General features: G+C 39.1%; 2 protein-coding genes across 3 annotated transcripts in view; one reads left to right on the forward strand and one right to left on the reverse strand.

Annotated features, from left to right (window-relative positions):
* The first annotated feature begins 17512 nt into the window (after positions 1–17512).
* Positions 17513–51516, forward strand: LOC116264893 (uncharacterized). Of its 2 annotated transcripts, XM_031645337.2 has the most exons (9): positions 17513–17649; positions 17740–17943; positions 20620–20757; positions 35883–35965; positions 36092–36178; positions 36282–36430; positions 36552–36683; positions 50801–50990; positions 51191–51516. In XM_031645337.2, the coding sequence occupies exons 3-8, from the start codon at positions 20640–20642 to the stop codon at positions 50988–50990; spliced, it is 759 nt and encodes a 252-aa protein (XP_031501197.1). In that variant the 5' UTR covers positions 17513–17649; positions 17740–17943; positions 20620–20639; the 3' UTR covers positions 51191–51516. The 2 variants fall into 2 exon arrangements, with proteins under 2 accessions (XP_031501197.1, XP_031501200.1); XM_031645340.2 differs by lacking the exons at positions 17513–17649; positions 17740–17943; positions 20620–20757 and adding exons at positions 32937–34959; positions 35093–35237.
* Positions 51517–68512: 16996 nt separating this feature from the next.
* The window catches only part of LOC116264674 (cellulose synthase-like protein E6), an 11254-nt gene continuing 7677 nt past the window's right edge, over positions 68513–72089 (reverse strand). The window contains exons 5-8 of the mRNA XM_031645018.2: positions 71500–71629; positions 70711–70808; positions 69693–70043; positions 68513–69178 (exon numbers count right to left, since the gene is read on the reverse strand). Coding sequence (XP_031500878.1) covers positions 68630–69178; positions 69693–70043; positions 70711–70808; positions 71500–71629 — 1128 coding nt within the window. The 3' untranslated portion in view covers positions 68513–68629. The remainder of the gene's footprint in view (positions 69179–69692; positions 70044–70710; positions 70809–71499; positions 71630–72089) is intronic.

The following is a 72089-nucleotide window of genomic DNA, read 5'->3' on the forward strand; positions in this document are numbered from 1 at the left end:
TACAAGCTCTATTTACTTGTCTAACCAGTGTTCCACCCTAGGCAACAATCATGTAAAAATTTTGCAAAGTCTGCACATGAAGAAGGGTTAGGCAACCTACATGTTTTTTCACTTTGGCTTATCATAGCATTAACATCATCCATGTCAATAGTATAAAAGTTGCTTAACTGTGTTGTTAGGACATAACACGACTTGTCCTAAGCATGTAATATGTTGTACCATATAAAAGCAACACATGAGTGCAGTAATGCATAATGAAATAAGACAATTTATAGAAACATCATATTATAAATGTGAGCTATAGTACGCCAAGCATCACCTATATGTACAGGTATCACATTCTAAACCAAAATGTGAAGCATTTATACATCAAAACGCCCCCCAAAGGCAGAACTAAAATAATGGCATCATCTACCCTCTCATAATAGCCCTTGCTCACTGACTGGTACCTCGATATGCCAGCATGATCATTCGTGGGGTGAGAACCTAGAAGATAATAAGATTTAAACATCTACGAGAATGACATTCAAAATGACATGGAAGAGTACTCAGATAAGTGTAAACAACTCAAATCTTATTACAACAACCTAAAAAAACCACTATAATTTTTGTGCAAATATACATGTGAGAGAAAAGAGGAGGATGGGGAGCAGATGTTGTGTTTGTCCTTGCCAGTCAAAGCATTATGAGATGTGCAATGCATGACCCAACGGTGATCAGCATCACAAGTGTTGTAAGAAGCACGGAGATGGCCAGATGTGGTTAAGGTGGACCTCGCTAATTCGGATATATGGAGCAAAGAGTAGCCAGTGGGAATGAGAGAGAAATGAAGCAACAGCGAGCAAGAACAAGACTACAAGCAAAGGGATGCAGAGCCAGTCAGCGGGCAGCTTCTCCACCAAGCAGACCGGCATAAGACCAATAATTCCACAGACTTGAACACCGATGAGCTGCATTTCGAGGGACTCGTAACTAGACATAACATGTTGTTTATGTGTCTCAATATCCAAAGTGGAAGAATTCATCATGGGCAAAGAGGCAGAAACAGTAGAGGAGGAGGAACGAGGGAAGCAGATGGGTATGTGTGGGTAGGGCAGCACAGAGGTAGGATGCTCCTGGCCAGTGCCTGATTCGAGGTCATGTGAAGGCGATAAGTACAATATCCTTGGCCATGATAGATAGCCGAGCAGGCTTTTCAAGGACAGGGACAAGTACGACATCTCCTGAACCTTCACTGCAACCTTGTTAAGAATGGCCCAATATCTAAGATTTGGGCCCTTAATGTTGTCTTCTAATTTCGGCCCCATTTTATCTGGGAAGCCAGGGTCAAATAACCGTCACAAGAGGGCAAGTAGAGAGTCAGAAGTAAGCAAAACTAACCCAGGGACCTGGAGCCCACTTGGCTCGGCCCCTACATGACAAGCCGCAAGAGTCACTAGGTCTGTAAGTGCATTGAAGCTCACGCAAGTGAAAGGATGAGTAGGAATTGTCCTTTATATTGGCCCATTGTTGATTATGGCTTTCATTTATCAATAATGTAGGTGAAAGCAAAACTGACCCAGATTAAGGCTTTCATTTACCAATAATGGGCCAACATAAGGGACAACTCCTATTCATCCTTTCACCTGCATGAGCTTCATCGCACTTACATGCCTAATGGCTCTTGCGGCTTGTCACGTAGGGGCCCAAACAAGTGGGCCCCATGACCCTGGGTTAGTTTTGCTTACTTCTGGCTCTCTACTTGCCCTCTTTTGACAGTTATGTGGCCCTGGCTTGCTAGTTAAAACTGGGAGGGGCCGAGACAAGTGGGCCCCGAGACCCTGGGTTAATTTTGCTTACTTCTAGCTCTCTACTTAACCTCTTTTGACAGTTATGTGGCCCCAGCTTGCTAGTTAAAACCAGGCCCAAATCAGAGAACAACATCCAGTGCCCAAATCATCGACGTAGGGCCGTTCTGAACAGGGTTGCAATGAAAGTTTAGAAGATGTCATACTTATCTCTGTCCTTGAAAAGCCTACTCGGCTATCTGTCATGGAGGCCAAGGATATCGTACTTATCACCTTCCCATGACCTCGAATCGGTAGCTGGCCCAGAGCATCCTACCTCAATGCAAACCCTTCCCTCACATGCTCATCTGCTTCCCTCGTTCCTCCTCCTCCACTTTTTCCACCTAGCTACCCATGATGAATCCTTCCACTTTGCTGATTGACACACATCAACAGTATGTTATGTCCTGTTACGAGTCCCTCGAGATGCTGCTCGTCGGTGTTCAGGTCTGTGGGATTAGTGGTCTTGTGCCAGTCTGCTTGGTGGAGAAGATACCCACTGACTGGCTCTGCCTCCCTTTGCTTATAGTATTGTGCTTGCTCGTCATTGTTTTCCTTCTCTCTCATTCCTATTGGCTACTATTCGCTCCATATCTATGAATTAGCAAGGTCAGCCTTAACCACATTTTCAACATCTCTGTGCTTCTTACAACACTTGCATTGCTGATCACCATTGGACTATATTATAAATTTGATCATGTGTGTAGTGTAGGAGTGCCTACGGAATGGCTGATCTATAGAAACAGGATCCTTAGAGGCCTGTTGAACCACTGATAGATTTTCAACAAACAACCCAACAATTTCAGCAACTTCATTCAGTCTTGGAATCCTTCCTGCATTTTCAGAGAATTGCTTCTAGTTTCCTAATTAAAACCCTCTTGGTTTTAAATATCCATTTACAACCAATAGGGTTCACACTTTTAGGCAAAAGAACAACGTCTCATACGTCAGTATCCATCATGGACTTTATTTCCTCATTCATGACATCTATCAACTTATGAGATTAAGAACTTTTTATTGCTTATTGGAAGTTAATAAGATCATCTTCCATTAAGCCCATATCAACATCATATTCTTGGACATAGACAAAATCATTTGAAATTGTGCTTCTCCTCTCTATAGTGGATCTCCTCAACGACACTTCTAATTGATTTTCTTGAGGTTGTTGAGTTTGTTCTTCAGTGGTTTGAATAAGGAGACCGTCATCATTGCCTTCTTTTGAATATGTTGATGGAAAAAATTAAGAATAAAAACCTGACTATTGCTTACAACATCTGTATAAGTAGAATCAGGTTTATCTTCAAAGACAATACGTCTAACTTTATCACCTCCCTCAAACTCAATATCCTCAAAAAATGGGTATTTTTCGTTTCAAAGAAAGACTTACTGATTAAATTATAAAACTTATAACTCATTGATCTTTCATAATATCCAACAAAATAACAACTAACTGTTTTAGAGTCTAGTTTCCTTTCGTTTAGCCTATATGGCCTCGCTTCAGCTAGACATCTCCAAACATGAAAATGCTTCATACTAGGCGTTTTGCATGTTCATAATTCATATGAGGTTTTCGGTATTGCTTTTGATGACACTTTATTGATAATATAAGCTCCAATCTTCAATGTCCCTCTCTAGAGGGATTTCGGTAAGGTAGAATGATTTATCATACTTCTTACCATATCCATAAGAGTCCGGTTTCGTTTTTCAGCTACACCATTCATTCTGGGAGAACCCGACATGTTGTATTGAGGGACTATACCACATTCTTCTAGGTACTTAGCGAAAGGGTCTGAACGTTGTTCACCTGATCCATGAAATCTACCATAGTATTCACCACCATGATCAGATCTAATGGCTTTAATCATTTTGCCTAATTGATTCTCAACTTTGACTTTAAATGATTTGAAAACGTCTAAGAATTGAGACTTCTCATAAATCAAATATAGGTAACCAGAATAGTCGTCTATGAACGTGATAAAATATTGTTGTCCATTCCAACAAGCCGAACAGAATGGACCACAAACATCTGTATGAATCAGTTCTAAGACGTCTGAACCTCTATTTGCACATGTTTTCTTAATGTTTGTTTGTTTTCTCTTTATACATTCAATGCAAACATTAAAATCTGCAAAATCAAAGGATTCAAGAATTTTATTCGACATAATCCTTTTGATCATCTTTTCAGAGTTATGTCCTAAATGTCTATGCCACAACATAGCAGAATTCTCATTTGTTAATTTTCTTTTAGTACCACTAGACGTAACATGCAAGGTTTCATGATATGAAGCAACTGTATCAAGAAAATAGAGGTTATCGCTACCAGACAAAGAATCAGTGACAATCAAAATTGACTGTAGAAACAACTTAAATTTACTACCTCCAAATGAACAATAATAACCAAATTTGTCCAATACGAAAATAGAAATCAAATTCCGTTTAAAAGACGGTACTACATAAGTTTTTGTCAAATTTAAATAACAACCAATCTTTAACAATAACTGAAAATCTTCTATGGCTTCAACATTCACCTTCTTGCCATCGTCCACATAGATGAATCTCTCAGTATCATTTGGCATTCGATAATTTAGGCATCCCTACATAGAAACACTTATGTGAGTAGTACCACCCGAATCTACCCACCAAGTGTGTCCTGGATGCATTTCCTTTCACGTCATGCGTGATACTTGGTACAATCATTCTTATGACATTCATCATTGCAAAAGAAGCACCCTGATTTGTCTTCCTTATACTTCTTCTGATTCTTAATGGATGAATGGTCAACTGCAACTTTCTTAATAGTCTTTTTTTTCTTACTTTTAGCCGTAGTAGCAAAGTGAACACTTTCTATCTTATCATGCTTCAATCTCTACTCTTCGTCCACACAGTGCGAAATAAGCTCATTAAGAGTTCATTTCTCCTTCTGACAGTTATAACTAAATGAATACATGTCCACACATGCTTACAATCAATACGTTTACATAAATGAAATAACAAATATAAATGAATTTAAATACAATGGCCTAAATCTCATCACAAGGTACCGGTGCAACATTAATATCCAATATTTGGATTGAAATATTAACTGCAAGTGGTATTCTTGGTCGACAATGAATATAGATAATTAACCATGTCAAATAACGAGCTCATCTTTGGATTGACTCACTATTCACATGAAAACCTGAAAATGATCACATATTCATTGCGTTGTATACTTAAACCTGACCAAGCAACAATCCTCCTTTAGGTTAATCATTACTCGCATTGATTAAGTATATTATCATCTAATGTTCAAAACTGAGAAATTCTTACAACAGGTGTCACTTTGGAGACATAAAGTATAATTCTACTCATTTTGAACAATAGATATGACCAAAGATCAAATTCATAAAATATTCATTTAAGATACACCCAAAATTTTAATAACATGCAAAACATGATACATATATTAAAATTTACATACAAATTGTCATACATTGAATAAAAAACCAAATAATTTAATAAAATATAACTAAAAGAGTCCAAAATTTTATAAACTGGTATGATAATTATCCTTAAGTGGGTCAAGAACCAATGAATCGGCCTTAAAATGGCCTGTATCATACTTAAACCGTAATTAAAACACCCACATGGCCATAAATAGGGCTGAACCGGCAACTAAAACACCCACATGACCCTAAATAGGGCTGAACCGGTTTAAAAATTGAGCAAACCGGTCAAAAAATAGACCGAATCGGTTTTGAAACCCACTGAACCGATTGGAAAATGGCTAAAATCGGTTCCAAGACTGAATGAACTGGTTTGAAAATGGTTCGAATCGGTAAGAACCGTTCAAATTTGAACTGAATCAGCTCAAAAAAGTACGAAGCGGTTCTAAATCAAATTGAATCAATCTTAAACCGAATGAACTGGTTCGATTCTCTTCAAAATCGGTTTGACAAAAAAGAACCATATTTTCAAAATTTAAACAGTATGGATATGGGTCGGGTCTGGATCCGAAGTTCTTACCGCAAGCGGTCCCAAGCGCAAAAATTCTTTTTTTTTTTTTATTCTTATGGATCCAGGTCGGGTCTGTCATGACCCAACCCTGGGTCCGACCGCCTACCACGCGAGCGGTTTCCACCGTTCACCTACCTTGAAGGCCCGGTTCTCATCATTGACGTGATCAGGTCGCCAATAACGATCACCATGGCCGGCATTGTTTTCTTGGTGAGGATACCTCTGTCTGACGCCGCTCATGGTGCCCGGAGACCCTGCCCCTCACCCCAAACCAACCAGGAGTGAGGGGGGAGGAGAATGAGCAATGGCAGTGACGACAGAAGAGAGGGAAGACGAACGAAATGAGGAAAGGACATGAACGCGGTGGTTCTCAAAAGGAGAAGATTCGAAAAGGAAGAACACACAAAATTCATCCAAAAATTGTACGGATGCTTCAACAATTATCCCATAAAATCCAATGATTCAACAATAAACATATGCTCTGATACCAATTGAAAGAGAGATTTCCTCATGCATATACAAACAAATGTATATGCCCTAAAGCAGGATCTCGTTCATGCTAAATCACTGAATCAAAACTTTAATAATAGCAGAAGCGTACTTGAATCCATCTGAACAAGTGGACGATAAGATCGCAGTAGGATCTTCCAGTGTCTGTGCGTGAGCGCATGTGGTTTCTCTCAGACGGGGAAGAGACAATCCTAGAAAACAATATTTCAACTCTCTGCACGACCCCAGGGACCACTACCTTTTATATTATAAGCAACTTCGGATTCAATCCATCAAAGAATCCGTAATTGCATATAGGTATCTCTATATTATAAAATACCACATACTATATAAAATGACGTGATATCCCAAAACGCAATCACTTAACCAGATATTTACATTAAGATAGTCATAATGTATGAAATTCCTCATTGACATATATCGACCCACCAAATGATCCTTACAATCCTTCCTCCATATATTATTTCTCCATTCTTCTCTAGAAAAACGCTTTCTAATATTCTGTCATATATTGGGCATTTTGACTAAATGAATAGGTTTATTGGGCCAAAGCAATCTATGTTTTACCAAACGGAGCATGGGTTTTCTATCCCGTTATTGTTCAGCATGTCTTTGAAGGTTTGGGATAGAAATAATGTCTGACTTCAGCACTTCTTTTATTTTACTGTCATATGGAAACTATAATGATCCCAAAGAGATTAGTGACTGATGAAAAATGCTCTTAAAAGAAGAGAAGTAGTTTCTCAAACAATAACCTATGAAGTTGGATATATGTAAAAGAAAAAAATGAATATATCTATTACTTAATCAAGCTGTAATAATTTTGGTTTCCGTGTGTGATCCAGCTTTACAGACATTATGACAAGATTGTTTTGGGCATAGTCACAATAACATCTTGGAGTTTTAAATGCTGAGGTTTTTCTCAGGTATAATACGGCAAGCTTTAAAACATGGGGGAAAATGATAAATTTTTAAAAAATTGAAAAAACTAAAAATAGAGGGAAAATTAAAAATAGAGGGAAAATAAAATAAGTGAGAAATTAATAACATAAACATCACAAGATAAGTAAATTTGCAACAAATAAAAAATAGAAAATGAAAAGAAATTGTTTGGCATTAAAAAAACTAAAAAATTAAAAAAAAACGTGAAAAAGAAAAAAAATGTGTTTTTTAACTCGTTTTTTTCGTTTTTAACCTTAAAAAAAACATTTTTTTAAGTTTTAAACAGCCATTTAATTTATTGCATTTTTTCACTTTAAAAAAAAACGCATTTTCTGTGACTACTTTAGGGGCCATTACTTTGCCATGAACTTGCACCAAAAAATGGGATAGTTTCACAAAATACTGTAACAAGTGTTACGTTCCGTGCACACGAACAATGTGTTATTATTGTATCCATGTTGTCTAAGTACAAACTTGACCACCTTTTGAAACTGGATTTTGTCAGATGGTGAAGCTGGAGCTTGGAACACCAGCTAACTTATAAACATCAGCAACCTCTACATTGTTAACAGTGCGTTCTCTATCTACACCATCAAACCAGGTATAATCTACAATATGCACATATTTTCGAATCTAAACTAGATCGGTTGGGCCTTAACCAGTTGTATATTGAATGAGGAACTCTTTTTTGTGGTTGTGATGATGATCATCTGAGTGTAAACATTATACCCAGAAGATCTCATAACATGATGCCATAGAGTGCAGATATTGAACACCCAAAGCACTTTTGATATTTAAAATAAGCCAATTGTCTGCTTCAAGGTGGCCTCCAAGCCTTTTCGACATGATATCCTGTGTTTGATGTTTCATAAAACCACACATATCAAGACCTTATTATTGGACTGAGAAGCCACTTCCCACATGGCCATTCCAGTTGAAAATCGGATAAATAGAACATACTTGGTTTTTTTCACCAGTGGCAGTGGTGGTCTTCTCATATTGAATTATCAAACAAGGGGAGGCCCGCAAACAAAGAATTAAAACTTGAAAGGGTTTAACAGATTGCAATGCTGTTGCAGCAAGAAATCAAAATCAGGTTAACAGCAACCACAAACTAGATTATGTGAGTAGGCAGCTTAGGTTGCAGAGGAGATAAGCAAATCCATAAGGAATGAATTCAGACGGGACACAGATCCAATGTCTAATGGGTTAAAATTGGAAAAACAGATTTCCCTCAACCATTCAGAAAAATAGAATGTTAAGGATACTGAAAAACCAGCCCCTAGATAGGTTGGTTGACATGTCGGTAGCCTGTATTTATATGAATGCCTCACATGTATTTATGCACATCCATATAAAACTGAGGGTTTCAGCCTTGACAGTCATGCAAGTCTCTCTCTCTCTCTCTCTCTCTCTCTCTTTCTCACTCTTTCTCTGTGTGTGTGTGTATATATATATCCCAGCCAGAGGAATTCTCCAACACATGCATGTGTGAATAAAGCACAATGCATGCATCGGGGAGCGCCTGTGATTAAAGGCCATCTGATCATGAAATGCATTGAGTAGCCTTGATGAGAAGGATATATATATATATATATATATATATATATATATATATATATAACTTTGTTCTAACCTTGAAAAGCAAGCCAAGTCGAGCCTAGGCTTGCTTGAGTTTGAGATCAAGATGGATCGCTAAGTAATAATGTGAGCTTGGAAGCCTTTGCTCAATTGTTTACCAATCCAATCACCTGATTAATATAGTGCTATAGAAGGAAACACGAAAGGCAAGGGTAAAATGGAAGGATCAAGTAGGCATCATTACACAATTTAAAAGAGTAGTGTGATATCATAAAGATGGCAGCACAACCATTGTGATGTTTCATGAAAAGAATGATAAATATCATGAACGTAATGGCAAGAACAGTAACCAGTTTGGTAAGTCTACTAGAGCGTGCACACAATAATGATGAAGAAGAAAATCAAATCAGATCTGAACCCACACATATAAATGGATGTAAAGGAAGTTTATCAAGTCATAATGGGAAAAGGTCAAGTAATATCAAAATTAATGTAACAAAGTATTGCTCATTCATGTATTGATTGACATATACAGATATATACATGTGTGTGTGTGTGTGTGTGTGAAAATTGAAATTAGCAGGCTGCCGGATGGCTAAATATTTTGAAATTCATCGCTAAATGTACCATGAAACCATCACCAAAAACATCATAAACCATTGATGCATCGTAAAGTACCACTAACATTTCATGTTGAAGACTTTTAGCGGCAAATTTTAAATATTATATATATATGTGTGTGTGTGTGTGTGTACATACACATAAGGGGAAACCAATTTTTACAAACATACAAATGAATAACCTTTTTTTTTTAAAGATGCAAATGAAGGACTTTTATGCTTTTTGCAGACTGACCAGCAGTCCAAAATCTTTTGATCTATTATATTCAAGCCATGGGAATAATTTGTAGATCCAAGACTACTAGGTCAGGGATAAAAATGAGACTACCTAAAATCGATTGCTGGACAGTATTTTGTATAATCTAACCATATCGACATGATTTTGAGGATATTTTTATGAGAATCATTGACTAAGTTGGTCATTTTTCATTTTCAAAGTTTAATATGTTTTTCGCAGAATGTATTATACAATGTTATTTCAACTTATGAATATAAATGTATTGTATTGGCAATGGGCTGATATGGAACGATTTTAACAATGCCAGAAATGAATTATAAATAGTACAGTTTAACTTAATAAACATTTTGGAAACATCGGTGGTCTGTTTAAGACACTTAAAAAGACTTTTCGGCTCAATCTGAACCTGCCCATGGATTTCCCATAAAAATCGACACTTTGTAGGCAGTTTGGAAAGAAATATTGATATAATGCTAATGCTATACATTAAATAGTATAGCGTACAAAGAAAATTTTTATTCTACGGGTACAACAAAGCAAGCATCAATTTTTTTTGGAAAAAAAAATCACCATTTTGTTGTCTTGTTCAATGGTTAGGCGTGGAAAAAGAAAACATCAGCATCAAAACCCGCAAGGAATCACGATAGAAAAGGAGTTGTTTGGCAGAATGCGATAGCAATAATTGGTTTCAACAAGGCAGAGTGGGAAGAGGGTGCAATTGAATCAAGGGTGTCATACAATGCATTTGATCGTGAAAGTGACCTTTTCAAGATACTGCGAGAGAAAAACATCACAAATTTGTTTTTGCCCATAAACTGAAAGTACTATATCAATAACACCATTTGATGGTGATCACTATGTTCTACAGAAAAATATTATTTTGTTGATAGAGGCTATCTAAACGTACATAGTTTCTTAACACTACATTGAGGTCTTCATTATCATTTTTTTACACCCCACATTTTCCCAAATTTTTCCAAATGGCAATCTGGAAAATATCCATAAAATATTTCAGATCGAAGTTGATGAAGCACAAATTCAATTTAGAATAATGAACTGCAAAATTAATTTTTTTGTCAAATATGAACGAGATTTCAAATCCGACCAAAACCAAAATTAATTTTCCAGAGACATGTTCAATTGGTCAATTTCCGGCCATTCCAAGCCTAAAAAAAAAATTCAATTTCCAAGATCCAATCTCAAAAACTCTAGCTAGACTTCAACTATCCAATCCAATTTTTTTTCAAATTAAAATCAAACTATCCAATCCATTTTTCCAATCAAATATCCCAAAATCTAAACTATCTTCAAAATTGTAAAATCTAGTCCAAACTTTCCATTTTCAATTCTTAATTCCAAGATGGTAGTTTCAAAAACAAAACTTCAAATGCCCAATATAACCAATTCTATTCAAAATCCAAAATTCAAATTCTCAATTCCAATTGTTGGGATCAAATCAAAGTCCACTTGCTAAAATCCAGGATTAATTAAAAAATTTCATTCCAGAAATGATCTCTCAATCTTCAAAATTTCTGAAATACAGAAATCTTCTCAATCAAATCCTAGTTTGTGTTCAAAATAAACTCCAAAAATCCAAAACCTAATCCCTGCACATGCATCTAGGAAGAATAACTTGTTAAAGCTTGATAAAACCTAGACATTGGATTGATTACCCTTGTTAATGGTGGTAAAAATGGTCAATCCTTGTACCAATGGATGGGTTCTTTTGTTCTAAAATATATTTTCAAGCAAAGATCAGATTTTGCTTCTTCACCCCTGACCTTCCCTGCACCCATACCCACAAGAAGGATGGGGTGTGAAAAATGTGTTTGAATTTAACACATGAAGTACATAACCAATAAGAATTGTAAATGAATTATTTCACCATTGATACTCTCAACTATGAACACCAATTGAATGAGCATTTGGAATGTTAAAAGGATGATTTTCTATACAAAAGTGCAAGTAGAATGTTCTTTTCTTAAGCAGGCCAAGATTATGTTATCTACTTGTGTTGCAACACCTACCAATTTTTTTATTGGAAAGATAATAGTAAATCCAAACCAGGTTCAAGATCTACACCTGGTCCTTCATCTATGTGTGTGATCAAGTAGAGCCCGCTGATTTGGGGCTTTTTTTCGACATCAAGTATACAACAAGAAAAATAAAAAAGAGCTTGAGGGAGAAGGAGGTAGAGGAAAAGGATGATAAAGAGGAGGCACATGAAGTCGAAGAAGAGGGAGAAGGGGCAAGTGAAGGAGGAGGGAGCAACGCAGTGGCGCAAGGGTGAGGTCTCTCTCTCTTTCTCACCAAGTGATGGGTAGAGCAACCGGTTGAGTTGGGTGACATATTATGGCCACATCCTCAGTTCAAATCTTGGAGGGTGCTATCTTGTTTTGAAGAATGTTGAACATAGGATTAGGGGTGTCATTATGGAGGCTAAGTGGACCGGTTCTTATCCCTCCCCTTTCCGCCCTCCATCTCCTCTCTCTCTCTCTCTCATGCTTACTCTTTCTTGTTTTCCCACTCTTTCTAGTTCTCTCTCTTGATTTCAATTTTGGGATGATGCAGTTTTGAGAAATTCATACGATTTCTCCATTTTCTTGCAAATGGTTGAGTTGGGGCAGCAACAACAAGTTCGGGACATCATCAATGGTAAAAGATTTTGTTTTCACCGAAGTCTGGATTTGGAACTTGCTTAATAAAATTCCTCAACCTAGCATTTGGGTTGAGATTGCTTTGAAAAGCCCTTGGCCATTTCAAACGACCAAGTTGCGCTTGCTTCATAAGATTCTCTTGTCTAGTGACATGGTTAAGTTAGCTTTAGAATGCCTCGAACCTAGTGGCCAAATTATGCTTGATCAAATCTTCAGCTTAGCAACTGAGCTGATTTGATTGGGATATGACTATTTTCTTCATGGACAAGGATGATTTTAAATAATTTATTAAAAAATTATTGTGAAATAAAAGTATATCGAAAAGCAATTTAGAAAGTACTTCAAAATATTCAAAATTAAAAAGATGCCCCAGTGTTGGCAATTGTCATGACTGGTAAGGTATAAGATCTAATTCAAAAGAAATATGTCAATATATTGGGTAAAAGATAGATGGTTGATGTTTTGGGTTAACACTGAGGTGAAGAAAAATGTCCCCATAAAAAGAATGCATGGACAAAATAATATAGAGAAAATTGATATATTTTTCACTAATAGGAAAGTGATGGTGCAAGGTAATATCATGTGTGTGAACTTATGTATAAAAGAATTTTCAATTTGTCTTTAGTGACAAGCAATTGGGACAATGACTTGTAAGAAAGAAACTTGTTATCAGTAGATAGTGATTTTTATAGAGAGATATCAAGTTGATAACATTTTAAAGATAATATATTAAAACAGAGAAAGATATGAGCAATAAAAAATCTTGACTTTGAAAAGGATTATAGCTCAAACAAAGAAGGTACATAACAAATACATGATGTTCTAATTCATGAAGACATATACTTAATATGCATGAATGAATAAGTTAAAATCAAGTGTCCGACTATTGAAAATAGAACATACTGAAGTAAAGAAATGTTGTAATCAATTTGAAATAAATGATGACCCTATAAAATCATAAATGTATAAAATGGGATGAAAGACGTACTATTTGTGTTGAAGCTAGAAGTTATCAGGTTAAGTATAAAGGAGGATCATAAAAAAATTGTAGGAACTGAGTTAATCAAAGTTGGTAATTGAATCAATAGATGGGTAACATGTTCATGAATAGGAGGTTGGACAAATGAATAAATAAGGGATTGACAAGGTAGGATAAAATATAGATTTTGAAGCAATTCAAAAAAAAAATGGACTTATCAAATGATACAACTTGAAAAAAAAAAGTTAATCAATGTCACTAAGTTAGGTTGTAGGGCTAAAGCATAGGTTCATGATTTGGTCATGTTTAAGATTACGTAGAGATGATTGAAGAAGATATTGATTTAAATGAGAAAGATGAAATGTGAAGTTATTAAATTGATCAAGGATTGTTTGGAAGACATGCATTATACAATGATAAACATCTAACACTTTCTAAAGTCACATACATTTATTGTGCATATATTTGGAAAAGGAACATAGAACCCTAATTGAATTTGGTTTGATCAGTTATGATTGTTCTATAGAAGATATGTCAATATACTTAACCAGGAGGCTTAGTACGAGCATAGAATCCTCCATTACACAACTAAAAGTTGGGTTCCTCATTTCTCCTTAGTCACCCTTCAATATACCATAAGCTATTATTCATGGTATTAACGAATGGGCTTTCCCAACCAAGGTGTGGTTTAGTTGTATGACTTAGTTTTATCTAGTTGTAAGACTTAGTCTTGTGTTACTACCTAAGACTGGGTCCAACAACATGATGACTAAGACAAATAGGTATATGAAGCAATGTTGCTTAAGACATTGATTAAAATAAAGAGAGAACACAAAATGTCTTCAATCAAACCTTAAATTGAGAAAGTTTGTATTTGACTTCTAAGTCTAATTGAACATGATTAAGAATCCTCAATTACTACATATAAAATCATGTCATCAAACCATGTTTAGAGATATATGTAATGGAATGCCAACTAGATTTAGGACATGAAGAAAACATAATTAGTGTTAACATTAAAAGTAAACATTTAAAATTTAAAATGTACAAATAAAGAGGCTAGTTAAACAATGATGGTTCCCATCACAGTTGTCATCCATTTGCAACTCTAAAATTTATTTTGGTTTTGAAGTGCTATAGAAAAAAGAAGTTTTATTTTGAAACGAGAGAGAAAGAAACTCGCTCATCGGTATGAGGTCCAGCGATTTTCAACACATGTATTGGGGGTAACCTGACCAAAAACTTGTCATTTGCTTTGCATATTTTGATATTTAAAATGTTATCCTAAATCCTATATGCATGTGTGCTCAAGTCTGAATATTTTTTTTTAAATAGACAAATTTTAAAATGATTAATATGGTTTAGTTTAAAAGAAAATAGTTCCTTTAGGTCTAGAAATAAGGTCTTAAGGGTTAACGAACCCTTTTAGAAACTTGAAATTGAATTGTTGAAATAGATAAGTAGAACAAAAAATAAATTGTTTAAAAGAGACGCTTGTAAGATCATTTGAGTTCTTCAAAATTGTCACTATAAATTAAATAAAAGATAACTTATATTAGAAGGTAGTTTTGAAATTTGAAGTTTTCAACTTGTTTGAGTAAATATGATTAGGAACATACTTGTAAATGACTTATTTTGCAAAACATGACTTCAACTTGTCATGCTTTGCAAAAGCATGTTTTCTAAGTTTTGTTTGAAAAATAAGATATCAAAATAGATGGACGTGACCATAGTTTTTATTTATCATAAAGCTGAAGAGAGAGATCTTGCAATATTGTAAATATCAAAATAATATGTTGGAAATAGTGAAGATTTGGTATTTAAAACAATAAAATATTATAATGTGTAGGGGTGTTTTCCTTGAATTTTAAGTGATTTTCAAGATTTTTCATTAATTCGATTATCACCTCATTGTGACATGAACTTGTCTAACATAAGCTTCTCAGAAATGTGCTTGTGAGTATTTGTGAGTCTAATAAGTGATTGTGTATGCATGATTACAAAATTCTATATGCATAACAAAAAAATAAACCATTCATACCATAAAATATATCTGTAGAGCAATGAAAAGGAAAAATTCTGATGGAAATTGATAAAAGTAAGATTCCATATAGCGAGTCAGTCAATAGTGCATTTAAAATATGAGTGGGTCAATGGAAGACTAGAAGAATGATTAAAAACATATGGAAGATGGATTTGTAATTTGTAAAATAAAAAATGACATGCTCATGCAAATTAACAGACACATCAAGCGTGTTTGGGTGTTTCCTGAGTTGGACATGTCCCTCCCAACCTTAAAATGATAAAAATAAAAAAATAACTCACCCCAAATTCTCACATTGTAAAAAAAAAAGAACGATAGATATATGATAAGAGAACAAGAATAGGTAGAGAAAAATTAAAAGTAAGAAAGAGAAAAATGAAAATACATAGAGAAAAATAAAGATGAAAGAGGGAGATATTCAAATGAGAAATAATGAAATAAGAGAGAAATGAAAAGATGAATAAAATTGAGAGAAATAAAGATGAGAAATTAAAATGAGATAAATACAAGTTAAAAAGAGATACATATGTTAAAAGAAATGAAGAAACAAGTTAAAATGCCAAAAAGATAAGTTAAAAAGAGAGAAAAGAAATTTTAAGGAAAACGTTTGCCCTGGTCATGATCCTTGAGTTTTATAGACCTTAGTTTTAGAGAGATTAGAGAGATTATAGACCTTCATCAGCCTGTAATGAAGAAAAAAAAAGTTATGAATACATTTAAAAAACAATGGTGTGAAGGCAACTCCTTAGCTCTTTTTTTGAGCAAAGAGGACTTATTGATGGTGGCTTGAACGGGTTGGAGATACTCCTCAAGAGTCCATCACAAGCTTTTCTAAGGTCTCCTCTTGTTGGAAACGAAGGTTTGAAGTTGAAGATCAGGAAAGCCAAAGAAAAATTAAACAAGAAGAAGGAGAAAAAGAATAAGAGAAGAAGATATCTAGAAGATGAGAGCGAGAGCTCATATTCTTGAAAAGATGATGGATTTTTCATGTTCAATGTGAGAAATGAAGAGGCATTTACCAAATGATGTTCAAGGGCATTGTGGTCTTTTAAAAAAAATAAAATTAGCTATTAATTAGTCATTATTAGCTTAGAAATAGTTTAAAAACATTAAGAGAGTCAAGTATGTTAAAAAAAAGATTGATTGGAAGGTTAACTGTGCCAGGCGGGCCATGCAGGCTAGGCCTGCCTAAGCTGGAACTGGATCAAAAGCTTAGAATGAATAAAAACATAATATATTTAGATTTGGATTCTGAATTTAGATCTAAAACTCATATTCGATTTTGAATCTCACATTTATACCTGAATTGAGGTAAAAACATGGAATTGGATCTAGATTAAGAATTTGGAACCAAACAAGTATATGGATCTAGAATTTGGATCTTATGTTGGGATCGAGTTTGAATTGATATGAAGGCACAAATTGGGACCAAATGAGTCCAGAATTGAGATTTGGATCAAGGTCTATATCTAAAGTTCTGTTGTGGATTCAATTTTAGAATTTAGATTTGGATGTGGATCCAATTTGGATATAAATTGGATCTAGGGATTTGTTTTGGGTCTAGGGCTAGTATTTGGATCTAGGGCTATGTTTTTGGATATGAAGCTGGGCTTTGGATACAAATTGGGATCTAAGGATTTGTTTTAGGGTTCTATACGAGTTTTTGAACCGGATTCGTGTTTGAATTATAGAATAAAACTAAATAGAGATTGTGTTTTGGGTCGAAAGTCTAAAATTAGATCCAAATAAGTTTCAAATATAGTTGATAGTCAAATAAAAAAAAATTGACTATAATTAAGAAAATCATTGAAGGCTGTCGTAAAGTTATCACTAAATGTTCGAAAAATGCTAGATATTGAATTTAAAAAAAACTGGGATGATTATAATATACAAAACTATTCTTTTTATGCCCAAAGTAAACAGAAAAAAGAATTTCATTTTAGCAAACGATATCTGGCATTGGAATATAAATCCTTCAACCTCTCAATATCAAGATAAAACACTTGATGAACAACGCAAGGGAGACTATCAACACAAAAAGCTTCACAGAAGAAAGTACAAATGTGCACTAAGCCACAAGAAGAACTAAAAGGAATGAAATAGTAATGAAGAAGCCACAACGCACTAAGAAAAATGTATTTAAAGAAGAAGGCCAGGAAAAGTATTTATAGAGATCACAACCGAAAGTTACCTCGAGGTTCGAGCACATACAATTGGGTGAAAAAGTCGCCAATTAGAATTCGGAAGTAACTTATGGTAAATTTACTGTTTTCTTCGTGTGGCATTTACAGTGGTTGAATTCTACGGTATAATTACAATGCAATGTGTTCAACACCCAACAAACAGGAAGGCGGATTTGGAAGAAGGTGGAAAATTCTGTGGAAAATTCTTTAATCCCGAGGATTATTTCTCCTGTTAGGGCTCTTCGTCCCCTCGCAGGCTCGGCCTCGTCGAACTGCTCAACATCGCTGCACTCCTTCTGCTTGGTCTCCCTGCAGCGTCGCACTCAGCTTCTCCCCGTCGTACAGCAGTCTTGTCCCGTCGCAAGCGGTAACCATCTGTCTCTCTCTCTCTCTGTCTGTGCTCGTGTTGGACATTTTGTCTCCCGATTATTCTCTGCCGGTGAAAGCCCTAATCCCATCCATTGCCCGTCGCCTGACGTTGTCGCCGGTGAGTCCCGGACGTCGTTGCCATCTGCTGTCGCACAGGAGGGAGATGGGACTACAGAACATGGTTCTGTGCGATCCGATGCTTCCCCCTTTTCTCGATCTATCATCTGCCCCATCGTGCCTGCACATCGTTCTTCCATTTATTTCCCCTTTCTCTCTGTTTCTGTTTACTGGGTTGATGTAATTTTTTGGTTGCTCGTGCAGTCTGATCTTATTCGAGGTGTAGTGCAATGCATGTTGAACTCGTTGAATCAAATTATGTTGATGTGATGATCTGGTTTCATACTTGTGAAAATTGGGAGCGCGCAGGATTCACTTTGAACTGATATATATATATATATATATATATATATATATATATATATATATATATAGCCGTATAAAACGTGAAAAAAACAAGTTTTTAGAAAAAAAACGCCAAAAAACGTGTATAATACCCGTATTATACTTTTTATACCCATTTTTTCCCATTTTTTGCCTTTTTTTTGTTTTTTATTAATTTTTATTTTTTTATAATTTTCAAGATCTATTAAATGTTTTAAATTTTTTAAAAATTCACTGAGATATTCTCGAGATATACAACTTTGCCGTATTATACCCGAGATTTACAACTTATTGTTGTGTTGACTGATGTTTACAATCATGCAGTTTCATTTGTTTTTGAAACCTGACAAATGAATGTTCAGCATTGCATATGTGTTCTGTTGACAACTAATTTATCTACATTGAATTCTTGAAGACTACCTGTTAATTTTTGTTTAAGATGTGGTGGTATATGGTGGGCTCTTTCTCTGAATAGATCCTTGGCTAATGAAACATAGAATTGATTGCCATATCACTTTTTTTTCTTTTCTCTAGAAAGGGAGCTTTATAAGAAAGCTTAATTGGCTTTATATATATATATATGTATCCCATCCATCTCTTTTGAAAGAGGTAGCATTTGTGATATGACTATAGCTATATAAATTGCATTTAAATTTAGTTCCGTTTAGGTGTTTTTACTTTTTTGAGTCCTTTTGTTCTTCCGTTAGTCTTTTCAGAGGTTATACTTCTTGTGGAATCTTCTTTTTACGTGATTTATATGATAGCAAGGTTATGTATGGTTCTATTGAACCATGTGCTGAAATTGCTTGTAATATTATCTTCTGGTGGTCCTGCGTGAAGACACTTTCTCATTCTCAACTTGTTGTTGGTGACGTGTCTTGCAGAAAAATAAAAATCATAACTTTTGGAGTTTTCTTATGTTAGCTTTTAACTTTTGTTAGTGTATGATGATATTTTGCACTTGAGCTGAAGTGCAGTTCACTATGTACTCACTTGTCTATAACAGAGGAGACTCCGTTACTCCATAAGCTGTAATAGAGAGCAGGATCTGTAATCCTAATACAGAGCAAGTTCTGTAATCCTATGAGTATAGTTAAGTCGGTGCTGTAAGTTTGGTATATAAGTACGTGTATTGTGAGCATTTAAGTAGTAGTACAGGCTGTACTGCTGTATCTGAGCTGTAGAAGACTGTAGAAGGCTGACATGTGATATGCTAATCCAAGTGGTTGATGGTTGTGTGCTTACTTTCATTCCCCATAGTCACGAACATCAGTGATATTTCAAAAATATTGTGATTTTACTTCAAAAAAATTCAGTGCAAATGTCACAGTAATCTTACAATGTTTTCATTTTTGAAAGCATAATCATTTATAATATGGGAAGAAGGAAAATAAGGAACAAGGAAAGAAAGAATCAGGAAAGGATAGAAAGAAAGGTAGAAAGAATAACAAATAAAGGATGAAGAAAATGGAAGATTTTTAGTATTAATGTGGCCTGTAAAATTTTCTTTTTGATTTTATTGAGGCCAACTGTATTCTTCTGTAAAAAACTATTGTGAAGAAAACCAAGACAAACACCTTGCTGAAAATTTGCTGATGTAAAAGTTTATGACTACGTTTTTTCCATTTCAATTGTTAGACGGACAGGGTTCCACTTGCTGCATTCAGCTTGTACAGTTGCAATCTTTCATTCAGCTTTCTATTTCATCCTCGGCTGCTTATTTGCTTAATTTGTGCAACTTTAAGATGGCATTTTGGTGTATGTTTATTCTCTCTATTATGCACCAGGTATTCTATGTCACTTTATTCTGGATAGCCTCTTCTCTTCTTTGATTTTTAGTTTATGGAAAAAAGTTCTTGTTCAGTTCAACTGTTTTTATTTGCTATTGATTCTTTTAATGGATGGATTGGAGCAAGTGAGAGCTTCATTTAGATCCTCTAGTGCCTAGTTGAATTTGCACAATGAGCTTGATTCCAATTGATTTCGTGTATCTTCTTGGTACATTGTACCTATGCTTCTTTGCCAAGGATGATTGTTTTCTCTATTTGTCCTGCCTGTCTTTGTTTGAATGGTAGTTGCTGATCTGCTCTAGTTATCAGCCTCTCATCATCTGACTTTCAGCTTTGACATTTTTTTCTTCTTTTTTAAATGAGTGGAGCATCTATAGAAACAACTTCAAATTGATGGGTTATAGATTAATTAAAGTGTTCATGAGTGATCCATTCATATGCAGATCCTATTGATAGCTGAAATATGAGTCTGCAATCCATAGCAATGGAGAAATGGAAGGAACTGATTAATCAGCCCACTTCCCTGCAACTTTATGTCACTTTGGCCGTGGTATCTATGACAACTTTGCTGTTCTTGTTATGTGAGTCACAATCTCTTCTTTATTCTTCCCCTGCTTTATTATTCTCTCTCCCTTGCCGTGTTGGTTTGTGTTAGCATCAACTAACACTCACGCACACTTAAGTGAAGCCTAGCTTCTCCAAATCCTGATTTCATTAACTTTAAGGTTTAATCATCGCTGGCTTCTTTGACTATGGTTGAGGGGGACGAAGATTGAGCATTTTACCGTCTGGGAAGGAAAGACCCTAATTGGGAATTAGGGTGGGGTGTGCATGTGTTATCGGGTTCCTCTTTTAAGGGATGTTTGTGTTACCATGGACGAGGTGAATTGAGTCGGTGTAGAGGTAGCCAACGGTTAGCTGCAATTCTTGGCAGTATGGCAGGAAATCAAACAGGTTCATTGGTTGAAGGTGGACCTCAGACTCGCCTGCAGAGGAAGCAAGGGAGCTGGTGCTGTGATGTCAAGCACACCAGTGGAAGCTCGACTAGTTGCGGTTGAGATGACGGTTGAATCGCTCAACGCCTCGATGTCCAAAGCGACTAGAGGGTTTGAGGATTACAATGTTGGACAAATCAGACTTCGGAACAAATGAACTCCATGTTGGAGGATGCTAAGGCACGCGTTTCTGCCTTGAAGGATGCTCTGGCGCGCGTGGCCTCCTTGGAGGATGAAGTACAAGTCCTTAAGGTTCGCAATAGGTCCCTGGAGAATCAGTTTGCTTCCTTAGGCGAAGCTAGAGGTGTTGGTGTGGCGCCTTGATTGAAAGTCCCTGAACCAAAGATATACAATGGAACTCGATAAGTTCGAGAACTTCCTCTATCAGGTGGAGAAGTTTCTCAAGGTAAACCGAATCTTCGACAATGACACGAAGATTTTTACAACAACAATGTTCTTGGGGGACGATGCCATGCTTTGGTGGCGTCGAAGGGAAAGTGATATGGAAAAAGACCTATGAGTTATTGATAGTTGGGAATGATTTAAGCAAGATATGCATGACTTCTTTTTGCCCAATAATACTAAGTACATGGCCAGACAAAAGAAGCTCATGGACTTGAAAAAGACAGGTTCAATTCATGACTTTGTAAAAGCCTTTTCGGGTAAGATGCTAGAGATTACAAGTATGTTAGATGGAGATAGAGTTTTCCACTTCATGAATGATTTACAGTCATGGGCAGAACAAGAACTTCGTCGGCAAGACCTGAAGGATTTGAGCAGTGCTCTTGCGGCTGTCGAGCAGTTGATCGATACAAATAAACGACACAAGTTCGAATATAAGCCTTTTAACAGTGCAAAGAAGGGAGGGAACACTAGCAAACCATGGTGACAGTAATAGTAAGAGGATTAGACAACAAGGCAAAGGAACTAATAGTTCGACTATCCAGAGAAGCGGTTGTGGAAATGGACGAGATTAGCAACTTCAAATCTCGTCTTCTACATCAACAACCATTGAAGTGCTGGCACTATGGTGGCCCTCATCTCTTGTTTAGATGCACAAACCAAGGGAACAACCAAGCAAGTTATTCAAAACAATATGCTGATGCGGTATAAGGTGAAGAAGAGGAAGGCCCAAAGATGGGTGCTCTCCAACTTCTGAATGCTTTGAAAAGAGCGGCAAAAGCGGAGGTGACAACGATACCTTCGAATGGTCTTATGTATCTATACATCTTGGTAAATGGAAAGCCCATGATGGCTATAGTGGACACGGGTGCAACGCATAACTTCGTCTCGGATGAAGAGGCGAGGAAATTAGGTCTCACCCTCGAAAAGGGAGAGTTCTGCATGACGACGGTGAACTCGGAGGCAAAGCCCATTCGTGGAGTAGCACGAGATGTGACCATAAAGATTGAGAGTTGGTCAGGTAAAACCAACTTCTCGATGGTTATGATGGATGACTTCTGGATGATTTTAGGCATGGACCTTCTTAGCATGGCGAAGATGGTCTATATGCCGCACTTACGCACTATCATCATTATGGATGAGAAGTCCCCTTGCATGGTCCCAGTAGTGACGCTAAAGAAAAACAAGGGTAAGGTCGCAATGTTGTCCGTTCTACAATTGAAAAGAGGTTTGAAGCATGACAATAGTACGTACTTGGTGGCAATTAGGGAAGTGCCTAACGAATCTCCTGAGGCGCTTGCGCCTGTCTTAAAGGAATTCGCAGGGGCGATGCCTGCGAAGATCCCTAGATAGCTGCCACCTCGATGTGAGGTGGATCATGCCATAGAATTCTTTTTCGGTGCCAAACCCCTAACGATGACCACCTATCAGGTGCCCCCTGCTGAGTTGAAGGAACTTTGTCGACAACTAGATGAGATGTTTGTTGAAGGCATAATCATCCCCTCCAAAGATCCTTTTGGTGCACCAATGTTGTTCTAAGCAAAACATGATGTCTCTAAAAGATTGTGTGTAGATTATAGGGCATTGAATAGATTATAGGGCATTGAACAATGTAACGGTGAAGAACAAATACCCTTTACCTTTGATTGCAGATCTTTTCAATGCGCTTGGTGGAGCACAAGTCTTTTCCAAGTTGGACCTTCGATCAGGATATTGGCAAGTTCGGCTTGTTAACAGTAACGAGTCGAAGACAACCTGCAAGAGGATGAGTGAACACTTGTTGATGCTCTCAATGGTAGAAACGAACTTGTGGGACACATTAGCGACAAAACAACAAGAGGATGAGGGACTCAGGTTCATCAATGCCTCCCTCAACCAAAATCTCGGATCTATTCCATTTTATTCCTTGAGAGGCGGTCTCTTACTTAGGAAGAATCAGACAGCGGTCCCTCCAGAAACGGGCCTCAAGCAGGACCTACTGCACTACTTCTACTCCACTCCTATGGCAGGACATGAAGGGGTCGCCAAGACCCTTAGTCGCATTAAAGCCCAGTTCTGGAGGGAAGGGCTAAAGGCAGATGTGCAGAAGTATGTGCGGCAATGTGTGGTGTGCCAAAGAGAAAAATACGAGGCAATCAAACCTCCAGACCACCTCAATCCATTACCCATATCCACGAAGCCATGGACCGACATTACCATGGAATTCATCGATGCATTGTCAAAGTCAGCGAACAAGGAAGCGGTCTTAGTTGTGGTGGAAAGGCTGACGAAGTACAACCATTTTGCCCCTTTGCCCAGGATGTATCAGGGCCTATGGTAGCGACTATGTATCAGGAGTATGTGGGGAAACTCCACGGTATGCCCTAGTCATTGGTATGCGACAGAGATTTTATTTTCCTGAGTGCATTTTGGAAAGAATACATGAAGATGATGGACACAACTCTTCAGTTTAGCTCAGCTCACCACTCGCAGACTGACAGACAAAGTGAGATTGTAAACCGGTCCTTAGAGACTTTTTTGCGGTGCTTTGCGGGAGAACAACCAAACACGTGGGTGAAGTTCTTACCATGGGCCGAGTGGTCCTACAACACCAGTTGACACTCATCCATGGGTATGACACCTTATGAAGCCCTCTATGGTTTCCCTCCTTTGACCATACCGTTGTACGAAGGGGGAACGACAGTTGACGATGGTGTTGATTGCGATCTGCGCACCTGTGAGGAGGTGTTGAATTCCCTTAAGCAGACATAGCTTAGGTGCAAAACTGCATGAAACAGACTTATGACAAGGGCCGCAAGGATCATGAGTTCAAAGTAGGGAGTTATGTTTGGCTGAAGAGACTCCTATTGAGGCAAAGGTCCCTTATGGGACAACCGTATTCCAAGCTTCTTCCTTGCTATCATGGTTCCTATCCGGTGTTGCAAAAGGTGGGGAAGGCTGCCTACAGACTTGGCTTTCCAAGAGCAGCAGTAGTGCATCCGGTGTTTCATGTCACGCGGCTGAAACCACATCAAGGAGAGATTCCTGCAGTGATAGAGCACATACCGCATCAGTTACCCACTCCCTACCGGATATTGAAGCATAGGCATATGCAGTGCTAGGATAGGATGCGACATGAGGTCCTTGTTGAATGGGAAGGACCGGACAGAGGCACGTCATGGGAGGAATACAAACAGATTGTCCACCGTTTCACTATAGAACGAGCTTGGGGGCAAGCTCAATTCAAGGAGGGAGGATAGGTTACGAATCAAGCTAGAGGTCCGTCCCTTAACACCGAGGAGGCTGCCGAGAGCAGCCAACCTGACCGCAGAGCATCGACAAGGTGGATGATTGTGGTCGGCCAGGGCTTGAATACGCCTAAGGAGGCTATCGAAGGACTTGGAGTTGTTGCAGTGGGAGGCGTGGGCGGAGCATCAACGGCCAAGTTCGGGCAATTGAAGGTGAACCCTCAAGGCGGATTTGAGCCAATGCAAGGACTTACTGGTCTAGAAATGTTCAAACCATTGTCTGAGTCCGCACCCTCGATTGATCAAGGTAGCTTAGGGCCGAGCCTAGGCAAGTAGGCTGAACCTACCCGGTGAAGCCATGTGCATCACGTGCACACAAGACTCTTTAGATGTCTCGTCTCAGTTTCTATTTCAGCATTTGCTTTTACTTTGCCGTGCATCTCGGTTTGGGACACTTAGTGAACCGAGACATTTCAAGAACTATATAAGCTTTGTAATTAGGGTTTTGATTATACATAATGAAGAATTGAATTCAGTTTCTTGTCTATCTTCTCTCTCCTCTCTTCTCCTTCTCTCAATCCCCTTTCCTCTTCGTTTTCCTCAATTGAAGGCTTCCTCCTCACCTTGTCCCTGATATCTTCTCTTCTCCTTTCCCCAACTCGGCCAACGGATCCACGCTTGGAGGCGACAAGGAGTGGCTGTCATAGGCGACTCACCAGCGGTTCCATCCACACGACTTTTTCCCAACCAGCGCTCAAGGAGAGATTCGGTGCATTGTCCCTAATCCCGAGGGAATTTAGAGGTTGAACTCTCAACCAGGATGGCTGCCGCAACTTCGGACATCCGCAAGTCAGATTTCCGATGCCAAAGGCAGCGTTTCGGCCCCTGGTACCCCATATTCAGGCAAGTATTAAATCTTTGTTGGGTTTGCGTTTGGGATCCTCACGATAGAATAGTTTAGACGTGGTTTTCGGTCAAACGGATTAGGTCCTTCCCTCCGTGAACACTTGAGAGATTGATCTCTTTACGGCCTTGAATCTCGATTAAACTTATTCGATCAATTCCCACGCTCGTCCCATTGAGATCCCTTGCTTGTCCGTGAGCTTGGAGATCGGATCTTCACTCGAGAGAGGCAAAACCGTGGCTGTTGTCCTCGGTTTAGGCCTGTCACAATCACCGGAAAACAGCAGTGTTCCACTCATTGCTCTGGCAAATCCAGGTGCGATTCGAGCTCAAATCAATAACCAAAGACATCACACAAATCAAAGGCAACTTCCAGCCAAGTTTGACACTATTCCGAGCAAGAACGGTGAAACTAGGGGTGGGCATCGGGCCGGGCCGGGCCGGCCCGTTTGAAAGACTAATCCCATCGTTAGGTGACTTGCAGTCATCTTTTTCAGCATTCTTTGTTTGGAGAAAGATTGGGAAATGGAGGAGGAGCGAAAAGAAGAGGAAAGAAGAGGTGTTGCGCACCTTTGAGACCTCGTGGGTCAACTTCAAGGGATCTTCCTGGTTCTTGCCGAAGCCGTTGATGAGGTCACCGAAGAAAAGGAAGAAGACGGGCATGGCCGAGCCGTGGACAACGGCGTTGAGGGTGTGGATCAACTATGGTAAAAAAATATACTTTTTAAATGGCTAACGGCCGGACCTGGGCCCGACCGGGCCGGGCACCGGGTACCCGATGGGTACCCGGCCCGCTACCCACCCCTAGGTGAAACTCTAGGTGACAGACTGATTCCGGTCATTTTCGGCGTGCAATCCCCTTTTCCGGTCAGTTCAAACCATTTCAGTGAAGTTACCCAAATTGCCCTCGAATTGAATAAATATTTATTCAAATTATAATATTCGACGGGGGTATTTTAGACATCGATTAAAGTTAGCGCTAGGGCTCCTAACCCTAGCCGTCGGCTCTTTGATCCTCTTCCTTAGCCGTTTCCAATAATTTTGGCAAGAGAGGCCACATCATCAACTCGCTTCAATCTCTGCCCTCCAAGGTTGACACGTGGCATCCATCGAACGTAAGTAGGCCAGCTCACTCGCCCGCTTTTCAAACGTGCAAGACTCCATGTGCGCCACCTCCTCCCAAAAAAGTAATCGTAGCCACCTCGCCCCTTTCCTATTCTTTAGGAAAGTAACCCCCTCGTCCGAAAAGGCAACCTCCCCTCGTGTTGCCAAGTGTCCCCTCCCCTTCCTAAACGGTCCCCAACGAATTCAAACCTATCCTCAGGCGCCAAACCCATTTCCCCACCTTCCTTAATCGTTGCTAACTCCTCGAGTGCCCTTTCCAAAACTGTCCTGTCCCTAAACCCTAACCGCTTCTTGCCTCTTGCCCTAACTTTCCATTTCAGATACCTCACCTCACCAGTCCTTGCCCCAGCCGAACCTAGCCACCCTTGCCCCCCGACCTCATCTAGCCTCGTGGACTCATCTAGACCCCAAACCGAGCCACCTCCACCTATCGAGCCTAACCTCCCTTAGCCACCTACCTATCCCTAGCCGAGACCCTACAACACCAAAGCGGACTCAGCAGGCGCGACATCATTTTGGCATCGTAGGCGGCAACCGGCTTCAGTAGACGCGGCGCTTCTTTGGCCGTGACATCAAGCGTCGGTGTCCCGTCCCGTGCGCAGCACCAACATCGGCCATCTCGGCTGAGTGCAGGCAGGACGTCGTTCTCGACAGTGGGCGCGACAGCGACCGTGGCCCTCCCGACCGTGTGCGGACATCCTTCGGCAGTAGCAGCAGGCGCAGGAGCACTTGACCTCGGCAGGACCATCGGCAATCAGTGTCGACAGCAGCGGGCGGTCTCGGCACTTCCAGCCGAGCGCGGACGCGTCTCCATCCTCAGCAGTGACAGTAGCCTCGGCGACAACAGCGGGCGCCCTCGATCATCCCGGCCAAGACCCATCCGGCATTCTTCCTCTGTAGCTGCGATACCCGGGGACAACTTTCGTTGTCGGTTTTCACCCTGCGTTCTCTGCTGAAATTAGCTGAGATTCCTTGACTGGTAAATCTCCTTTTTTCCCCCTATAGATCCATAGGTTAGGGAGTTTTGCATGTTTTGATTCTCCAAACCTTGCAACCGACGGTGACCCCTCGGAGGTTCTCTAGGCAAAGACACAGTCGTGGGTTTGCTTGGACCACCTACGGGCAAGGTGTGGTTTGGCCACTCCTAGGTTGTAGTTTGTGATGTGGATGTGCAGCTAACCGTAAGAGCTAACTGTCGGCTACCTCTATACCAACTCAATTCACCTCGTCCATGGTAACACGAACATCCGTTACAAGAGGAACGCGATAACACATGCACACCCCACCCTAATCCCCGATTAGGGTCTTCCCTTCCCAGACGGTAAAACACTCAATCTTCGTGGCCTGAACTAAGGTCCTTCGACCTTATTTAGAGGCACTATTGGATCAGTCTGTGAGGATCAGATTCATTACTCCCCCCTTGAAAAATAGCTAGTCCTCAAGGTGTAAGGAAGACTACCGTCTGACAAGAGCCTTCTAGTGAGGCAAGAGGTGTATTCCAGTCCTCTATGTTTGCACAGACTCCCAATCACCTGACTTGGTGCATTTCTTTATAAGCTCCTGCACTTGCTGCAACCCTCCAGCCCTCCAGAGAACTGTATAATCTATTTTTCCCTTAAATTGATGATAGGGTTAAAGCCCGTCTGAGTCAAATTTTTATTCCCGTGCCTTTGTTAGAATAAAAAGAGGATTGCAAATTGTAACAAAACCAGCACTTTCTTGGCAATCTGTATCAGGAAAAAGTGTATCGTGAGCAAGGACATGAATCCAGTAAACAAGAACATGTTTAGGATGGTATGTCATTGTTACTCCCCTTGAGCTGTGAGAAGATGCTTGATGATTCTGAGCCTCTTGATGATAGTCTTCTATAAATCCAGTGAGGTAACTTAGACACTCTTCCAGAAAGTTGTCATGACAAACACAAGAAGCCACTGCAAAAGCACAAGCATATGTTCTGGGTAAGGAGTGTGATTGTTTATTTTGTCAATAAAACAAGGGCGAACCAAATCTGAATGATCCCGAGCCCTTTGAATCACTACATGGAAAGGTTGTGGTGAAACTTGAGCATCCCATTTTCGAGCCAGCCGAAGAACAGATACAGCTGCAGCTAACCTGAGACGAGCCTTGTCGTTCTCACATGGATTATTGCCATATGAAATTTCACCCACCAGCATGAGCTCTAATAAAATACCACTTAGTTGCCTGTGCTTTTGCATTGAACAAGTTCCTTCTAATTGCAAAAAACTCTTGACAAGTGCCTTCAGAACGTAAACCTTCAATTTACAGTTGTATGTACATGATGATCCCTTATCCACGTGGCCATGCCTATCATCCCACAAGGGTACTGTCCGTGCAACCCATAGAAACGTAGGGTTCCTCCCACAATCCAGCACTGTCCATGCCATCTCCTTCTCTTTCTCACTCTCCCTTTCTTGAACCCTCACATCCCTCTTTTTTCCTTGGCTTATCAACCTTGACCCCTCGATGGCCACTTGACTGTTCGTGCTCTTCACCCCTGGAGGTTTCCCTGGCTGTATTACACGCTCCTCACATGCCCAAAAAATAGAGGCTGGGGCAACATGGTGCTTTGAAGGTATCTGTCTCTCTCCTTGATTTTCATCTATTCTCCTTGCCAGCGTGAGGGTTCAATTGAAACATTAGAAGGACTGTGCATACCTCGTTGTTTTGATGATGGTGTCCTTGTTGGCTGGTCGAACAACGGTTAGTATGATGGAATGCCTTCCACAGGAAGAGCAACCCTTTTTGGCAGAACTCGAAGTGGGAGAACAATATCTTCATTCTCCCGAACTGCAAGCAGTTTTCTTCTAGCATCACCCACAAGCACAAATTTAGCCCCAACACCTGGAGCATCTTTTCCTTCATGTTTACCAACTGAAGGTGAATTAGTCCTTGCTAGTGCGTCACCTTCCTTTCTTGGAAGAGCATCATTGATGAGTTTCTTACCGAGATACTCTTCAAGAATTATACACATCTGCCTGTATTCTGCTATTATAGTCTCCCATTACTCATTCACCCTTTTTGCATCTTGGCAGCCTTCCAACCCATCGATCCCCCAAAGCCTCTGCCCAACAAGGACAGCATTGCCTCTCTCTGCACTCAGCAAGTTTGAGTTCCTACCTTGCTGTTGAAGCTCTCGCATCATTGCTGTGAGAGGTTGCTGCTCACTGAGAACCGCTGTAATCCTTCCATGCTGTCGCTCCATCTTCTGTAGTCTTCGGTCCATTGCCCCCGTTGATTCTTCCGTGCAGTGTTCGGAGAGCTTCAATGGCTGTCATCATGTCACACGTGGTCCCCCACTCCCTCATCGCCAGCTTTGATATCATTGTTAGCCACTGCTAACACGAACACCCCTTACAAGAGGAACCTGATAACACACGCACACCCCACCCTAATCCCCGATTAGGGTCTTCCCTTCCCAGAAGGTAAAACACTCATTCTTAGGTCCTTCGACCTTATTTGGAAGCACTATTGGATCAGTCCATGTGGATCCGATCCATTCTATACCCGGTGCGTAACAAGATTGTATCCATCGACTCAGTTAGATTGAGTTTATTATACCTAACTGATCCAGCCTATCCACCACAAACTTGCCTACCTACTGAAATATAAAAACACTAGAATGTCAGACAGTAAAATGTAAAGCAGTAGAAACTGATACTATGGCTGCAGCGGGTTTCAGACTAACAATCATTCCCCCTTAAACAACACCTTGTCGTCAAGGTGTGAACTCAGGGAACCTCCTTTTGATCTCTTCAGCAGGCTCCCATGTTGGAAGTAGGTCATCATAGTTGGACCACTCTATCAGTCATTCCTCCTCTGCAGTTCCCTTTTTGATGATCCTCCAACTTCCTGAACGCCTGTAGGGATGGATGGAATTGTCCCCTTCCAGCACTGGTGCAGCCAATGCTTGCTCTGAGGCAATTGAAGTTGGACAAGGCTTCAACTTCAATACATGAAATACCAGATGAATGGCACGTCCTTCTGACAATTCAGCTGATATGCAATAGGTCCCGCTGGGTATATACCCGGTAAGGTCCTGCGAAACGTGGAGCTAATTTTGTGCAACTCTTTGGTATGCGTGATCCTGTGTGTGGAGGTCTATGTGGGTAGACCCAATCCCCTATTGCATGCTGCTGATCCTTGTGCTTGTGATTGTACTGCAGCACCATCTTGTTTTGTGCAGCCGCTGGGTGCTATTTTAGGTCCGTCAGGTCCGTGTCGCAGAAGCAAAGCTGTATGTCGATGGCTGCTTCCTTCGCAGATCCCAGCTGGTACTGCCATATACCGGGCGAAGGCCTTCCATAAATTGCTTCAAACAGAGAGAGTCCGGTTATGGAGTATGTGTATTGTAGGCTAGCTCCACCCATAGTCTAGCTCGCTGCCTTGAAAAACAGTGTAGGTAAGTTCTAAGCACTTATTAACTACCTCTATCTGACCATCCGTTCATGGATGGTATGCTGTGCTCAGTTGCAGTTTGGTTCCCTGCAGTTTACAATATTCACTCCAAAACACACTCAAGAAAAGTGCATCACAGTCACTAGTAATGGATCATGGTATGCCATGTAACTTCCCATGTAGTCTTCGAAAGTTTTGGCCACTGACTTTGCTGTATATGGGTGCGATAGTGGTATGAAGTGAACATATTTGGACAGACAACCCACCACTACAAAGGTCATTGATTTTCCTGACGAGGGAGAAAGGCCCTCAATGAAGTCCATTGAATGATCCTCCCAAATCCGTTCTGGAATAGGCAGGGGTTGAACCAGGCTAGTGGGCTTCAGGGAATCATTCTTATTGCGCTGGCAAACATCGCACCCTCTCACATATTCTCGGATATCTTTCTTCATGCCTGGCCAGAAGAATGTGTGGGATGCATTTGTCAACAGGTTCCTTCCCTCCTTCGTGACCTGATGAGTGCGCGTTATGGAAGTGATCAATAAGTATTCCAGGTAAATCTGAGTTGGGGTGGAATAAAGATCCATCCCAACTGTACCCGTACCTCTGTGACATAGCCTGTGGCCTTTTTCAGCTAGGTGATGAGATCAACCTACAGCATCAAATCAACATACGAAAGGGAACTTTTAACCATAGTGTATCAGTCATGAAATAGAAGCATTACCTGACGGGAAGAAGGTTTGTGGTGCTAACCAATCACACCAGTCTCAAATTCTGCCTCCAGCAGCAGACCCTTTCGCTGGTCCTCCAAAGATGGATACTCAAACTAATGGGATACTAAGTCACATGGGTACTTCAGTAAGGTCGCCGTACCCGTGTCGCCATACCCGTACCCAAAATGGGTGCTTTGACATTTGGGTACCTATAGATCCAAACTGCTTAATTTTACTTTCATTTAATTTCTTCCACCTTACTTTTTATTCTATTCTTTACATGTGAAAATTCGATTGATGTTCATATTTGACTAGGGAGCTGCTTGGTTGTCTATATGTTTAAAGTTTTTCATAGGTTTTTTAAACACACTGCTGCAAGAGCCGTTGATATAATTTTCTATGTTATTTATTTGTTTATGTTGATGTATATTCTTTATTTTGATACATATTTTTTAAGTATTTCTTATTGATTATATATATATATATACGGCCGTACCCACGCACCCAAGTTTTTTGAAAATGGTCAGTAATCGTACCCACACCCGCACCCGTACTCGTACGTGTACCTATGTGACATAGCTGCACATGTATCTGCTTGAGAAGGCTGAAGCTCCTGAAGACGAAACTGAACCTGCAGAAAAAGAAGGCAGATTCATGGGGTAGGCTAACGAGGGTCTACCAGACACCTTACTCCCGCATTGGCGAGCTACGAGGTTCCCCAACTCATGCATTTAGAATAGTGTTTGAGAGGCCAAAAGATCAATGTGTTGGTTGACACAAGATTAACCCACAATTTCATTGCAGAGAACTCAGCAAGGACATTAGGATGCCACATCAAATCCCAACCTTCTTTTGATGTAGTAGTGGGCAATGGCAGTACATTAAAATCCAGGGGAAAATGCAGCACGTAGTGTTGGAGATTCAAGACCACTGTTCTCAAGTGGAGCTGTACACCTTAGCCATGGTTGGGGGCCAACTTGGTGCTAGGCATTCAATAGCTTTGAACCTTTAAGGAAGTGGTAAAGGGACTTCATGAGCATGAAAATGCACTTTCGTAACAAGGATCAAGGACCACTCACGTTGGAAGCAGCAGCTAAGAAGCCCCTGGAAGAAGTATCGATGTTAAACTTAAAACTCATTAAGGGAACTGTTTCTTCCTTCCTCCTGTTGTCAGCAGAAGCACCTCTAGGCGACAAGAATCACACCAGCGTGCAGTGATCTGAAGTTGATCAAGGAAGCCTAAATCGTCTGCTTCAAGAATTCCAAGATGTCTTCACCCCCTCTGATGGGTGATCCCCCTAGCCGAGTTCATGATCACAAAATTGAGTTGTACCAAGGCGCACCAGCTATTAAACAAAGGCCATACTGCTACAGTAGAGCGCAGAGGGAAGCCTTAGAAAACACGGTACAGGAAATGTTGAAGATGGGAATAAGTGGACCCAACCACAGTCCATTCGCGTCTCCTGCCCTACTAGTGAAGAAGGATGGTAACTGTCAGGTTTTGTGTCAACTACAAGGGGCTCAATGCCTTAACCGTGAAGGATCGGTATCTGATCCCAGTTACCAATGACTTGTTGGACGAACTCCATGGAGTGTATTTCTCAAAGTTGGACTTATGGTCAGGGTATCACCAAATTCGTGTGGCCACCAAGGATGTGCCAAAATGGCCTTTCTCACTCATGATAGACATTATGAATTGAACTATCATGCCCTTCAAGCTGATGAATGCACCAGCCACATTTCAATCTATCACGAACGACAATTTCTGCGCAAATTCATCCTAGTGTTCTTCGATGATACATTGGTGTACAGTCGAGAAGAAGGGGAGCATGTCCATCATTTGTGCATAGTATTAGAAGTGGTGAGAAGGAATCAGCCAAGGGAAAAAATGAACAAATGCACGTTTGGGACCAGACAGACCTCTTATTTGGGGCATGTGATCAGCAAAGGGCAGGTCAGTGTGGAAGAGGATAAGGTAGCCACGGTTCGCAAATGGCGGCAGCCACAGACGGTGTGGAGCTAAAAGCGTTTTGAGGATTGACAGGCTACTTCTGCATATTGGTCTGGAAGTATGGGTTAGTAGCAGCACCACTGATTGCCCTCACCAAGAGAGAGCAGTTCTGGTGGGATGAGAAGGCCGAGAAAGCCTTCAATGCACTGAAGGAAGCAATTACTACAGCCTTTGTGTTGCAGATGCCTGACTTTATACTCACATTTGTGGTAGAAATAGACGCCTCTAGTGTGGGAGTGGGTGCAGTGCTGAGCCAAAACCAGCATCCTGTGGTGCAGCCTCTTACAGGCGTGCCCTAGGGTCCATGGGCGATCATAGTGGAAACAAATCCCCTTCCTCCTCTTTTTCTTAATCTGCTCAGGGTCAAACAACAGACAAACGGCTTGGGTGATGAATCCTTCATTGTGTGTGCAAAAATAGTAGAATTTTCTGCTTTTATTGGGCTTTTGGGTCGGCTCCTGCTCTCCTGCCAAGCACGCCTTGCAGTAGTAAGTTGGTGATATTTTTCCTTTGCCATTCGTGCCATTTCGAAAGACTCTCTTAGGGTCCATGGTTTTTGGGGCTGACCCTCTATTCAGAGTTCTTCCTTTAGACCCCCACGAAAGCTCCAATCAGTGCTTCCATCGGCTACCCCTTCACCATGTTATTGACATTCTCAACCGTTCCTGATATTCCCACACCGATCATGTCTGCCTGATCTTTGAGAGCTCCACGTTGTAGTCCAAGTAGGTGGATGGACCGAAACATGCCATCAATGCTTCAGCCAATGTTTTCCAATTTGGTTTTCCCTGATGAGCCAGCATCCATTGATACCATCTGATAGTCAGACCTTCGAAATAAATCGCCGCATGGTTTACTCTTTGCTCGCTGTGTACTCCTTGGCAATTGAAGAACTGCTCCGATCTAAGTATCCAGCTCAAGGGGTCCTCTCTAGAAAACTTGCAGAACTCCATCTTCACATGTTTCCAGGCGTTTCCCCCAAACTCAGAAGGTTCTCCCAGTTCTCTCCTGTGCTGATCATATGTTTTTATTCATTCAGAGCTGGGAGTTTGAAACGTACCTTGCTGGAGGGCTTCCTTCAACAGCGCCACTAATGCTTCTTTCTCTGTGTGGATGGATTTCAGCCTGGTTTCAACCCCATCCATTCTCTGTTTGAGTTGATGCATCCTCCCATCTGCCGCTCCCAGCGCCTCCTCCATCCGAGCATGGTTCACTTCCATCTCCGCCATGGCCTCTTGGGCTGTCACGCGATCTCCCATGGACTCTCGGGTTGTCTCTCTGCCCATCGACTGCAGCTTTAATACCTTGTTAGCATCAGCTAACACTCACACACACTTAACCGATTTCATTAACATTAGAGTTTAATCCCTCCTTCGACAAGTATATATTGTATCCATCGACTCAATTGAATCAGGTTTATTATACCTAACTGATCCACCCTATCCACCGCAGACCTGCCTACCTACTGAAATATGAAAACACTGGAATTTAAAGCAGTAGAAACTGATGCCAGCCTCAATTGCACTGGCTCTGAGATTAACAGTTTGTCTTGTATGGTCTTGGTCGTTGTCCTGGTTCTCATGTAAATTAGAATCATATTTAATTCATAGTTTTAGTCATGGTATCCTCTTATAGGTCAATAGATTTGGTCTGATATAGACAACCCATTTAGGTCTGATGGATCAGATATCCACTTTCTGAAAATGCCATCTAACCACCATGCCACTTCTTTTTCTTTTTTTTTTTCCATCTTAAGTATATATTTCCTATCTGGTAGGAACACCAAACCTTATATTGACATATTGGCCTTGATCCAAGCTATAATTATATCTGAGAAAGATGTTACTCGACCCAATTGCTGGCAAAGGTTGGCACATTCTTAAATGCTAATGTTATATTACTTCTATTTCACAGCCCGATTCTTGAGGCGAGCAAAATCCAATACCATAGTTCTAGCAGGCTTAAGCGGCAGTGGCAAGACTGTAATCTTTTACCAGGTTGGCTTCCATACCATGTGCTGATTGTATAATTGCAATTGTTATAGTATTTGTCAGATCAATGTGAAATCTCTAATTGCAAACAGACTGGTAAAAACTAACTTCTTGTTATGTTATTTTCACAAGCTCCGAGATGGTTCTTCTCACCAAGGAACAGTTACATCAATGGATCCAAATGAGGGGACTTTCATCTTGCATTCTGAAACTGATAAAGTAAAAGCTTATCCTACCATGATATAATTATGTAAGCATTGCTAGGTATATAATCTATGTGCTATAATTCAGAAGCATTGTCTCTTCATTTTGATCCTTGCAGAAAGGAAAAGTCAAGCCTGTGCATATTGTTGATGTACCTGGGCATTCACGTCTTCGGTCAAAACTTGATGAATTTTTGCCAGAGGCAGCTGGGGTTATTTTCATTGTAGATGCTCTGGATTTCCTGCCAAATATTCAAGCTGTTGCGGAGTGAGCTGGAACCTTTATTTCATTTCATGCTTGCTGTTTGTATTCCTTTCTCATAATTCTGAACTCCCAAGAGAATCCAAATAAATAAACTTGGAAATGTTCTGTTGGTTATTCTCTGAAGGTACCTATATGATATTTTGACAAAGGCATGCATTGTGAAGAGGAAAACTCCAGTGCTTATAGTATGCAACAAGACCGACAAAGTTACAGCTCATTCGAAGGAATTCATCAGAAAACAACTAGAAAGGGAATTGTATGATACTGTTACCATTTTACCATCCTTCTGTCTTTCTTTGATGAATTCTCTCTCTCTCCTCTCCCCTATTTAAAAGACAAGGACCATTCTTTCTTTTAGCTGGAGTAGTCTTGTTTACCATCTAGCTTGATTTTTTGTTCTAATCCGAAAATTATTGTCTTCTTTTTTCACTTAAAATGTGCTCAAATTTTTTGTTCTAATCCAAAGATTATTGGCTTCTTTTTTCACTTAGAATGTGCTCAATCTTATAGTTGAATTGCTTATTGTTGGTTGTTGGATGCTTTTGTATTGAACCCTGTTGCAATCCACAATGAGTGAGAAAGACAAAGAAAATACAAAATAGAGAGGAAAGAGTGAGAGAGATAAACAATTAATATTCTTGATTGACCCTAATCCCCATACATATATATATATATATACAAGTAAACAAATATTTTTTTTCAAAATTTTCTATGGCACACATAAAGAAATTTTCCTTTCAAGCTGGAGCATGCTTTTTACCTGTCATGCTCAGTTTGTTACAACTTACAACACATAGAAAGGCCTGAACTAGCAAAGGACTTGGTGAAAATATCTACCCCATCTTGAGAAGCTATGTGACATGTAGCTATATGTCCTGACTGTGGATGTGGGTGCAGGGTGCAACATCAATTTCATATTACTTATTTATCTGGTTTAGTGAGTGACAGCAAATGGGTCATAACTCATAAGTGTATCTCAATCTGAAGGACGTTGGCAAGATCTGATGAATAATACTGATATACAGATTCAATGAAGTCTCCAACATCGTATGTCATCTAGAACTGATCATGCCAGGAAAAAATTCCTTAATGCAGCATAGGGTCACATTCAATAAACCAGAACTTTTGCCACAACTGAATAAATGCCATGAAAAAAGAAAGGGTTCCTTGCCATAACATAACCAGCTACATCACAACAATATTTTGTTTCACGACAACCACTGAACAGAACTCGGGATTACAACACCCGACTCTGGTTTCAGCAACTGCAAACAGATCTTCTCCACTAAAACATCAACCACTTACTTTGCCATCATCTACCATGCACAGGATTCCTTTCATGTTGACTTTCTTCACTGCAGCCACCAATGATCTTGAATAGCAGAGAATAAAATAAGAAATCTTGACCGAAGGATTTAGAAAATCTGGATTATAGCCGACACAAATACCATGCCCCAATCCACAATGAGTGAGGAAGAAGAAGAAAAGAGGGGTGTTGGGGGGGGGGTTGAGAGAGAGAGAGAGTTGATATTCTCTGTTGACCCTCATACCTATATGTAAAGGGATTAAATAGACAATTATAGAACAGTCCATGCTTTTCCTGATTTTCTAGAACAGACTTAAAATGCAATTTTTTTTCATTTAACAACCCCCTATATCTGGAAGCTATGTCACATAGGTATGGGGTGCGAGTGCGGGTGTGGCTGACCACACTCGACTCTTTTTGACTGATTGTGGGTGCGAGTCGAAGCCGCACCTGAGTCTTGTTGACATGGGTGCGGCAGCAAAACTAAGGCTGCACCCGCACCCAAGTCTTGTAGACATCTATGCTTAGTATATTACAACACCTAACAGGCCCTGAACTAGCAATGAGTTTAGTGAAAATATCTTTTCTTTTAACAAACCTATTGTGATTGTTATATTCTAGAGGGACATTATTCTTCTCCCAAAAGTTGCATCTATTTTAATCTTGGTATGGCCTTTTGTCTTGTTTTTCTTTTTTTGGGTAAATACCTGGAGTTTGCCGAAAACTCTTTTATTTTTCATTAGTATAGACTACAGATATAGTTCCTTTTACTAAAGTCAGTCCGAAGGTTGTATTCATGCATGTTCAATGTTTTTTCTTTCTTTCTTATTTCCTAAGAATTGTTAGATATGAATATTCAAAATTCTTCCCAATGTTGTATTCATGCATGTTCAATGTTTTTTCTTTCTTATTTCCTAAGAATTGTTAGATATGAATATTCAAAATTCTTCAGTGTAAGAATTAGAGAAGACAAGAGGGGAAGTGGTTTTCCTGTGCAATATATTGGCATCCTTAAAGATGGTAGGCATTAATACAAGCACTGATTTTACATGGACTGGAAAAGGCACTATAGACACAAAATACCAACCTTGCGACTATACACATAAAAGGTGGGTTAGGGCAACATGTGGATCTGATTTGGATCCAAATCCAAACCAAAGAAAATAGAAAATACGCGCTTCACGACAACTTTTATCACTTCTCGAATTGTACATGGTTTTATACTGTGTCACATGGGTGCAGGTGTGGACATATGTATGGAGAAATTTCAAAAATCATATGGCAGGACACGACAACACATATATGTATGTATATATATTCTACATCACATGTGTGTGGATGCGAACGTGTGTACAAAGCAATTTCAAAAGTTACGAGAGGAGGGACACAGCTGTACACATACATATATATATATATATAATAAAAAAATTATTAAGATTCTAAAAAACAAAAAATGCATCGTTGCATTTATGATTGATAATTTATGAACTACAAAAGCCAACTAAATTGACTAACAAAATAGAAGATGCATTTAATAATCCAAAAAACAAACAAAAGTCTAAAAGCCAACTAAGGAGAGTAACAAAATATAGGATACATTTGATAATCCAACAACTCATCATCGATCTATTTTATCATCCAGATTGGAAGGAACCACAAGCTCCATAAAGTCTATATTAGAAGTATGGAAATTATATGCTCCATCAAAGTCAAACTCCTTATTTACATCCCAATACTTGTGGGAACCTGAACTGCAACACAGTATTATTTAAGTTAATATTCGACTTGAAACTAGTGAACAACCAATCAACTATTAAACGTGATTTCTATATATCAAAGATAAAAACAAAAGGTACCTATAATCATTACAAGTGCAGTAAAGTAATCGTAGGTTAGAATAAAGATAAACTAGGTCCTCTGCTCTCTTGCTGCTGAGTTTGTCTCTCTTGATGTTGTGAACTTGAGAATATGTGCTTTAGTTTTTTTAACAACATGATGATGTTGTAGGTTGGCATAGCAACCTCAATCAGTGTCATCCGTATCGGACAATACACACACATATCGTATGATACATACCATATAGGTTTAGAAAACCTATAGGGTATGATTACGATACACGATATGCTCATATCGCCTGTATCGTACGATACAGGCACCGTATGACCGTATCGAATGATACGGGCTATACACCCCCGTATCGTACGATACGGGAAAAAACAGAAAAAGGGGCCCAACGGCCCCTTTTTGTATTATGTTTTAAAAATTCTATGCTCCTCTCTCTCTCTTCTTGTTTCTAAATACTCCAAGGGACGTGGGAAGGAGAGATTTTGCTCATTTTCATCAAAAGTCACTAAGGATTCATCGATTTGGGAGGGCGTACCAGCTGGTGAAGAAGCTTTTTTGTAGTGGGAAGGGTGGGAAGCTTGAAGAAAGAGGTCTCTTTGGTTTCTAACACCAAGAAGGTAAAAAATTACTCATTTTCATCTTTGAATCGTTTATTTCTCTTATTTTCTGCGGTTAAGCATAGGTTTTTACTTGTTTTGTGAAGGTATAAAAGTTATATGTAATTTTCGTAAGCAAATCATATCAAGAGGAATCTCTCGTTTTAAACACCATATAGCTGGTACACACAACGATGTGGCTCGATGCACTGGCTCCTAAGAGAACCCATTGCCACCCTATGTCAAGCACCAATGTTTGGTGTTTATTAATGCCATGAAAGTAAATAGGGTTGAAAAGGAAATGCATGAGGCAGATGTAGGATATGGGGACCCATATGAAGAGGAAGGAAACAAAGGTGAAGATGTTCAGCTCAAAGAAGAAGATGTTGGTGTCAATTTGGGAACAACTAAAAGGAAAGAAATCATGCATAGAGGTGGTTGTCAGCTGCAACCAGAAAGAGAAGAGGTGCAAGTACAGTTTCACGAAGAAGTGGCAAGAGTCATGGTCATACTATTGGCACTAGTGGTGGTAGAGTACCTACTATGAGGCCGAGCATTGGGTCTGGTTCGATCAAGATTTTTTTTCCCCACTTATACTGCTGTAGGTTCTCATCATGAGATTCGTACAGCCATGTGTTCAAAGGATATTGTTGGTGCAGTAGATGATACCATAGCGAGCTGGTTCTATGGCACATCCATTCCCTTTGATGCAACATACTCTATTCATTTTCAGCCTATAACATATGTGATCACTTCTGTAGGCCAAGGGTATAAAATGCCCTCTTATCATAAATTGTGAGGTAAAATTCTTAATAATAGCAATTAGAGATGTCAAGGCATATTGTGATGAACTGAAATTGAGCTGGAAAAGACACAAAATGTAGTGTAATGACTGATGGATGGACAAACATCAAGAACAGAACATTGGTAAACTTCCTTATATTCTGCCTCTTAGGTACAATGTTCTTAAAATCTATTGATTTGTCTGGTACTCCTAAGACCTCTGATGTTTTGTGTGAGATTTTTGATAAAGTTATACAAGAAGTTGGGCCTGTGAATGGCATGCAATTTATCATTGATAATGCAGCAAATTATAAAGCTGCAGGTGAAATGTTAGCAGCACAATATAGGACATTTTATTGGAGCCCATGTGCTGCTTGGGAATCATGTGTGAACTTATTGAAGCTTTGTGTACCTCTAGTGAAAGTTCTCAGATTGGTTGGCAGTGAAGATAGACTTTTATTGGATATTTATATAAGGCTATGGACAAAGCAAAAGAGGCCATTAGAGATAATCGAAAGGGAAAAAAAAAGTTGTAGATGCCTATATGGAAGATTATAGATGAAAGGTGGTCTGGACAACTTCATTGCCCATTTCATGCAACAGTGTATTACCTAAATCCTACTATTAGATATCTTCCCACTTTTAAGAAGGACAGAGAGGTCAAACAATGTTATAAAAGGCGTAGTGTATCGCGTATCGGTCGGGCCGACCTATACGCCGTATCGTAACGTATCGCAAACGTAGCGTAGTGTATCGTAAAATTAATTTTTTAATTTTAAAAAAAAATTAAAAATCATAAAAAATAGAGAAAAATAATTAAAAATCTGAAAAAAATGAACAAAAAATCAGAAATTAAGAAAAATGTATTCAAATATAAAAAAGATCATCATACATAAGGAACATTCATGTGTATTAACGACACATTCAAAAATAAGAAATCAAATTTTCAAGAATAACATATAAGCATCCATCGCGATTTTAAACTTGAAAATTTTATAGAATCTTAGGACTTAGAGTCTTAGGACTTGGAGTTTTATGGCTTAGATTACATCACAATTTTATAAGTTCAAAACATATAGTTATCATCTTTCCTGATTCAACGATAATATCTTCCAAATTGATGAATCCTTGGTTATTTTTGATGAAAATGGGGAAAATCTCTCCCTCCTACGTCTATTGGAGTCTATAAATACAATAAGAGAGAGGGGGAGGAGTGTTTAAACTTTTAAAAATAAAGAAATATGTGTTTTCTCCCGCATCGTACGATACGGGGGTGTATCGCCCGTATCGTACGATACATCACCTGTATCGTACGATACAGACGATACGCATACGATACGGACGTGTATCGTGTTTTAAACACGTATCGTATAGGTTTTCTTAACCAATACGCGTCCGTATCGTACAATACGGATAACTGGTCAAGTATGGCATGTGGGATTGTATTGAGATATTGGTAAGTGATTATAGAGAACAAGAAGTTGTCCATGTGTCGATCAACAAATATGATATTTGTTATGGTAACATGGGGAGAGAGACAACAATTCGATGCAGGACATCCTTGCCAATGTTGTAAAAACATATCGTAAGCTGTATCATTTTTGCTTTAAGATACGCCGTAACATAACGTATCGTAAGTCGTAACCGTATCGTAAATAAAAAAAATTAAATCAGAAAAAAATAGAAAAAAATTCGAAAAATTCATAAAAAATCAGTAAAAATCGAAAGTAATATGTTCTTCATAATTAAATAAACTAAGTTTGTTTTAAATAATTAATTGTGCATAAATATTATTGCATGCAGTTAAGGAAACTGATACAAACTAATGATGGCATTATACTTTTTTATGGTTAAACGGGTTCGTGTAATTGCATCTGAATTCAAACTTAATATCAGATTCGAGACAACTATAGTCTATATGTATATGTTGGATCCGATTTGTTAGATCCATATTTGATTTAAAGAATAAATCTCGAAACCGATCACAATAGGCTGTTTTTTTTTTTGTTGTTTCATAAGAAAAATCTTGAAAGCGCCAAGTTCGATCAGTTTGCCAGCGGCTCGCTGCACTAGAATGACCTCGTGCGTTTCATCCCCAAATTGTTTGTGGGCGCATTGTGAATCGGTAGTGGAAACAACGTGAGAATGGAGGAGGGAGGAAGTAGGTGTAACAGATCCTCCCTCCTTAGATCAAGCTTGTCTCCAAGCTCGTTCCGAAGGGAAACGATGTACCGCTGATTCATACTCCTCCCAAGAGGTGCTCTGTCAGGCCCTTCTCACTCTACCAAAACTTTGTGCCTCTTCTTACCCTGCCGTTGCATGTATCTATGCTTAAGAATCCGATATGGGGTAGGCATTTGGTTCAGTATTTGCACTATATCTGAAGGGACATCCTCATGATGTGGTTTCAGCCTCGTGACATGAAACACAGGATGTACCAATGCGGCTCTCGGAAGGCCCAATCTGTAGGCGGCCTTCCCTACCTTCTGTAACACCGGATAAGGTCTGTAATACCAGGTGCATCGTGAAAATGCTGTAGGAGCTCTCGCTTAAGCTCTGAGTCTGGAGGAACTACTGCTCGGCTCTTCCTGTATAGAATATCTCCTCTCACGGCATAAAGAGGAACGGATCCTGGGTTCCTTGGTCTAATCGGGTATTACAGGAGATTTATTCAGAGCCTCCGAACCCAATAGGCGAGTAGGCTGCAGAGAGGAGCCGATGTGGGCGCAGAATAATGGTTAGGTGGGCTACGCTGGTTAATCAAGGTTCAGATGCAATTGCGGAGGCTAAGAAGTCAATTACAGGGCATGTCTGAACCAATTACAAGGCCTACCAGTCTAGATGAGTTAAACCCACAGTCAATCTTGGTAGTCTAGGACCAAACCCAGACAAGTTGGGCTGAACCTGCCCCGTTCAACCATGCACGTGATTGAAGACCGAGTCTGGGCAGCACCCAGACAAGTTCCCCCTTGAGCTCGCAAGGCTCAAGGTGCATTTAGACTTTTCGGGCGTCTCGCTTGGTTTGTTCTTTGCTTCTTGCACTTTGCTTTGATTCATGTGCATCTTAGTTCGAGTCATTTAGGAACCGAGACGTTTGAGATTGTATATAAACTTTTGTAATTAGGGTTTGATCATGCAACTAAGAATTTTGATCTCATTTTCGAGAATTCCCTCTCTCTCTTCTCGTCTCCTTCTCCCTCACGCGTCCGCTTGCTCCCACGGCGTCTCTACCTCTTTTCCAAACCTCCTTGGTAGAATTCCAGCCTGCATTGCCGGTGTTTACCCTCTTCAAACTGACGGTCTTCCTCTTTTCTTCTCCTCAATCACTCGACCGAAGGACCACAACTATTGGATTCGAGGAGTGCTCCTACGTTTCGTGTCTCCAACAAGTCCTCGATTACCCCATTCCAACATTCGGCGATCAAGGTGCAATTCCTCACAACCCCACGAGAGATTAGAGGCCAGATCGGCCCCCGGGAAGGCTGCATTGTGTTGGGCAACCAAAGCCTTGCAGCATTCGACAAACAACAAGGTTAGTACCGTGAGATCTTAACGTGTTGGTGAGTAACTACGTTGTGAATGAGTTAAGAGTGAGTTCGGCCAAAGGATAAGTTCGATCCCTCGGTGTAAACCCGAGAGTTAGGGCTTCAGTCTCATGGATGAAATCATCATTAGCTCTTCTCTTACGTGTCTCAACTCTCAAGAACACCTAAGTCTCTCCCAGCTCTTTCCCAAAAGATTGGCTCTAGTCGCCGGTGAAATCAACTCAAAAATCCAATTCAGTGACCCTCGGCTCAAGCAATAATTAAACGTCGATTCCAGCAAGAAGAAATCAACAAAATAGGCGAAATCGGGCGCCACATCAATAAGCACTTCAATCCAAAGGCGTCGCCCGAGCGTGAAGAATCGAACAACCAAGTTTGGTGAAGGTCCAAGCAATTCCGGCAAGTCTCCTAACCTCGGACGGAATTGGCTCAAGTCTGGTCACCGTTGCCATAATTGCGGTCAGTCCTAGCCTTTCCTGGCGGGTGGTCAATTTTGCCCTTATTCGGCCACAAGTCCCTTCACGAAGCAAAAGGGTATTTTGGACTTTGTTCAAAGGAGCTTACTAGGGCTCCCAAACCCTAGCAGCCGGTTCTCTATCGAATTCCCTTAGCCGCCGGACTCCATTTGGTAAGTGGTCCTCTTTCCTCTTCGTGCTCAATCCCAGCCATGTCAAGCATTTAGGGCGCAAGCCAACCGAGCAGATCCCACTCGACCCTTTCCTAAACCGTAGGCAAGCCTCTTACGCCACCTATCCGCCATTTTAGGAAAGTCGACCTTCCTTATCTCGTCCTTCATTTTAGGAAATCCCCTAGCAGCACGCCACCTATTCCTTCCATTTCGGTACCCTTAACCGCGCGCCCAAACCCTAGCCGCGCCACTTGAATAGCAAGTGGGTCCCTATCTGCCACCTAAGCCAATCCTAGCACTAAGAAGGGAAGCCTCCAATCACGCGGAGCCTTCCTCATTTGCACACCTCGTCCTTCCTCATTTGGCCCCTTTGACCCAGTCGCCACTCTCCCTTAGCCGCTTATTGTTCTAACCTAAACCCTAATCCTCACCTCGAGTCCAACTTTGTAAGTCAACCCTAAGCCTACCCCTAAACTTAGTCGAGACCTAACTCAACTGCGCTAAAACCGCATCGACCCTAGACCCATCTCAAGTCGTACGTAGCCTACCACACCTTACCGATCCCTCTTAGACTTCCCTTAACTCCACCAAGCCCCAGCCTTAGGTAGGAACTAGGAAAACTTGTCGGCAGCCACGGCCTTTCCTGGTCGGCCTTGTCGGCGGTCTCGGCTGCGAACCGTTAGCCACGCTCAACAACCGGCGACGTTTTCCTGGCAGCAGCATCTTCGCCCCTTGCCTCTGAGCATGAAAGAACAGGGCAGCGACGCGCTGTGCATTGCCGACGAAGGGATCGTGGACGATGAGGAGAAGGAAGAAGCGGCGGCAGAGATGCAGGTAGTAGACAACCGTCGTCGTGGGAGGCGCTAGTGATGCAGGCGGAGATAGCGGCGAGAAACAACGCGAGCAATAGCCGCTGCAACACGAAAAGTCTGGTTCTCACTGCGTTTTCTTCGTGGGGTCTCATATCGTACGATACAGGGCATATCGCTCCGTATCATACGATATGGTACTTGTATCGCACGATACGTGCGATACAGGCATGATACACCTCCTTTTTACAATACAGGGGGTGTATCATATCGTATTTTATAAATGCTACGATACGTATCGTACGATACGACCTCGTATCGTACGATACGTACAACACTGATCTTTGCATCCAGGTATTAGGAAAATGGACTTTATCTTGTCTACTTTTTGATTGTTATTTTATTTGTTGTTTCTACCTTCTCATATATTTACTATTTTGTATTTACTTTCCATCTATTATTAGATTTGTGGTGGAGAAGGTTTGAGCTTGATTGCCTAGAATTAAAGAAGCTTGCAATTAGATTCCTAAGCCAAACATGCAGTGCAACTAGATGTGAAAGAAATTAGATGTATTTCTGCACATCCATAGAAAGAAGAGAAATAGGTTGGAACGTAGAAGGTTGAATGACCTTGTTTTCGTTCATTGTAATATGAAGTTAACACAAAGGTAAATTAAATACATTTGTTATGAAAACTTACCAATTCTAATATATATTTTATTTTTTAACAATTTGTTAATTTTTTCTCTTGTTGCACTTTAGAGCCTTAGGCAAATAGAAGCATCACACTCAGTTTGATCCCATCAGCCTTGACAACTTTGATCTATTAGATTCTTGGGTTGAAGAAGAACCATGTGCGATCCTTGATGAGGATGATCTTGATTTTCTGAACATTGATGGAGCAGCAGAGCTTTTTGAAGGAGAGGCTGGAGAGCAATTGAATGTTCCAATAGAAGGGATAGAAGCAATTAATGAAGAAAATGAAGATGATGATGATGCAGACGATGAGGATTATCGTTGAATCATGAAAGATGATAACTACATGTTTTGAAGTTATGAATTGTGATGTAATTTAAGTCCTAAGAGGCTAAGACTCCAAGTCCTAAGGATGTTAATATGTGAAGGACACCCAAATACACGTGTTTGTATCACATTGCTTGTTAAGCACTTAAGCTATGTCACATGGGTGCAGGGTGCCAAGAGCATATATATATATATATATATATATATATATATATATATATATATATATATATATATATATATATATATATGTGTGTGTGTGTGTGTGTGTGTGTGTGTGTGTGTACATTATATATATATATATACATGTATATGTTATTTGTTATATAAGTAATTTTATTTGTTTAGATTTTTAATTTTTTTTTTATCAAGGGTACCTTAATCGTTTTATTAATTACAATAAGGGGGGAGAGAGAGAAGGGAAAAAAGAAAAGGGAAAGATAGGAAAATGATAAAAAATAAAACAAAAACAAGAGAAAAGAAGAACGGGTGCGGTTAGCAGCACCTGATTCAGTTTGACCGAGTCGGGTGTCGTGTCTGGCCGCACCCGCATTGGTGTGGGGCGCACCCGTGTTACTTAGTTGTTAAGTACATATGTCCACTTTGAATATTTGTATTGTAATTACCCAAGCATGTGGAGGACTCCAAAATAGTCCTACATGAAAAATTGTGAAAACTTTTTAGCGGCTTATGTACATATGTCATAGCTATTGAATGTCTTCTTTTGTACATTTTTGCTGTCGTGTAGGTATGGCTGCAAACATGGATATGCACATGTATGCATGTGTATATATGTAGTGTGAATATAACAGACAAACTTTACATTCACAATTCATAAATCTTTATCCGTAAATTGATAAATAAAATATCCATAGTACTAAAATATGGACAATAAAATTTTCATTTATGTATTGACATTGCAAGCATACAGTCAAAATTTTCATTTATGTATTCAAATTGCAAGTTAAAGAAATTGATATACAGTCGTAATAAGTATCGATTTTACGATAAACAAATCAATTTCATTTATCTTTCTCTGATCAATAAAGGAGGTGGGTGTCAGTTCAGAAACTTCACTTATGTTTAAAAGGAACAAAAATGGATTCTCTTATTTCGGCAAAATTTTCAACTTAACAGCAATGTTGTTAAGGCCTTGCCTAGGCCTTGCTTAGGCGTGGACTAAGCATGAGTTCACACCCATCGCCTAAGTCCACCACTTAGGCGATGGGATATGTGTTGGTCCTTAGGCTGGTGCTTAGGCTAGCCAAGGCGCCAACATGCCTAGTCCATGGGTCACCTTCCCTTTCAATTACAGTTTCTTAATTGAGTATATATTCTTGTGTACTTTATTTTGTATTGATTACATATTTTTTATGTATTGTTATGTTGATTATGCTGTTATATGTATATACTATATATATAGTATATACTATTAGTCACTTAGTCTTTTATATAGTATTGTAATATCTCATGCTTGTTATATGTATTCATTAGTATGGTTATGTTACGTACTTATATCATATCATATTATTATGTATTGTTAATTTGCTTTACCTGTTATAAACTTATATGTATATGCAATTATGTACTGCTGTTAGTCTGTTTTGTTAACCTGTTGTTATACCTGTTACATATATTGTAATACTTGTTATGTATATTGTTAATTTATTATAATACTGTTATAATACATGTGTTATACCTGTTATGTACTGTTAGTCTGTTTTGTTATATATAATACCTGCTGTTACCTGTTATATATATTGTAATACAATTTGTTATTCCTGTTATTTGTATTGTAATACATGTTATATGTATATACTGTTATGTACTGTCTGTTATACCTGTCATATAGAATTACATCAACCTATTATATATATATACTGTTAGCCTGTAGGATTGTGATGCCTGTTATATGTACACGTTAGTATGGTTATGTACTTATATGTGTTGTTAAGCCTGGGCATCTGGTTGGCCTGACCGCGGTCTTGTTTTTTCGGGCCCGGGCCCGTGCCCAAGTCGGGCTGGGTACCCGGTGGCGGCCCAGCCCGGGCCCGGGCCCAAGTTGGGCTGGGTACCCGGTGGCGGCCCGGCCAGGTGCCCAGGCTTATGTTTTGTTACTGTTGTGTACTTATATGTATACTATTATGTACTGTTCGCCTGTTATATAATATGTAGTATTGTGATACCTGTTATATGTACACATTAGTATGGTTATGTACTTATATCTATTGTTGCTGTTGTGTACTTATAGGTATACTATTATGTATTGTTAGTCTTTTTTATTATATTATGTCTTTCTTTAAGGACAGATGGATTAAAGACTTCTTACAGATTTACATTCCTTCTTCTAGGGATTGGATTTAGTTTTTTTTTCTTGTACTAAATTACACTTAATGAGTAATGTTAAACTTCTGTTGATTTTGCATATTCAATGAAGTCAGCAATTAATTTTTGATTGTCTAAGTTGATTATGTTCCACACATGGAGAGAGAGAGAGAGAGCCGATAAAATGGAAATATATAACAAAATTTGTGTCCATACTGGTGTATGGCCATGTCCACATGAGTGGTTTCTTCTCAATCAAGTTCATGTTACGAAGCTTTCTAGGTGCAAATCAAAAATAGCTACAAACGGGTTGGATCTCTCATACTAGGACTGGTTCGGTCTTGGATTGGGTCATTACAGTTAATATCAGATTTGGGGTCGAACACACAAAGCTTGAACTGAACTACAGTTAATTGATCAAACAAGTCATGATGAGATGAGTGGAACAAGATGTTTTCTGTTTTTATTGTTGTCAAAGCCCAATTGGTGATGCAAGGAGAGAGACTTGCACATGCTTCTTCTAAAACAGTACTGGTAGCCCTAATAATGCTTTTGAATGTCTGATATAGCTGATGTATTCCTTAAAGGAGATATATTGTATTTTCCCAAGATATGGAATCAGACTTGAAAATTGTCTTACATTGAAGAATCTTTAGAAATCTTCGAAAGCTCAAATATTTGTTTGTCCAGCTATAAAATATCTTGATTGGTAGCTTTTTAGGGTGTAAACAAAGCCAACTATGCGGTTGATTAGGATCTGTCACATGGGTTGGTCATGGCGGTTGGTGTCCTCAGACCTAAGATTCTTACTTCAAGTTGAGTTTGAAAGAAACATGCTTCTTAAGGGAGGTGGATTGTAGCATCTCAAGAGCATTGAGTAGGCTTAAGAATTTCTGTTAAGTTGAAGATTTGGAGCAATGTTCTGGAGCTTATGTACACATCTCTTGTATTATCAAATATCTTACTTTGTAGCCCAACTCAATGGAGCAGGTGAGGATCCACCATACTGTACACTGAAGCAGGTTTTGGGCAAGTCGTTGCATGTATGACAAATCAAACAGTTTACCCATTAAAGAATTTGACTATTCCATGCTGTCTTTCTGGTTACAAGTTCTAACTTGTTGCTCTTTCAGTTATTGTTTTTACCTTATTAAAATAATGCTCATTTAGGTAATTTGTTGCTCAAAATGAATCACCAGATCTGCAAATTTAATATCACAAGAAAGCACAGGGATGTTTTAGCATAGCAAGCTGTCATTCTAATAAGCTAAAAGATTGGTAGCTTTTAGTGATAATATGGAGGAATATCAATGTAGTTTGGTCTATATAAAGGAAATTACACTGTTCAATTGGGTGAGTTGGTTTTGGGTTGTGTCATCTTGTGTATGTTAAAGCTTAAAAGCGATTGAAGTGCTTTGGAGCCATTCGACCTGAAGTTTGAACCAGTTATGAAGTAAAAAGTGTCATTAAATAAATTCAGTTCTAATTTCTTTTTCCTTTTGCAAATTTACAGGGACAAACTACGTGCATCAAGAAATGCTATATCTGCAGCTGATATCGCTAATGAGTTGATGCTTGGAGAACCAGGGCAGCCTTTTGCATTTTCTCAATGCCATAACAAAGTGACAGTAACTGATGCATCCGGTATGACTGGAGAGATATCTCAGATTGAACATTTCATCAGAGAGCATGTGAGACCTTAAGTAAGTGTTTTCAGGGGTTGATCATCTTTGCCTGTTTTATGGCCAAAATTTATGTATGGTGTGGTTGGTCTATTTTGTTGTCTGCACTTTTGTCTGGTTTTCATCCCTTTATCTTGTTCTTTTACTTTTCAAATTTGCTATTACACTTTTTTGCCTTCAACGGAATTCTTGACATGTACATGTGCTCTTATTGCTTTCAGGTTTTCATCTTTCAACTTGGGTACCAGTTGATTGATTGTTCTGCAATAGGTTTGAGGGTTGTGGACAGATGCTTGTGCTATTCAATTTCTAACTTCTGATCTGTTGTATTATCTTTTACCTTTATTGTACAATTATTGATAACTTTCTAACCATTACATTGGCTGTTTCAGTATCCCTGTCGCCCTTCATTTTATGCCGAGTCACTTCTTTAGAGACTGACGGCTGACTACTGAGTGGTATTCCAATTGTTAAGCTTAATGGAGAAATCTGACTTTTCCCAATCAATGGATTGTCTTTATACTGAGTAAAAATGAGTAATTATGCATACTGGCGGTGGCACTTGATGCATAGATCAATTTTGAAAGATCTCTTCAATTTGTCCTCAGCCGGTTGCATGAAATGTACTGCGATCTGCATCAGAAAGTAGTATTTGCTGTTGCAGACGGTGTAGCAAATTGATGTTGTATCTTGTAGAATTGTCATAAACTATTGAGTAGTTATAGATTTTCATATGCTATCATCAAGAGTGGTTATTGGTACTTGCTCTGGGATAAAGATCCAGATAAAGTGGCACATGCAGCAGATGTTTCCTTCTTTATCTGTTGATACCCAATTGATGTTGCTGCCATCGGCCTAGTGCTTTATGCATTTATTACAAGTATGTGGTTGGGAACGACAGAAACTAATGATGGTACCATTGTTCGACCATCGTACACCCGTTTCTCTGTTGCACCATTTGATGGATGGTGGTTATGGGCGATAGTGCTTGGTCCAAGCTGCTTTCTTTGATGGTCTATTTACATACCCTGGTGTCTAGAAGCAGCTGTTTGGCAAATCAAATTGGTGCTGATTGGTGCATGCTTCTATTATAGAGTACTTGCTCTAACACTATGCCTAAATGCTCCAAGTGCCCAACACTAAGCTTAGATGCCCCAGGTGCTCTTTGAGGGAGGAGCACAAGAATATCATAAAAAAATATGAAGACAAATTTCCTCACGTAAGTGCACAATATGCCATTCACGCACATTTAAAAGGTAGCTGGTACAATTGTGAGTCTAAATGGCATTACAAAGAACTTATAGTGGCCATACAAAATGTTATTTTTAATGCATCCTCCTCCACCATACATATTTGATGATGTCCAGCATGCAGATCTATCTTGGTGAAGTTGGACGCCCTTGTGAGCTCTTCTAATAGTCTCGTTAATTACTAGTATCAAGTATTTTTTTCTTCATTGTAACCTCGTTTAAGGCCTAATAATGTAGGCAGAAATCTCCATGTGTCATCTTTCTACTTCACCAACAGCACAGCATAGGTACTACTGGTCAGCTTTATAAAGTTAGCCTCTATCATCTCACACATTAATATCTTTATCCCACCTTTTTGAGCATGGGCATTACCAATATAGCCGTACACTCACTGCTTGTGAATCTGACACCAAATGGATGTGATGGAAATGATCGCATGTACGTTGTGGTGAAAGGCCAGTAGGCTCATCAAACATGTCAATATACTCTCTTAAGAGTGCTGCCACATTCTTTGATTTAACCTCTTGAGGTTCGACTTCTTCGGCCATATAAGCCGTCAACAAATAGGGGCACTGATCTGCTTGGAATGCTCTCAAGGCTTCCTTGGGGGTAGCATGATAGTCCAAATCCTTCAAAGTCGTGGTTTTCCCACCCCCCTTTGGAAACTGAATAGTCATTTCAGAGAAATTGAGAGTTAGCTTTCTAAAGGACTTGATCAATTGGAAGCCAAGTATTACATCCATCCTGCAAGCACAACCAAGTCTATTTGAGATGTGGTGCTTTGTATATCAATGGCTACATCCTAGCACATGGGGTGACATGAGACTATGACGCCATCATCCATCACGACTTCGAATGTATGATGCTCCCTTATCTCATAGCCGATAGCTTCTATCTTGCTCACGAAGTTGTGTGTTCAGCCAGTGTTAATAAGAATCACTACTCCTACTCCACTAATATGTTTATGAACCTACATGGAGTTGGGAGCAGGGGCTTCTGCCGTGGAGAAATATACTTGGTTCTAGCTATCCGTTAGAGGATTGGTGTCCTCGACCGTTGTCTCATTGGTGGGTTCGATGTCATCACCGTTGTAAATCTGGAGAGACTAGCATTTGTGGCATCTTTCCCATTTCTCATTATAGAAAAACCTCTCTTGATGCAGCCATCTCTTTCTTGCCGAGTAACAAAGCGTGTTTGAGGAGCTCGAGTGGACTCGGTTGGGCGTGGCTGATCGGTGGCCCAAGCTGACTCAGTTGCACGTGCTGGCATTGTCGGCATTAGGCAGGACTATCATGCTGGCCAACTTCTGATAGGACGCAAGCCTTCAGTTCTTTTACTTCGTCACATTTGCCCTCCTATAGCAATCAACAGGCCAACAATCATCAGGCCTGAGCAACGGGCTGGCCCAATAAGAGTCAAGTTTGGACTGGGCCATGACTCCCAACTGCAGCCCAAACTCTGCCCGACCTGAGTTTGGGTTTGGCCCGGTTAAAATAAAAAATATATATTTTAAATAAAAAATAATACATAAATATAATTAATTGTAATAAAAATATATCATTATAAAAATAAAAATTATTAAAATATAAAGAAAACGTATCAGGTCGAATCAGGCTCCGTCGGGCAAACTAGCCGGCTCGATAAGTTATCAGGCCAGCCCTGTACTCTTTTTTTATGTTATGATTCAACATTTGATTGCTCAAGGATGTGAGAAATCAACCCAGTCCAAAGAGCTTCTGTCCATTGTTAGTACTTGCCTACAGCAGGAAGTCGAAGATTGGGTTGACAGCCCGATGGCCGGTGCCCTACCTTAGAGACCAGCGGTCCTAGAATCAAAGCGCGTGACAGAGAGGGCACAAGCAGTGTTAGCACATGCCCCACCTTGGATGGCTCCACGAGCAGATTTAAGGAGAATTCTTGACCGGTAGTAAGGGAAGCCGAGACCCATACTACCCAGAAATCAACCTTGTGTGGACGCTAAATCTTCCTGGACAGATGATGACTTCAGCCGATGCTTGGTGTGAGGTGATGGGCTGAGACGAGGGGCCAGGCCTTCAGACCTTGGCTGAGAGACGCACATACAATGGCAATAGTCCCCTTCTCGTGTGAACAGATGGGAGGGCTCATGCTGGGGAGACAAAGGATTTGAGCCTCGTGGCCGGCCACGTATCTGCTGCAAGTGGCCAGACTAGGGCGAGGCACACTGCCGAGTCGGCCAGGTGCAGTGCATCGACCATGCCCAAGTAATGTTGAGGCCGGGCCGAGGGCAGGTTTCATGTTTGAAGAGCAACTGACATGACCAAGAGATAACTAAATGTGGGTTGGTTGAGCCGTAGACCCATGATAGACGCCATGCATGAGCATTTGATTAATGACAGACATATGGCAACCCCGCCGTGCACGAGCATTTCACAGACGATGAAACAGATTGGGAGGACCATTCCGACAGGCCGCAACTTGGCCAACCTTGGTATGGGCAGGTTAACCTATACTTGTTCTAACATGAACCCCGTTATGAGCACACTTGTCTCTTACCTCACATCAAGTTTGATTTTAACAAGTTCAATGCGCAATGAATTATAAGGTCCATCAATATTTTGAGTGCCAACAAGTGCCACTTGAGCAGTAGGTGCCAATATCCATCATCCATTTTAAGACGAAGTCATGAGGTGGTATCAGTGGCTAAGCACACCCCACTGGGGGGGGAGCTTGTTGACGAGGTTATGATTCGATTTGATGAGTCATCCTTTATTGATTACGAGATAGAATTCCAGACTCTAAGTCAAAAGGGAACTGTCTGTGACTATAAAGCAAGTGCGAAGATTTGAGTACTATGGTGCTTGACTGCCCGAAGGTGCCTCGTCTCCTCATTTATCGGCGGTCTCGGAGAAGGCATTAAGCTAGAGATGTTGATCGACACCATGCCAGCTGCATGGTGCTTCTGGCACCCCCAAATGATTGAGGAGAAGAATAGGAGGTTGGTGGCCTACCACAAGTTCGGCAAGGTGCAAGAGGCAACATCCTCCACCCGGCAGCCTATGCTAGCTCCACCAGCCAAGGCCAGCGACACTGCCGAGGCCATAGAGCACCCTCGACTGGAAGATATGCCTAGGGCAGTACCAACACCATAGATAGGATACATCACATGTTAGGAAAGGGATGACCGAAAAGGGATTACCAAATCAATCTGGGCTTATGTTTTAATGGCTATGGAAAATAAGACAGCGAATACAAGTCTAAGCACTTGCACGTCTTCGAAGTCATTAAAGAAGGGGACGAGCCCATCATTACCATAAAGCAACCAGCTAGTACAACTCTGGAGGTCGGGGGTAAGCTAGGAATGTCAACTGATCGGATATCCATCGGAACTGTCATTAAAAATCGGATATGGTAAGCAATTTAACATCCGAATAAGAAAATTAAATCGGATTCAAATTTAAGAAATAACATCCGATTGGATTCAGATTCAATGTTAAGTAAATACTCAGATACTTTACCATCTTATCTGATGGGATACGGATTCGGATTCAGTTTTAAGTAAATATCCGATTGGATACTTAACCATCTTAACAAGTATATTCGAATCCTGAGTTGATATCTGAACCAGAATTACAGCTTGATATCTGAATCTGAACCATGAGTTGATATCCGAAATGCAGGTGCTGACATCCGAATCCGATGATATCCGAATCCAAGCCCTGAGAGCATGAATTGGTGTCCTTACATTTGATTGAAGTTGCGAACTATGAATGGTTGGCCAAAAGGTCCATGACTAGCCCCTATGACCCTAACTATGAGGTAGCAGCCATGCGAGGCCACATCGAATGGGATCCCATGGGGTGAGGCCTTACTTGGGGGGAGACCGCAATTAGGAAATCTTGGCAAATTGGATCCTGGGCCTTGGGACAGGCACAGTCTAAGGGGAATTGATTTGATGCATTTCACCTTAGGCCAACCAGAGCCAACCAGAGTGGCCATGACTGGTCCGGCTAGGAGCGCTGAGCCCGTGCCACATGGGCGGCTAGCTTTTATCCCAATTCTGCTAGAGAGAGAGAGAGAGAGAGAGAGAGAGAGAGAGAGAGAGAGAGAGAGAGAGAAATCAACCGGCTACATGTTTAATTTTGTGTCGTTGAAAACCATCACAAAAGGTGCATTGGTGATATCCAGGTTGTTTGACCATGGTTGTAAGCAACAACACTACCTTTTGCGACTATTTTTACGACTGTTTTTAGCAATGCAAAGTTTAAAAAGAAAACGAAAAAAAAACAAACAAACGATCCAGCCTTTCTGCTACCGGGTGATGACATTTCTAGCAATGAAAAGTAAAAGAACAAATTTTGAATAATGCTCAGAACCCCAACGAAATGTCCTCCAATTTTGTTAAAAATTGGTTTCTAGGCAGCCAAGATATATGTGATTACACCAGAAAACTTTAAAGGTTCCCATAAAATGTCATGCCAAAGCAGGCCTAAACTGCAATGAATTTGAGTTCAATGATGTACTTAGAAGCTGGAATCTCAATACGGGTCTTCAACAAAACAGAAACTACTCTACTACAATTTTAAACCCATCAACACAAATGAAAGCAGTAAAACTAAGTATAATAATTTTAGCATTCAAAAGATTGAGACAAAAAATGAATGACCGTATATGAACCTAATAAATAAACAACCATATCTTAGTGGGACCAATTTTGCTGCAATTGTCCCTTCTTTTGGAAAATAGGACATGAAGCTTCCGTTCTCAAATTTTGGAGGAAAAACTTGGGAGATGGGACCCGATTCCTGGTACGCCATCTAGCCATTCATAATACCTTTGACTGGAGTAACGAGACCAAGGACTAATTCTTATGTTTTCTATACTTCAAAGTCTCGAAATGTTGTACTAAAATCCAAGCGCAAGAAAGAAATATGCATGGCAAAGCTTATGTGGAAGGTGCTGAATTTTGAAAATCATGCATGCACGTGAAACTCTTTGCAAATCCTTATTTTCATTCGAAAGAATAGAAGAAAGAATCCATGAAATAAAGAGTTTTGGTTTATGTGAATGGTCACGAGTGTTTTATTAGAAGATTAAAAGAATCCTCAGGTGATGCGGGAATAGTCGTTTGAAAATTAGTTTAAGATTATCCCAATAGTGTATTTCACAAAGGATTCTTAATTAATGGGAGAAAAAGATTTGAATAAAAAGAAAATTATAAAAGAACTATTGGAAATTAAATTAATCATGATTGGAGGATAAACCTGCAATTGGTTCAGGAAGACACTGAAGTGGGAAGGATCCAGTGAATTTTGAAGTGTATGATGAGAGAGTGAGACTGGTTTTATAGAGAAAATTGAAATAAGACATAGAAATATGGAAAAGAAAGTCCAGATCTTTCGACCAGGATACTAGATCCTCACAATATGCTTAAAAATAAAATAAAAAATTTTGAAAGGTATTTGGAAACATGAAGATTAGTTAGGGCCTTCACATTTGAGCCTTCATTATTAGGCATGAAATGGGGAACCTTTGAAATATATTTGAAAATGGTTTCAAAAAATCATTTGAAATGGGTTCGGTAGTTCATTTTAGATATTGCTTTTGAAACATGTTTTGGATGAATTCATTTGAAAATTGTTTGAGGTCCAAAATTAGAGAATTTAGCAAATGGAATGTTTTTGGATAATTGAAGCTTGTGCTCCTATGAAGGTCTATGAATTTTAGATCTTTTCTACACCTTGACTACAGCAAATGAAGGGCCCAATGTCTTTAATTTCATTTAGATGTCGGTGTCATTCATGTCGACCAGGATACTAGATCCTCACAATATGCTTAAAAATAAAATAAAAAATTTTGAAAGGTATTTGGAAACATGAAGATTAGTTAGGGCCTTCACATTTGAGCCTTCATTATTAGGCATGAAATGGGGAACCTTTGAAATATATTTGAAAATGGTTTCAAAAAATCATTTGAAATGGGTTCGGTAGGTCATTTTAGATATTGCTTTTGAAACATGTTTTGAATGAATTCATTTGAAAATTGTTTGAGGTCCAAAATTAGAGAATTTAGCAAATGGAATGTTTTTGGATAATTGAAGCTTGTGCTCCTATGAAGGTCTATGAATTTTAGATCTTTTCTACATCTTGACTACAGCAAATGAAGGGCCCAATGTCTTTAATTTCATTTAGATGTCGGTGTCATTCATGTCAGCCATCTATGTGGATATCACTAAAATTGTGCAATGATATGTAATTTGCCACAGACGTAAGCTTACATGTTGCATGTATCCTAATTTAAAGTAAGAAAGCAAAATTTACTAAAGTTGTTAAATTACAACGTTAGATTACAACGTTATATTTGGCCCCCAAATTGGGAAATTGAAAAAAGGAAAATCAATAAATTAAGATGAAGAGGGGTTGACATTGACAAATGGTTTAAATAATGAAAAATACAATATTTCAAAATTGTATCTATAATCACCGGAAAGGTAGAAACTATACTGGATATATTTTTCTCATTCTAAACAAATCCAAAATCTTCATTGACCGAACCAATCATTAGTCCTAAGCATAGGGCGAATGGAATCCAATGCATAAATTAGTTAATAAGGGAATGGAAAAAGCTTTTATTGCGTCGCTTAAGTTGTAAAGGAATTCCTGAACCCAAGAATTAAGAGTGATAAGTTCTTCATTTACCCATAGTAATGCAAGGAAGTGTGGGCAATTGCCTGAATCCATAGGAATTGCTCTTAAACATGCGGTTTTTTTATGTCATTTACAATCAATCAATTTTACCTTTAAAATCGATTTTATCATTACAATATGAAGTGAGGCCATGCACTAAATAATAATTTAAAATTAAGATAATGAACCACAAGTATATATAGAAAAAAAAAAACAAGTTAGTACAATCAACTAAATATCAAACACTTAAAAAAAGCAACAAAGTTTCTAAACTGAACACATGCAAAATTGACATTATACTTAGCACCGCTCTAGTTAAAAGTCTAAATTGTAAATTAAAGATGACAATATCACGAACGACAAGTAAATTGAACCACAATAGGTGTATTAGATCAATTAGCGCTTAACTAGGTGTGAAAAACTTCAAGACATTCAAATTGCAAATTGCGATATATGACATCAATTACAAAAAGGGACACTTTCGCACATGAGATGACCACACGCAACCAAGACACGTCTAACACCGTTCTAGGACATGAAACTGTAGCAGTTAGATGATGCTTTCGTTTTACATGAGAAGCACTGTACCCATGAAAAGTTTAACAATGACTTACAAGGGTCAAGTTTTACCGGTCTTGACAAACATTAGGTTAAAGGGTTAAGGACTCAGCAGCTTTGTCTCTACTTTTCTCTAGTTGTTTCCAATTTCTTCTATAATTTTTTCTTCGTATTGTTCATTATTATCCCATTCTCCTTCATCGCCAACATTCCACTCATCTTCATTGTCATCTCTATGAATGACTGCTCCAACATTTGATTATCACTGGTCCATTCTGCATGACTACTATCATAGATTTGGCAGAAGTGTTCACAGAGGCCAGGGTTTATCTGTAAGATACTTTGGAAAGGAATGTAAAATTTCTCGTAAGCCAAGTATCTGCTAGGAAGATTCGTGTATTTTTATCTTCAACTACCATACAAGTAGATCTTGTCCACCGGACATGTTGGTCTGCAGCAATTGTATAAGCTCTCCAACGCTTCAGTTGGGAATATACATCTTCATTAATAAGAAGAGTTCGAAGAGTTTCTTCAGGAATACGAGCTTGCAGGGGAAAAAGTGAAGTGTAGATATTGATCGTAATTTCATGTTTCGCTTCACAAGGATATTCATACGAAGGATGAATAGTTTCAATGTCTAAATTAACATAGCCATAAGGCTTTATGTTTCCAAGTTTAAACATCATTCTTAATGTATATGCCAATCGCCAATGAAAATCAAGATGTTTTACATGCTCTTCTTTCGTAACCAGTACTCGTTTTAAAAATCCTTGCTCCAAAAGAGTTTTGGGAAAAAGTTTTATCCCCTAAATCTCTTGGTCATGCCACTTTCTAAGGTTAAGAGTGGCTTGTATAATGGAAAATCCTTGTTCACATTTACAGAAAGAACTTTTTTCATGTGGGTTCTGTCTATGTTTCAGCAAAGCAAATTCTAAACCAGGCTTTCTCTTCTTTGAATGTCGTGCCATGGTCCTTAATATATTCTGCATGTCAACTTGTTCTTTTCTTTTTACCTTCATCACCATATGATAGATCTGTTCCTTGACTAATGGGATGTTTGGGGGAACTGTTTCTCTTTTTTCTCTTAATTTCTTAATTTCTTTTTCAACATATTCCTTGAGGAGTCTATTCTCTGTTTTTAGAGCTTGTATTTTTTCATTTAGCTCTTCTTTTTCTTGTTTCCGCCAACTTATTTCTGCTTGGACTGTTTTAAGCTCCTTTCTAGGGTAAGATAAGCATCTAACCTTTGAGGTCGGAGGGGTATATGATCCAGGGAGAGTTCTCGCAGAGTTTTGGACTGAAGTTGCCTGTTTTTCAAGTTGAGATGGCTGGCTAATAAAGAAAGGATTTTTGTTTAGATCAAGGATGAGGCCTGAAGAAGTTCAAAAGACCAAATTTGAATTAGGTGGGAAGATTGGTAATCCTAGGTCTGGGTCAAGGGGCAACTGGTTTGTAGAGCCCTTCTTTTCCTGTAATAAGAAAAATATCAAATGAAACAATGCATTCTATTTTGTCTACCGTGACTAATGTCTACATGCAGATGTGTCATTTGAAGAACGAGATGAAGATACTTGAACCCTTTCTTATTTCATGTCATCAACTAACTGTTGCATGCTTAAAATAATGTCTAAAAGATCATCGCTAACTTTTCTGATCTCGATGGAGAAAGCAGGGTTAAGGTCATGTAACCTTACTCTGGATTGGTGGAGATAACTTACAATTTTATTAAGTCTTCTTATTTCAAATTCATAAACATCGATGTCTCTATTCATCTTTTAGCAGTCTACTTAACATATCGGCTAAACGATTGTTTTCTCCTTTTGTGTTCAAATGATACTTTATAATTTTGGTTTATAAGGGTATCTTGAACGGATATCCATCTTCTCTGACTTATTCTTTTAGAATTTTTATTTTCATAAAACTTTACAATAGCATCATAATTGGTCTTAACTATTATTTCTTTTTTTGTTGAGCAAAAATAAGCGAAAACTATTGAGTCCATATATTACTGCAAGAATTTCCTGATCTATACTACTGGAGAGTCCCTTTTCTTTGTACTGGCCGCTGCTATATCTGCAGATGACTTCAGTTACTTTGGAAGCATACTTATTGGGTTTCCTTTTTAACACTGCTCCCCACCCGTTAATACATCCATCAGTTTCAATTATTAAAAAATCTGAATCTAGAGGTAGATACATTTCTGGTAAGTACTTTATTACTTCCTTGACTTTTTCTATTTGTTTCATATCTTCTTTATTAAAAGCTTTAAACCCAGTTTGGCCGAGTTTACTATATAATGAGCCGACCATTTTTTCTCTGTCTTTAATAAATGGTTTAGCATAGTCTACTAATCCTAAAAACCGTTGAAAGCTTTTAATATCATGTATCTCAAATTCTAAAGCTTTAGTTGCTATATGTGGTTGTAGTTTGAGTTTTCCATCACCAATCTCTATACCTAAATATTCTATGTGTTTTCTAAAGAACTGTGCCTTTTTACTACTGATTATAATTCCATTACATAGAAATTCTCCTAACACTATTTTTAAGTGGCCTATATGATCTGGTTGTGTTTTACTATGGACAAGAATATCATCTATATAAATACACACAAATCCTCTATATTCGCCAAATATCATATCAATTTTTCGTTGGAATATAGCAGGAGCATTTTTTAAGCTAAAAGGCATGACTAACCATTCAAAGCTTCCTAAGGGACAAGTAAATGCAGTCTATTGAATACTATCTGTATGCATTTTTACCCGCAAGAATCCAGATTTGCAATCAAATTTACTAAATATTTTACTGTGTTGTATACTATTGATTAATTCAGTCTTATCAGGTATATCATAAGAGTCTTCTATGGTGTTATCATTAAGTCGCCTATAGTATATGACCATTCTTGATTTTCCACGAACTTGTTCACTATGTTTATTAACAATAAAAGCAGGACTCCTGTGAGGGCTTATGCTTCTCCTTATGACTCATAGTTTCAACAATTCATTTATATGCGTTTCAAAATCTTTAATATTGTCATTTGTAGCATTATCTTTTTGTTTGAAATAGTAAATCTTGTATATTTTATCTGTAGGATACATTCTATCTTATTACGATCCCAATGTTTAGTAGGTATTTCTCTTATGATTTCATCGTTTTTTAATATTTTGAGCAAGTCATCTATTTCTGTATAACATGTTTCTAATTTATTATAGATTTTTTGTATATTTATAAGGTGGTAATCGGGGTCTATTTCTAATTCTTCTAGGTCATTTACTTCTTTTGGGTAGGTTAGGTCAATTTTTTCTTTGCGGGCTCCTGGAATTTTACATTTACAACCTTTATTTCCATATAATTTCCATTCTGGGACCCAAGAAACTTGGTTGGTAAGAAAAGAAAGGTCTGTCCTGGTTATGACACACCCGGCCATATTTTCTCGAATGAAATTTAGTCCTATAATGCATTTCGTACTATCATGTAATTGCATATGTCTAATGAATGTCTTAGGTCCTCGTTGGTAGGCAGTATGTTCTTCTTCAAAGAGTCTAAAAGCTATTTTATATTTGCATATTTCTTCATCATATTTGTGTAAGAATCCATCCATTTGTTCTGACCAAAGTTGTAAGGTAGGTTCTAGGCTTCTATTATGTTCTGGTGGAACCAATGCTTTATCTAACACCGAGACACTACACCCTGTGTCTATTAAGGCATCTATTTCTAACTTCCACTTTTCTATCTTGAATATACAAGGAAATCAGATAACTGTTCTTCTTTGTTCCTTATGGTCATTCTTCGTATTGGGAAATGTTATAGTAGTTAGTGCCCTTTCACCTTTTTCCAAAATTATGCTTTTCCCCTTGATATTCGGCATCTCGTAATTTATCGGAACAAACTTCACTATCTTGTTTTCTAAGGATCCTATTTTTAGTTCAGTTATGGCTAAGGTTTTTTCTATATCATCTATTCTATTTTCTACTGCAAGGATTCGTTTCTCTATAGTGTCATCTTTTCGTCCAATCATTTTTTCTAGAAGAAATTGACACTGTTTTTGTTCTAGAAAAAATTTTGCATGCTTTAGTCATACAAATCTTGCACTGAAATCTTAGTTCTATACTAGGATATCCATTACAAAAGATGCAGGGATGGTCACTACTTCTTGATCTATGTTTCCATTCATACTCATGTTTATACTCTATTTTTGCTAAGGTTTTCAAAATATAGTCTATATTCAGCGTAAGATTATTTGATTGATTTCAGTTATTAATTTTATGATTTCAGTATTATCTTTATATTCTTGTAAGCTTCCTAGTTTACCCAAAATTGTAGCTAGTTGGTCTTTTAGATATCTTTGGTTTTCTAATATGTTTTTAAAAATATTGTTTCTTAATGTATCAAATATGGGTTGTAAAAAGACCTGATTCTTAGTATTGTAGGTTACTATTTAGTTGGTTACTATTTAGTTGTTGAGACATGAGACTGAACTAGCTAAGATTATGAATGGAAACAATGAAGACCTAAACTCAGGCAAGAAAGGCTCGAAAAATTAAAGAAAAACAACTCAACTCTATGCAACATCCTTTTAATACTTAAACAAAGAAAATGATCTAAATCTGATCCAATCCATAAGATTCCGAATGGCTCCTAGCTTTTGTCTCTAAACAATTCTTTCAAATAGAAAAACTCGAGGTTTGACCAAAAGAAACAGAATTGACCTTTAAAAATGGTCAATTTTACTAATCTGCTCCTTACCAATTAACTTTGAGAAATCAATTGCAAGATCAAATTTTTCTGTAAACCTCTACACAAAACCAGATGGGAAAACAATCCCAACACACATCCTAACACACCAAAAAATTAAAAATCAATAGAAAACAAAAGGACAGCCTACAAAAATTTACAAACTTTTTAGCCAAACCCGCTGGATTTTATGAAGATATACCTTGTGACTCATGCATTTCAAGTAGGATTCCGGCCAAACTGTATCAATTCCGGCCAAAATCCGGTCGTCCCTGGGTAAGGCATGACTTAAAAGCAGTAACCCATTCGTCGGAACACGTCCGATACCCTGGAAAAGCAGAATTAAAGAGAAACTAAAAAACAGAGGGGTGCGGTCATTGTGTAGTGTATGGAGCCACAAGTGAGTGAGTCAATTGTGTGCTTGAGTGCATACTTTATATGGTTGTGAGGTGAATCCTTGTATCTTCCTTCCTTTTGTAAGTTTCATTTTGATAAGCAATACAAGTTTATTATTTAAGTTATATGGTTATTGAGCATTCATTAAGTAAACTTAGTCAAATTTATTGTTGAAAATTATTTGAATATCGGGGCTATGCCAGATTTTCTCCAACTTGAACTCGATTAATTTAATATTTGAGTATATATTTGTTGTATTGAAGGCAGCAGAAGTTCGTCCACACCCAAGTGTTGCAGTCACGAACGGACTCCTCTATTGAAAACAGCAAGACAAGAAAAAAGGAGTAGAAGAGTTAGATTGAGGGGTTTCCTTCTAAGGGGATTCTCAAAGGGTTATTGCCGAGATATTTTCAAGTAAAGAATTGCTGAGCTTAAATAGGCGATCCCCTTAGGTTTTCCCCTCAGCCCAGCAGCGGTTAGGATGAGAGAGAGATTTCAGCAAAGAAAGAAGGTGAGCATTATCTTGTAACTGCTATGCAGTTACGGGATATTCGGATAGGGCTCAATGGCCACTATCCAATATTTCCCACTTGGCCATGAGACCGCCAGTTTGCATCCACTATATGTGGGTTTTTTTCATTGATCTAGTTACGAGGTTTTCCATAATTGGTTTATCCATCATAACATAAAACTTATTCAAGGTTTAGAGCGAGGTTTTCCATTCAATGGTTTTTCCTTCGCAACCTTTTAAATATATCTTAGCCCCATATGGGCTACATGCTTTGAAAACAAATCTTCAGATATCCCCTTGGTTAAGGGATCAGCCACCATATCATTGGTAGGCAAGTAATCAACCGAAATTTCATTTTTCTCGATCATTTCATGAACATAATGGTATTTCACCATTATATGTTTACTCTTTGAGCTAACAGCTCCATTTTTCATAAGAGATATTGCTGCCTGATTATCACAGTACAGTTGGACCGGTTCATGAGCAAGATCTAATTTCAAGTCTTTCAAGAACCGATTTATCCAGACAGCAAAAGTAGTTGCAATATTGCATGCTACATACTCTGCTTTTTGTGTGTGCTGAGCAACACATCCCTGCTTTTTACAGGACCAGGCTATCGTCCCACCTCCAAAGAGAAAAACATACCCTGAAGTGGATTTACTATCGTCTTTACAGCCTGCAAAATCTGCATCAGAATAGCCAACTAAAGTTAGCTCATCTGCTTGATAAGACAATTTCAGTCCTTTTGTTCCTTTAATATACCGAAAAATTCTTTTGACTGCTTGCCAATGAGGCCATCCAGGATTACTTTGATAACGACTTACCAGACCGATAGGAAAACTTATGTCTGGTCTGGTACAAAGCATTAAATACATCAGACTACCAACCGCTTGTGCATATGGAACATTTAATTTTTGTTGTCCTTCACTGGGACAATCATTCCTGCTTAAGTTTGCTCCTTTAGCTATAGGAGTCCCAATTGGTTTGCAGTCTAACATACGAAATTTCTTCAAGATATAATCAATATACCGTTCTTGACTTAGACTCAGGATTCTTAAGTTTCTATCTCGAGTGATTTTTATTCCTAATATATAGGATGCTTCACCCAAGTCCTTCATTTCGAAGTTTTTGTTTAGCCAAGTCTTCGTTTTGTATATCATGTCGTTATCATTTCCTGTTAGTAATATGTCATCAACATATAATGATAGAATACAGAAAAGACTCTCACTTTTCCAAACGTACACACAGTGGTCTAGTTGGTTTGCTACAAACCCAAGTTTTGTAATTGCTTTGTGAAAAGCAAAATACCACTGTCTCGGAGACTGTTTCAGTCCATACAACGATTTATTCAACTTGTACACTTTGTCTTCTTTTTCCTTGATGACATATCCTTGCGGTTGAGTCATATATATAGTTTCTTTCAACTCACCATTCAGAAAAGCAGTCTTCACATCCATCTGACAAATATCCAAGTCATAGAATGCCGCGATAGCCAAAATTATTCTGATTGATGCGAACTTTGCAACCGGCGAATAGGTCTCTGAGTAATCAATTTATTCCTTTTGGAAAAAACCTTTCGCCACTAGTCTGACTTTGAATTTTTCAACTGATCCATCAACTTTATACTTCTTCCTTAGCACCCATTTACATCCAATGGGTTTTCTGTCATTAGGAAGATCTACTAATTCTCAGACTTTATTCTTTTCTATGGATTCAATTTCTTCATCCATAGCATTCACCCAATCCGACGATTCATGCGAGCTTACTGCTTCATCATATGTTAGATTGTCAGACATTTCGTCAATATCTGCTAAATAGCATAGCTCCTCTGCCAAATATACATAATAATCATTTAAATATGAGGGAGGAGCTCTAGGTCTTTTATGACCTGATAACGTCTGAGATGACGAGGTATTCATATCAGTTGGTTCATTGTCTAACTGATCTTCAGTCGGTTCATTTCCTAACTGTTCCTCAGACGATTCTTGCTCAGTTGGTTCACTACCAAACTGAACTCCAGTCGGTTCATTTCCAGACTGACCTCCAGTCGGTTCATTACCAGACTGACCTCCAGTCGGTTCATTACCAGACTGTTCATCTGAATAAATCAGATCATCCAGTGTATCATTTCGATATTCCACTGGATCAAAATCTTTATTATTGAGTTCTTCTATGAACTCTACATCTCTGCTTTCTATAAGTCCCTTAGATGAATGATATAATCTGTAGCCCTTGGATCCTTTTGGGTATCCAATAAATATACATCTCACTGATCTATTGTATAGTTTATCCAGTTTTGGATCTAGAATTTTTACGTGTGCTACAGATCCCCATCTCCTTAAATATCTCAGATCTGGTTTTACACCAGTCCGTCTTTCATAAGGAGTGGTTGGGACAGCTTTGCAGGGCACTCGATTTATTGTATACATAGCTGTTAACACAGCTTCTCCCCAAAAAACTTTTGGTAATTGTGCTCCTGCCAACATGGATCTCACCATGTTCAAGAGGGTTCTGTTACACCTCTCAGCCACACCATTTTGTTGTGGTGTCCTAGGCATTGTGTTTTGCTTATTAATTCCAAGGTCCTTACAGTATTCGAGGAATTCACTAGAAGTGTATTCTCCTCCTCGATCAGACCTTATGATTTTTATATTCCTTCCAAGTTGTCTCTCGACTTCAGATTTGTATTCCTTGAATTTCTCAAGTGCTTCAGATTTATATATGATTAAGTATATGTAACCAAATCTTGAGAAGTCGTCAATAAAGGTTATGAAATATAACTTGCCACTATGAGTTTGGATTCTGAAAGGTCCACAGATATCTGTATGAATTATCTCTAATAATTCAGTGGCCCGAATTACTTCAGTCGGAAATGGTTTCCTTGTCATTTTTCCATATACACATGACTCGCATTTCGCAAAATCATTTATATTTATGTCAGGTATTAGACCTTGTTGTGCTAGAGTCTGCATCTTTTTGATGCTTATATGGCTTAATCTTTCATGCCATAAGTTTACGTTCACACTCATTGCACAATCAAAATAAGCAGAACTTGAAGCTTCATTCATATCATTTAGTTTGAACATACCATGTTCTTTTACAAATTTTCCACCAAACATGGACCTTCTATGTTTTCCCACTGTTACTTTCCCTGGAATAAAACGTACTTCAAATCCTTTTCCCGTTAGTGCGGGAACAGACACTAGATTCCAACTTGAACTCGATTAATTTAATATTTGAGTATATATTTGACCTCGAGGTCGAATTGTTTATAAACGAATAGAGTTTTAATGAGTGAGTTTGAATTGTGCAGCCCTAGTCGTGCACAAATATGAACTAAAGAAATATTAATTGAACATCCAGTTACTAAAGAAGGGGAAAAAAAAGAAGAAGGCAATAACTTAGATGGCAATCACTGATTATGGGCCCAAAGTTACTCGTGTACAAGCAGGTACTTTTAAGATGCACGCCCAAAACATTCTCTACTACCTTAGGCATGCTATCAAAAAAGCTGAATCATTGTTAGAACATTCCCCGTCGTCCCAATCATCATATCCAGAGGGAGAAAACATAGACCAAAGCCAAGGCGAGGCATAAAGAGCGAACTGTGATTGATGTTGGCATGCGGCCCTTATCCTTCCGGATGAACTGTGCTTCAAAAACTGGAATGCTTATAACGCTTATATAGCCAGAGATGACTATTTGTAGGGCAAGGCGATCAAGGGCTCCCAGCCCTTCACTTAGGACCACAGTGAATCCCCGGATGAAGCAGTAGAGATTGAGCAACGCTAGGGTTGTTGGGGGTATGAACATTGGCGAGGGCACTGCGAACTCCATGATCTCTTGCTCGTATCTCTTTGATGCTTCCTCATCGATGACCTTGCTGGTGATTTCGAAACCAGACTCTGAGACACCAAGCAACTTCAAGATGATGACGATGACAGAGAAGAGGTAGGAAGAGGAGCCCTTGAACATCCACATCCTGGTCTCGTTCCACCACATCTTGAAGGTTCCCTTTGCCCATATGAGCTCAACAAGGCTGAATACGTGGGATCCCATGCCCAAGAAAGCAAACACCTTGAACCATGGATCGGATGCCTATACACATTAAAAGCCACAGAGAATTTGGGTTACTGATCTGCACTTAGTATTTTACTGCCCACAGATGGAAGAAGCATCCATGCATGCACAAAATAATTTAATTCCTTTGAAGAACTTACTGAAAGTTACTGCCACATTTTAGTTTGTCAGGGAAATTGGTAGAGACCAAACCATTAAGTCAAGAACAAGATTAGATCATTTAAGTATGATGTTTAAAGTGTTCTTCATTTTTCTTTTTTTTTTGCAAATGTTTCCTTACTAATATGATAATAAGAATAGGTTGATGCAAATGTCTATTAAGTTGATCATTTGTTGGACTTTAATAGTGTTTTAATTATAACTAAAAAAAAAATGAGCTGCTCCCATAACATGACATTTTGATAATAGAAAAATACATAATTTTCATAAAAACAACTTGAATCAAGAGCATGTCTTCTATGAAAATAGTTTTAGCAATTAGACCAAAGTTATCGTGGGAGAGAAAGAGAGAGACACCAATAAGAATTAATACCTTGGGGAACAAGGGTATGTCTTTCAAGATGCAGAGAGAAGGTAAGATGGCGTAGCAGAGCATGGGGAGGCCCCAGAGGGCCCAGAGAGTGTAGAAGCTGTAGCACATAATCTGGCCGAGCTTGAGGCGGCGGGGGCCGTGGGTCCATGGGCAGTAGTCGGAGAGGAAGATCTCGAGCAGGCCGGTGGACCAGCGCTTGTGCTGGATGAGGGTGTCGTTGGTGTTGACGGGGGCGAGGCCCAGGTAGGCGTTCCTGTCCTCCGGACTGCAGAATACTGACTGCCATCCCCTCGAATGCAGCACTATGCCTGTGAACACGTCCTCCACCGCGCACCCATACATCAACCCCATCTGCATTCATTCTTTAATTAATTACCACTCATACATTAACTTATGATTAGCACCTCTTTCTCTCTCTATCATAAAGTGATAGGTAGCACAACGTTGGGTGGCATGTTGAGCTTCGGATTAGGAGTGCTTTTATGGAGACTAAGCTGACCGGTTCTTGTCTTGTCCTCTTCCCCCATCTCCTCTTTTGTAGCGCAACCGGTTGGCTTGGGTGGCGTATTATAGTCACGTTCTCAATTCAAATCTTAGAGGGCACTATATTGATGGTATGTAAGAGTGTTGAACTTGCGATTAGGGGTACCATTATAGAGGCTAAGTGGGCTGGTTCTTGTCCATTTCTCTTCCCCATCTCTTCACACACTAACACACACACACACATTGAATGAATGATTGGACATCAATTGGAAACAAAGGGTCTCTTAGGCAGCACCTAAACTCAGTCAATTGAGTCCGTAGTGAGAACTGTCATTGGATCTGGCCGTAGGTGGATTTGCTATTGGTGATACACGGTTCCCGGATATGAACCTGGTCTGGGAACAAATGGGTGCGGGAGGGAGGACCCTTGAAATGTACTGGAATGGTTCACACATGTTAGTGAGAATATGTGCGTGGAATGTCTATGTGTGTTTGTGTGCATGTGCACAAGGGAGACTGTGGAGAGTTATATTACCTTCTTTCCCCATTCGGTACCCTTCTCAAAGTCAGCGCTTGCAAGAGCTTTTGCCTTCTCCTCTAATGTACTCCACTCATCAGGATGAATTTTATTACCTACAAGTTAGGGAGAAATCAATCCAAGTCGATAATCAATATATCGCTAATGTTAAAAGCCAGTGATATATAATTTAGTTCTCCAGTTCGAGCTAATGCATAGGCGAATATTAAAAAATTTTCTTTTCTTTTTTTTTTTCCACCACTTTATATTCTGAGACCAGAGGTGGAGCTGAAATTTTTTGTCTATGAAGCACTAAATATATAAGTAACAAAATTTCAATTGGCCTGACCAGGATTTCATGGGGCTGATCTATATAATTAGATCCAAATCTACTCAAATCCATTCATTAAAGACAATTTTTTACAATGGGCACCGTGGAGCATAACACTTACCTCCGCCCCTAACCCACTATTACCAACTACATGAGAGTTGAAAGTGAGTTGCATGCGCCACCCTGGTGCAGAAGCATATATGCACCGAAAAATGAAAAGGTTGGAATAGGATATTTTGAGTATTTTTCAAAAAAAAAAAAAATGTTGCTTGTTGTCTTTTAATTTTTTATTACTTCTTTTTGTCATTGCAAAAAGATTTTTTTTTTATGGATAATGAGTATTCAGGTCATTACACACTCAAGAAATTGTGAATTAATATCAGTTGAAAATTCAATATGAAGGCATAAGCAAGAAGCGTGGTCAATTGTGTAGTTGAAATTTTGGAACCGATCAAAGAAGGGAAGTGAGATTTTACCTGAACAACTGGCCCAATCAGCTTGAAAGTCAGGTGAGTAGAGCTTCCCATTTAATGAAACGCGACGATGGACTGAGCCAGTTCCAGCATACATTGGACCGTTGTGAGCATTGGTGCCAAAGAATTCTATCTGTGTAAGAAGCAAACGAATACTCTTGGCTTCTCAGATCCATTAAACACAAATTCTACTAGAAAAAACTGAATTTACACACAGCAAGGTGGTTTAGAAAAATGTAAATGATTGAAGATTCGGATTAACTCTGGTAATCGAAAAAATCTAACTAGCAAACAGAGGTGAAGGCAGGTATGGGCACCGTGTGGGGCAATTGGCCCGCACAGACCAACCAAAAATGCTTGTTTTTATGTTCATACTACTTCATGGTAATTTTTTCATTTGTATGTTGGTACTTCTTAAAAATTTAAAATTTCATAACTAGTGTCCCTTGACCAAAATTTTTTGGGTCGGCCCTACTAGTTAGGTCGGACCATGTTCAAAGCGACTGGCAATAACCAAGCCGTGCATAAGGGCTGCAATTTCAATATTGATCGTAACTAGGCTCGACAACATGTGGGTCATCTAGTTGGGCAGA

Source organism: Nymphaea colorata, chromosome 11 (assembly GCF_008831285.2).
Source record: "Nymphaea colorata isolate Beijing-Zhang1983 chromosome 11, ASM883128v2, whole genome shotgun sequence".
Classification (NCBI taxonomy): Eukaryota; Viridiplantae; Streptophyta; class Magnoliopsida; order Nymphaeales; family Nymphaeaceae; genus Nymphaea; species Nymphaea colorata.

Coding starts and splice junctions, on each gene's coding strand:
- LOC116264893 (XM_031645337.2), top strand. CDS start 20,640: ATGAGTCTGCAATCCATAGCAATGGAGAAATGGAAGGAACTGATTAAT. Junction 36,179..36,281: donor TGCATTCTGAAACTGATAAA/GTAAAAGCTTAT, acceptor TGATCCTTGCAG/AAAGGAAAAGTCAAGCCTGT. Junction 36,431..36,551: donor AATATTCAAGCTGTTGCGGA/GTGAGCTGGAAC, acceptor TATTCTCTGAAG/GTACCTATATGATATTTTGA.